This window comes from Mirounga leonina, unplaced genomic scaffold (assembly GCF_011800145.1).
Source record: "Mirounga leonina isolate KUSES-001 unplaced genomic scaffold, KU_Mleo_1.0 Mir_82, whole genome shotgun sequence".
Lineage (NCBI taxonomy): Eukaryota > Metazoa > Chordata > Mammalia > Carnivora > Phocidae > Mirounga > Mirounga leonina.
In genome coordinates this window covers 14,751,849-14,823,937 of record NW_023270825.1, presented here as the reverse complement: position 1 = coordinate 14,823,937, position 72,089 = coordinate 14,751,849, and the positions used below count along the sequence as shown (strand labels likewise).

At 39.9% G+C, this 72,089-nt stretch overlaps 2 protein-coding genes across 8 annotated transcripts in view; one reads left to right on the top strand and one right to left on the bottom strand.

The window, feature by feature from the left end:
• The first annotated feature begins 13,544 nt into the window (after positions 1–13,544).
• On the top strand, positions 13,545–58,677 carry SPATA7 (spermatogenesis associated 7). Of its 4 annotated transcripts, none has more exons than XM_034992361.1 (12): positions 13,545–13,714; positions 19,537–19,611; positions 21,490–21,585; positions 25,097–25,144; positions 39,922–40,055; positions 47,318–47,799; positions 48,915–48,981; positions 50,356–50,471; positions 52,514–52,567; positions 53,936–54,013; positions 57,648–57,705; positions 57,959–58,677. In XM_034992361.1, the coding sequence occupies exons 1-12, from the start codon at positions 13,696–13,698 to the stop codon at positions 58,526–58,528; spliced, it is 1,797 nt and encodes a 598-aa protein (XP_034848252.1). In that variant the 5' UTR covers positions 13,545–13,695; the 3' UTR covers positions 58,529–58,677. The 4 variants fall into 4 exon arrangements, with proteins under 4 accessions (XP_034848252.1, XP_034848251.1, XP_034848254.1 ...); XM_034992360.1 differs by having other exon boundaries at positions 39,904–40,055; XM_034992363.1 differs by lacking the exon at positions 21,490–21,585.
• Positions 58,678–67,596: 8,919 nt separating this feature from the next.
• Positions 67,597–72,089, bottom strand: part of PTPN21 (protein tyrosine phosphatase non-receptor type 21) — a 72,973-nt gene continuing 68,480 nt past the window's right edge. For all 4 annotated transcript variants that reach the window (XM_034993092.1, XM_034993094.1, XM_034993093.1 and 1 more), the window contains 4 exons: positions 71,470–71,598; positions 71,044–71,278; positions 70,262–70,422; positions 67,597–70,041 (listed from right to left, as the gene is read on the bottom strand). In XM_034993092.1, coding sequence (XP_034848983.1) covers positions 69,913–70,041; positions 70,262–70,422; positions 71,044–71,278; positions 71,470–71,598 — 654 coding nt within the window. In that variant the 3' untranslated portion in view covers positions 67,597–69,912. The remainder of the gene's footprint in view (positions 70,042–70,261; positions 70,423–71,043; positions 71,279–71,469; positions 71,599–72,089) is intronic.

The following is a 72,089-nucleotide window of genomic DNA, read 5'->3' as shown; positions in this document are numbered from 1 at the left end:
CTGAGAATCACCAGAGGAGATGTGGAAAAATATACCAATGCCCAAACTTAACCAAAAATAATTTTTTTAAGTGGGCTCTATGCCCAGCATGGAGCCCAGCACAGGGCCTGAACCCATGACCCTGAGATCAAGACCTGAGCCGAGACCAAGAGTTGGACACTCAACCGACTGAGCCACCCAGGCGTTCCCCTCACCCCGAAAATGAATTTAATCAGAATCTGTGGTGGGAGGTTGAGGGGAGAGTACAAGGCTCAGTGTTTTTCCCAAAATTCCCAGGAGATTCTTAATAAGCAGCCAGGTTGGACCACCAATCCCTAATGATCATGTGTTACCACCTACTGCTTATATGCGATGTATAGCCTGGGGATGAGTTTGATTATATCTGTCATTGGAGAGGCAAAGTACATGAGCCGTGCTCACACTCGGTAGCAGTACCAATGACTGAGCACATATTGTCCTCATACATTTATGTCAGCTGCCCACCCCCGGCAGGCTTTTGTGATTTCTGGTTTAGACTGTAACCATTAGAAGACACTGAATTATGGTGTAAGGAATGTGTTGAAGCATGTTTAATGGAAATGGGTAAAAGAAATTAATTTCTTATAAGTTTGGTATAACATGCCTCACTCCAATCCATCAAGGAAGGACCAGGCAGAATAATTTACTTCCTCACCCTGAAACTCTTCAATTTTTATAGATGGTAATGTCAACAATCCAGAAGTCTGAACGTGATTTAAGACCACGAATAATTTTCTAAGAACAAAATATCAGTGAAATCACTAACACTAAATCTGCCATTTTCCATAAGCAGCTTGATAGCGTAAGTCCTAATATAAGTCCAAAGTTTAGAGGTTTGGCCTTTCTCAGAACACTAAGAAAAGGCTATCTTTAAAAAAAAAAAAAACAGTTTTTCACAGAAGAAGGACAAGAAGCAACACTTATCGCATTTTGACCCTTTTATTTTAAAGGTTAGGAAACTGAGGGGCTGCCAGGTGGCTCAGTCGGTTAAGCATCGACTCTTGATTTCGGCTCAGGTCATGATTTCATGGGTGGTGAGATCAAGCCCCTGGTCAGGCTCCCGCTCAGCAGGGAATCTACTTAAGATTCTCTCCCTCTGCGCCCCCCCCTTCCTTGTATGCATGCTCTATCTCTCAAATAAATAAATAAATAAATAAATAAAATCTTTCAAAAAATAAAGGTTAGGAAACAAGCTTGGAAAAGTGCTTTGTAAAAGTTCACACAACTAGTCAAGACCATGCAGCCCAAAGATTCTGATCTCATAAGTCTTCATTCTATAATATTTCCATGCTCTCATAAGATAAGCCTTCAGAATTGTTAGAACAGTTATTCTGGATAACCCCAGGAGTAGAGAATACAGTGGGGAAACAGTAACCTTTATATAAAATTTGTATATAGGTTTGATTTATTTCAAGTCAGTTTCCAAGTTTCTCTGATTAGATTTTAGAAAATACCCATTTATAACAGTAAAAGTACTATTATATTTTTGTTCTGGCCATTCTGGTAGGCATTTCTGAATTGACTGACTATTCCAAGTGGTCAATAAAGTTACTTTTAGGAGGATCCATTTCTGTAGTGTAGTTTGAGGACTATGAAAATCCTAACTACGATTGGTTAATACCATGTATAACACCGAATAATAGAAAACCCAAAGTTTAATTTTCTCTTTTATAGAAGTCTGACAGAAGATTGGTGTCTACCAGGTCAATTCCAGGATCTCTATGAAACCCAATAGTGTCAGAGACTCAAGCTCCTTCTACCTTGTTACTATACTGAGCATTGCCTTCATTCCCAGGACCAGTTCATGGGCTGAGATAGCTGCTCCAGGTCCTGCCATCATATCCACATTCCAGCCAATAGGAAGAAGGAAAGGGGAAAAAGAAGGGCACACTCCCTCCTTTACGGACACATCCCTAATGTTGCATACATCTCTTCTATTTTACACGTTAACAAGAATGCTGTCACCCGTGAATGCTTCTTGCAAAGGAGGATGAGAAATGTTTTGATTCCCGATGGCCCAGCCAAAAATTGGGAGTGCAATTATTTTTTTAAGGGAAAATAGACATTGAGAGCAAGTAGTAGTGTCTATCATAACTTGTGAGAGAATCTTTTGTTTTCTATATATAAGTGAAAACCAACATTCTCAGTTGTTGAGAAAGCAAGATTTTTTTTTTTTTAATGACCATACTAGTGGTTAATGGTGATGTTCCTTTTTGGAACAAGATCATGGTAAATGTTTAGTGGGATTTTTTTCCTGGGCTCCCTAAATTGTAATCAAGACCCAAAATCAAAACAAAAAGAGATGGGCACTTGCACTGTTATTTCTGAGAAATGCTTGTCTTGAACACAGTCATTGAGAGACATCATTTCAGCAAAAAGGGTCCTACTCCACTGTATTAATTTCCCAGGGCTGCTGTAACAAATTCTGGTAGTTGAGAACAACAAAAGTTTATTCTCCGACAGCTCAGGAGGCCTGAAGTCTGAAATCAATATCACTGGGCCAAAATCAAAATGTCATCAGGTCTTACTCCCTCTGGTAGTTCCAGTGGACAATCCATTCCTTGTCCCTTCTGGTTTCTGGTGGCTGCTGACGATCACTTGGCTTGTGACCACATATTCCAATCTCTGTTTCTATACTCACATCATCTTCTCTTCCATCCCTGTGACCTCCCTCTGCTTCCCTCTTACAAGGACACTTGTGATTGTATTTAAGGCCCACCCAGATAATCCAGGATCACTGTCCCATCTCAAGGCCCTTCATTTAACCACCTCTACAGAGATCCCTTTTCCTTATAAGATAATATTTATAGGATCCAAGGATTAGGGCCTGATATCTTTGAGTGGCCATCATCCAGTGTACTACATCTGCCAATAAGAAAATGTGAAGATGACCGGGAAAAATGAAGTCATCACCTTTTGGTGGAGGGCATTTCTTCTAAGGAGAAGTCATTTCCTGCCTCTCTTCTTTGTCATGGGGAAGAGAGCCGCTTCCCCTCCTGGAAACTAAGGGAGGAAGATGCCAAGAGAATCATTCATTGCTGGATTCATAGGTGCCTAGGAAAAGGGGAATTCAGGGGCGCCTGGGTGGCTCAGTCGGTTAAGCGTCTGCCTTCGGCTCAGGTCATGGTCCCAGGGTCCTGGGATCGAGCCCCGCAGCGGGCTCCCTGCTCCGCGGGAAGCCTGCTTCTCCCTCTCTCACTCCCCCTGCTTGTGTTCCCTCTCTTGCTGTGTCTCTCTCTGTCAAATAAATAAATAAAATCTTAAAAAAAAAAAAAGAAAAGGGGAATTCTGATTCCACTCCCTGGTTACATACATACCTATGTTAGCCAGTGGTTCTGCTCACCTGCCCCAGTGATCCAGGCAGAGGGGAATGAATTAAGGAGACAATGCAAAGTAGAGGGTAGTCCCACAGAGAGGGGCCACTCCCCTTCCCTGCACCACTCCCATGGTTCTAGTTCCCAAAAAGCACAGAAAATGATTCCCCACACACCTGCAAGTCAGTAAGTCTGGGGTCTACAGTCTGGTTGGGGATTGCTAATGCAGGTACCTTAAAGCCGTGGGGAGCAATGCAGACAGTGGGGTTCATTTGGAGTCAAATATTGCAACATATTACCCACAACATCTGCGGAAGCCACTTTTGGCACTGAGACGCCATCAGAAGGGCACTCTTCCACACTGAGTTCACAGACAAAGAGCTAGAAGAACAACGTGGACCGCCCATGGAGAGATATGTAAAGGCATCAAATCAAATAAAGCGCTTGGTCTATCTTATTCCTTCTTCTTCTCCACCTTAGCTACAGAGTATCCAGGACAAGGAGGTAAGGAGAGGGGGGGGTGTGAAACCTGATCCCAGGCACCTCCAATACCAGCCAGCAGAACCCAATAGTCTGACCAGTGCTACAGGAAGGAGGGAAAGAGAAGAGCTTTAGATCTGACAAAAGGTTACATTTTAAGATAAACATAACTGAGTCTTAAAAACAACCGAAAGTGCTTTTAATTATGGAAAATGACCAAAAAACTAAAGAATCAGGCTGAAGTGTCCTTAAGAGCCCCTATGACCCAGTGGGAGGGGGACTTCATTAGAGCACAGGTGAAAGCAGGGATCTGGAAAAATAAGTGTTCTATGTTTTTACCCCCCACTTGAAACTGAAACTTTCTAATAAACCCATTTTGTCTTTTCATCAAAATCACAACGGAGCATCAGCCTCTGCAAATCTGAGTGTGGCCTTGTCTACCAAGTCCCTCTTTTACCGTCCCCTGCCACCCTGTGGAGGCAATGACACTGTTATACTAAGCTGGTGATTTCCAAACTTCAGTCTTTCAAGTGTCATCTGCATGACATTTGCCATATTGTGATATCAGTAAACGTTATTGTTCCCTTTATAGCTTTCCTTCGAATTTGCTCACTTTTTAAATTAACCATTTTTAAAAGAAAAACTATGCCTCAATTATAACTGGAAGAATGGTAGTAATTGCCATAAGCACCACAAAGATAAAAAAGGATGTCCTCAAATACTATGGCCTGAGACTGAGTTTCAGCCTTTGTTTAAAAAGGAAGATTAGCGGGGCGCCTGGGTGGCTCAGATGGTTAAGCGTCTGCCTTCGGCTCAGGTCGTGATCCTGGAGTCCTGGGATCGAGTCCCGCATTGGGCTCCCTGCTAGGTGGGGAGCCTGCTTCTCCCTCTGCCTCTGCCTCTCTCTCTCTCTCTCTCTGACTCTCATAAATAGATAAATTAAAAAAAAAAAAAAGGAAGATTAGCAAAGGTGACAGGTGCTACAGCCATAGTAGGATCATAATGAGACTTCTTGTAATTAGGGGTGAAAGAATTGCAAAGGGAATAACTTTCTCACGGGGTAATCGGAAGTTATTCAACACTGTGACTGAGCAATAAGGTATGAAATGCCAAAACTTCAAATGAGAGGAAGGTTATTCCAGAATATAAAGATACCATCAGGGGCACCTGGGTGGTTCAGTCAGTTTGGCATCTGCCTTCCGCTCAGGTCATGATCCTGGGGTCCTGGGATGGAGCCCCGCATGGGGTTCTCCCCTGCTTCTCCCTCTCCCTCTGCCCCACCCCAGCTCATGTTCTCTCTCTCTCCCTGAAATAAATAAATAAAATCTTAAAAAAAAAAAAATACCGTCAGTACGTAGCTGTCTCCACCATCTTGCTAGCAGCTTTTACAACTACTTGGGAATTTACACTGGAAGGTGAGATGTTAAAAGATGTCCTAGAATTTTAGAGCATGAAACGCTACAAATGTGCCCATTAGGACTCTCCCCTTGCAAGTGAGAGCAAAGAATTTATTGGTTCCTCTAGCTGGTAGGTCTGGTTCAAATACTGCCACCAGAGCTGCACTGGGGGACTCTCCTCTCTCTCCTTCCCTCTGTTTCCCTCTCCCTCCCATCCTCCCTTTCTCTCTCTCTTTCTCTCTCCCTCTGTTTCTGTTTCCCCTTACCTGTCGTACATGTGCTTTCCACAGAGAACAAGGTAGCTGTCAGCAGCACAGCAGAGCTGAGCAAACCCAGCAGAAAGAGTCAGTGCTAATAGCTCTAGCAGCAAGGTCCCGATGAGGATGCTGATAGGGTGGCATGCTGACTAGGTTTCTGTGCCCATCTTTGAATCGATCCCCATAGCCAGCTGGCTGGACACATTCTGGCCAGGCCAGAGTCACAGTCCCCCTTCCAGTGATAAAGGAGGGGCAGGAGAAGAGAGGGGACTGGGAAGATGGAGACTATCACCCGAAGGACGAGGGCTGTGTTTCCCACAGGAAGACAATGCTGGGCAGACAGAAATAACAGGTATTCACAACAAACGCCTTCTCTGTGCCAGGTGTATGCAATTTGAAAAGAACCTAAAAGGTCACTTAATAATAATAACATTTAAAAATACAACAGGTAAATGTGTGTTGAATGGCTACTGTCTCCACGGGTGTGGACCCTGTCAATGTCCCTTCCTTGCATGCCAATCCCAACTTCAACACTGAGTCCTGCACCTTATCGCCTAGAGCTTTCTCTGAATGCTGAAGCCCACTTCACCTGCCCATTGGGAATTAACCACCCACCCCCGGCGGCCCTTAGACATGGTCTGATGGTAGGTGATGGATAAATACCCCAGCTCCCAAGCCTCAGGTAGGGGAGCTCCAGAGTTCCCTGGAGGGACTGAGCTCCAGTTGTGCACTAATTGATAGAGCACTTTACAGCTTCCTTCCCTTCTCTGTCTCACTTATGTAGTCCCTACTGGTGTTTCCTGGGATGACCTCCTTAATAAACAGCTGTACTTGAATCCTTGTCCCAGGGTCTGCTTCTGGGAAACCCAAACTATAGCAGCCAGGAGGCACTTAGATAAGCTATTTTTTCGTATTGCCTCTGAGCATTCTCACAACAATCACATGGACACTATTATTATGCTATGATATCTTACACACAAAGAAAGGGGGTCCTTGGTCAAGGCCATACAGGAAACAGCAAAGCCAGGATTCAAAAGTAAGTAGATTCCAACACACACTTAATGGCATCCCATGCTACCTGACAGTTTACAATATCTCTATAGCTGTCCAGCTTCCAGGATTACTGTAAAAGAACCAGAGAAATTATGGTTATGTCCTGTAGAATCTGAAAGTAAAATGTGATGGGGCGCCTGGTTGGCTCAGTCGATTGGGCGTCTGCCTTTGGTACCCCCACCTCGTGTGCTCTCTCTCTCTCTCTCTCTCAAATGAATAAATAAAATCATAAAATAAATAAATAAATAAGTGGGATATGTGAGCTGAAGAGTCATGGGTCTTGCACAGAGTAGCTGCTCATCAATGAGTTGGAATAACTCATTACTAAATTAATGGTTGAAATAACAGGTGGCAGTTTTCAGTTTACAGGATGTTATTAATGTTGTTCTTTTCTGCCATCCTTGAAAAAGAGAAGCTGCCCCTTCTCAGAATTAATTCTCCAGCATAAAAATGTTCCCAAACTCAATGTCAGTGACAGTCTCTCTGGATTATGGTAAAGTAATCATCTTCAGGGTGGGAGAAAAACCGGGCTCAACTGAGCACTATTTCATTTTGGAAGAATAATACATGTTGGTCTTTTGGGGAAAAAAATATGACTTTAAAATATGCATACATTTATCTTAGACAGCTTAGACACAGGTTTGCCTAAGGAAAAAGGATTTAGGTAAACTCTCATTTACCCTTTCCATTTTATATGTCTATGATTGCACATGAAAATAATTTTTCCATCATTTTAGGTAGCACGTGCATAAAAGTGCAAACAAGCATAATGAAATGTCACTGAGATAATTGTCTATTTCCTGATTTAGCGGAATGAGCATTAAATCAAGAGTTGTAAAGCTGAGTTGTGGGAGCTACTTATTTATCTTTTCTGTGCTCCAGTAGTCTTTTCTGCAAGATGAGGGCTTTGGTTTAGGGATTACTGGCATCCTTCTAGCCCCCAAATTTTCTGACATGCAAGGAGAAATATTTGTTCACCGCCAGCCTTATTTAAGAAGTAAATTAAGGAGGCTTGGGGAATTACTCACTCTACCTTATTTGTCTATTTATCATACATAAGCATCTGCTTCACATGTTATAAATGACACAAAGGAAGTCCTTCTGTGCCCAGAGCACAACCAAAGTTTCTAGACAGTGTCCTCATTGTGGGAAATGCCTCCTGAATTTACTTCCTGACTCAGAATGTTTTTCTTTAATCTGAGGTTGCCCATAGGTATATACTTCAGTGGACATTTAGTGTTACATGGCAAGAAGCTATTTTCATATTGTTGGTCAATTTAGATTTTGTTTAAAAACACGAAACACAATGAGCACTGAATAATTGTTTGCGGGCAAGGAAATGGAAGAACTCAAAGAGGGTAAGGGAAACCTCATATCTGAGCCAAGTCAAGTCAGAAATTGAGCATATCTGAGGGGGTCAGGAAACCCCCCACCCTTATTAGCTAAGCCTACTTGCTTGAATATCCTAAAGAAATAATTAATGAAGTGGAAATCTGCATCTAAGTTTCCAATGGTGCTCTCCAAACATTTTAAGTTATTAAGTCAAACCAAATGGCTCTCTCTCTTCTTTGGTGCGGCCTGCAGGGATGACAGCCATCTCCTACTCAGCATCAGACCTCTGGTGAAGCGCAAGATTGTTAAAAAGAGGACCAAGAAGTTCATTCCGGACCAATCAGACTGATATGTCAAAATTAAGCGCAACTGGCGGAAACTCAGAAGCATTGACAATAGGGTGCTCAGAAGATTCACGGGCTAGATCTTGACACCCAGCATTAGTTACTGGAGCAACAAGGAAACAAAGCACATGCTGCCCAGTGGCTTCTAGAAGTTCCTCGTCCACAACGTCAAGGACCTGGAGGTGTTGCCGATGTGCAACAAATCTCACCGCGCAGATTGCTCACAGTGTCTCCTCCAAGAACCACAAAGCCACTGTGGAAAGAGCAGCCCAGTTGGCCGTCAGAGTCGCGGATCCCAATGCCAGGTTGTGCGGTGAAGAAAATGAATAGACAGCTTATGTGTATGTCATATTTGTGTTCATAAAACCATAAAACTAAAAAAAAGAAAGAAAAAGTGGCATTGTCTGTATTTGACCACTTTTGATTTATAAAAGAGCAATTTTGTGTCATTCAGCCTAATAATTTAAAGTGTTTGAGGAGTATATTGAAGGCAGATATCCTAAAAGACAAAGCATTAAAGGATGCCTGGAGGGGAGATTGAATTCCTAAGGAAAGCTAGATAGGGCATCAATAAAGGATGGTTTTCATTGGTGGCTTACAAAACCCAGTTGTTGTTGTTGTTGTTTTAATTGATCTGTGCGTGGCAGTTTGTGAATCATAGATGTACTTATAAGAGCTTTACTGCAGCATCCCAGAAATCCATTAATTCTTAAAACTCCAAACTCTGCTTTTTTTAAGTGAAACAAATATTACCAGGATAGACTAACAACTTGGTTATGTTTTTTTGGTTTTGTTTTGTTTTTAATGGTGAAGCCACCTGTAAACAAAGAACACATTAGGTGGAGATTATCAAACCTTTAGGCTGAGCATTGCCCCTGATGTATTGTGGCAACTGATTGGCAGGGGAAGAACAGATAAAATGCTCTTCCTAAGCTATGGGGACAGGTTACCTAGTAACCATAGAATGATTAAATTCTGTTCACAGAGCCTTGTTCTCTTAATTGGACAAAAAGATTTAAAGAACACAGCTGGAGAGCAACTGGAGCCATGGAGGACTATCGCAGGTGTCAGTGGGCCTCATATCAGCAGTTCTAGCAGCCTTCACTTAAGGGCCACAGTATGTGATTGAATCCTTTGTTAGTAATAAGCGGCTAAGCTGCCTACAGAGCCAGAATTCTGTGCTCTTCTCACCTATAGGAAAAATGAAGATAAGCTATGGAATGGAACACATTAAATGCAGTGCAAACTCCACGTGGCATTATAGTTCTGAGAGTGATCACTTTCTGTATACAAGATTGTGTTTGTGCTCAGATATCAAAGTTCTATTCCTTACTAGAACGCAGAGTGGTCATTTGGGGTCAGTATATCCTGTTATCGCTCTCTTTTGTCTGTTAGGCACATACTGCTTTATAGAGAATTATGGTCATTCCGTTCTCCCCTGCTTTGACAGTAAAATTAAGAAAAACCAAGTTCTAGGTTGACAATGATTAAGATTTTTTTTTTTTATCCGTTAAGGACCTTTAGGTAACACAATCATTTTTTCCTGTGCTCAAAAAAGAACTCAACATGCATGTCACTAACTGTAATTGGAAAAGCTCTACCTGTGAGTCACTTTTAAAAATGTTTTCCATGGAGCACCTAGCTGGCTCAGTCGGTTGAGCGCCCGACTTTTGATTTCGGCTCAGGTCATGATCTTAGGGTTATGAGATTGAGCCCCAGATTGGGCTCTGCGCTAGGCGTGGAGCCTGCTTAAGATTCTCTCTCTCTCCCTCTGCCCCTCCCCTCCCCGCTTGTGCTCTCTCTCTAGGAAAAAAAAAAATGTTTTTCAGGTATACCTTATACTCCTTGAGTAAGATTTATAAGTTAATATTGCCTCGGTTTGGCAGCTTTCCTAACAGGGATGCAGCTTAAAATTTTCTTAAAGCCCCCCTCCTAGTGACAAACAACAAATTAATCCATAACATGCTAATACCTCCAAGCTGCAAGTTCTGTTTTCTCTTTTAGTATTAGATGAATCAATAGCTACAGTACTTTGATTGGAGAATGACTAAGAGATAGTCAATAGCTCACAGTGTCAAGTGCTCTTCAGTCACCAAAACCTAAGGGATTTTGTTTTGAAACTGAAGTCAACACAAAGTGCACACCCATCCTGTAATTCTACTTCTCTTACTCTGCCCTGTTATCTATTTCTTTTAAAAAATTTTTTCCTAAATATTTGTTTTTGTCCTTCAGGGACTTTAGGGATTAAAATATGTTCATAAGAACTCAATGAATGGAAAAAGATTATCTTGGGCTTTTACATCTTGTTGCTTTTATTGCATTTATTGGATAATTTTCACTGTGGTGTTAAGCATGTCCCAACAGACAAACATGAGTTCCAGGAATCCTCTGAATTATGAAACTAAAGGTTATCTATAAATATATAGATTAAATGTATAAATAATAATATAATATGTTTTTAAAAATGTAAAATAAAATGCAATAAACAAACTATGTATTATATGTATTAGACTATATATTACAGTATGTGTGATATATAGTTTATTTTATTCATATCTCTAGTTCCAAAGGGTTTAGAGCTCCTCCAATAAAATATAGGTTTAATTGAGCCATTAAAAAAGCCACCTGCCTAAGAAAGGGAATTAGAGATAAATAGAAAAATAGGCTATGAATAATGATTGCAACTGAGCATAAATCTTAGTTTCAAGCTTCCTGTCAGCTAAGACAAAAAGGGAAACCCAATAATAAAAGTAAGCATGCCAATTCATTAGGGAAGAAAAAGATTTTCCATCTAAAATATATAAATTTCTAGATATCAATAAAAAATACATCATTGGAATAATTTAGTAACATGAAATTCATATTTAAATATACAATAAAAGGTCTTTAGGCGTGCCAATTCTCCAAGTCTATTGCACCTGGTAGTGATCCCTCACCAATGGAAGGGTGTTTCTGGGAACTAACTCTACCATAAGCTCATACTGGCTGCATGCATCTGCCTATGATCACAATTGCCTCTTGGGAATAGCAACCAGAAAGGATCCTCTCTTGTTTATACACACCGAGTGAAAGCCAAAGACAAATTAAATTGAACTTATGATAATATGTTCACTGCTAAAATTGGAGAGAAAAAAGTAAATTCTTGAAAGAATTGGAACAAAATACTTAAATAATGAAAGTAGATGGCTTCAGTTGAAGTTGGATACCAAGCAATGTTGTCTCCAGAACACTCTCCCGGTCTTGGAGATTCTTTCCTATTCCAAAGCAGTATCTACTTTTCATCCTAAATTTTACTTTCATAAGAGTAGCTGGCATCACCTTTATGTGAATCAAGTCACTGTGTGACCTCTCCCAGGGGTGTTTGCCCTTTAAGCTTTCGCTCTAATTCGATTTAACAGATGCTTACTGGAGGCCTACTATATGCAAGCAAGGTACTTTCCAGATGCTAGTAGTGCAATAAAAGGCTTCATGCTCTTAGATAGGGATTTCAAGCATCAGTGAATAGGTAGGCAAGAGAGTTTTCATTCTCTGGGTAACATCTTACTCTCTGCCCCTGTATCCTTCTAAATGACCTTTGTTGTTGGGGCCACAGAGCCATCACACATACTTACACATTCCTCAAATTTTTAGTCTAATTTTCTCCTTTTCCTAATCTTAGAGAACCAGGAGTTCAGGTGTTACTGTAGCTGAATTTCTGGCTTATTCCCCTTTCCTTGTCATAGGATTCCTGACTTACTCCCTTATGTCTGAATTTTTCTGATACCCCAGTTTTTCCTTAGAAGAGAGAAAAATATTATGTGTTGAAAACTTCATTTTAGGGGTGCCTGGGTGGCTCAGTTAGTGAAGCATCTGCCTTCGGCTCAGGTCATGATTCCAGGGTCCTGGGATCCAGCCCACATAGGGCTCCCTGCTTAGCAGGAAGCCTGCTTCTCCCTCTCCCACTCCCCCTGCCCGTGCTCTCTCTCTTGCTGTGTCTCTCTCTCTACCTCTGTCAATTAAATAAATAAATAAAATCTTTAAAAAAAGAAAAAGAAAACTTCGTTTTATTTTCCAGGCAGTGTACACAGTAATCCTTGCAACTACAATGTTAGTAGCATCATTTACATTTAAAAAAGGAGGGCCTGAGGCTCAGAGAGGTTTCCAAACAAGGACCCAAGCTGGGAGGTGGCAGAAAAGTTCCACATATCTGACTCCAAAGCCAGTTCTTTTTCCATCACAGCAGCCGTTCTCAAAGGGGGTGCAATTTTGCCCCTTCCCCAAGGAAATGTGGCAATATCTGGAGACATTTTTGTCACAACCAGAGGTGGAGTGGTGGGTTACTACTGTCATCTAGTGGGTGGAGGCCATGGATGCTGCTAAACATCCTACTATGTGCAGGGCACCTCCCACAACAAAGAATTATGCACCCAGCCCAAAATGTCCATGGTGCCACTAAGAGAAGCCAGTGCAACATTACAGAATGCTCCCTGCCCTACTCCGATCTTATTTCCAAGGATCCAAAGGTAGGTAACTGCTTCAAAATTAAACAAATTGTAGAAAGCGACAGACCAATCAACGCCTTGTTCATACTACAACTCTCTTCCGGAATAAAGAAAAACAGACTGGAGCCTTAAGATGAAAATGCTGGGTGTGGGGAGAGAAGAGGGGTAGAGCGCAGTAAGCAGAAAGGAAATGCAAACTAGTTACTGAGTTTAAAAATCAGGATGTAAATGTATAGCTTTTTTTCATCCCAGGATTTTCTTTTTTTTCTTTCTTTTTTTTTTTAAGATTTTATTTATTTATTTGAGAGAGAGAGAATGAGAGAGAGCACATGAGAGGGGGGAGGGTCGGAGGGAGAAGCAGACTCCCCGCCGAGCAGGGAGCCCGACGCAGGACTCGATCCCGGGACTCCAGGATCATGACCTGAGCCGAAGGCAGTCGCTTAACCGACTGAGCCACCCAGGCGCCCCATCCCCAGGATTTTCAATAATAATCCAAATGTTCACGCACTGCTTTGAAATTTAACTATTTGGACCTGGTTAAATTTACCCTGACCTCAACCAACATTTGCGTTTGATTTTTTTTCCGGGACCCAGGGGACGTGGATGCCAGATGAGGCCACCTTGTCTCCTCTTCCCGCAGGGACAAGACCTGCCAGGTGCTGGTGACTTGGCGCCTGACAAGAGCCCGCTCTGTGGACGACTGGCAGGATCCCAGAGCCACAGACGCGTTTGGGACGCTTTCCCAGCCCAGGGCCCCTACGCTCAACCGCTCCCGCCCTCCCTCCGGGTACCCCCGGGGGCGGGGCTGCGGGAGAGCACGTCCCTGCGCCGTGACGTCAGAATCCCAGCGCCTTGGCCCCGGCCCTTAGCAACCGGCCTGGCGACGGTCTCCAGCAGCTGCGGCCCCGCGCCGGCTCCTGCGCGGCAATCGTGTGCTGCGGGGCCCGGCCCGGCCCGGCCCGGGGAAGGACCGAAGGGGACCTGACGTGTCCCCACGGCGGCTGCAAGAGAATCTAAGCATGGATGGCAGCCGGAGAGGTAAAGGGAGCTCTCGTGGTGACGGCAGCCTCGCGCCGGCCCTCACTCCGGGCCTGGGGTCCGGGATGCGGGTCGCGGGTGCGCGGGTCCAGGCAGCGCCCAGGGGGCTTCCGGTCGCCTGTTCAGTCGCCACTGTTGATCCAGGTGTTACCCCGCGCACAGGAGGAGGCCCTCCTTGCTCAGAATCTGTGGCCCTGACGCTGGGACCCCGGTCGCCTGAACTCGGGAGCATGCAGCCTTTTTTTTTACCTCGGTGGCTCCGAGGCAGAGGAACTAAATTTGGTCTTTGGAGTCAGACCTCCCAGAGCCCCAGATCAAGCCCCGCTGCTCTCCGCAAGGGTGACACCCAATTTCCTCATCTCTCGAATGTGGCAGTAAAACATCCATGTCAGAGTTCTTGAAAATTAAATGCAGATAATATATAACTCCTGGCATATTTTAAGTAATCAGTAAATATGAAATCGTCCTTCTGTAATCACCTCCCTCCCCACAAAACAAGTAACCCAGGGATTCTCTAACTTTAATGCGAATAGGAATCCCCTGGGGGTCGTGTTAAAATGCAGATTATGGTTCAGTAGGTCTGGTGGGGGCTGAGATTTTGCATTTCTAATAAGCTGCCAAATGATACAGTGTTGCTGGCTACAGTTTTAGTGGCAAAGGACTAATCCATAATCACTGTGTACACCTGCACTTTCCTGAATACTCTCTGGGTCAAGTGGACGTCACGGTGGAACTCTTGGGGCCATATAACTTTAAATCTCTGTGAATTGGCTCAATCCAAATAATTTGCATTTTCACATTTTCTCAGCAAGTGGAGTTCTTGCCTCAAGCCAGATAAAGTAATCTCCAGATCCTCCCCCTCCCAATTATCACTTTTAAAAGTATCTTTAAACCAAGCTGCTGGATGGTTCCTTGCAATAAGTCTTGCTTTGAATATGAGTGTGCCTTTATTATGTAACCATTGGTCAAAATAAGTGCTGTTCTGAATATAGGAGATTACTATCCATTGATAGCAAACTGTATATTCTGACACTCTATCAACCTACACTCCAGAAAAAGCAAACCAACATGCCTTTTTGGTTTTTAGAAATTTTGCAACATAAGCTACCCTTGCTGTGTACCAGAAATATTTCTCAAGCTGTGTCTTGATAGGTATTATCCTCATTTCAAGCAAATAAACTAAGAGATCATAAATAACTTGCCAGGGTCACAGTAAGTGGCAGAACAAGCTTTATATCCAGATGAGGAACGTGAACCCCTAAAGCCATTGTTTTTTTATTTACTATCCCATGGCAGAAGTGGGAGTATGAGAAAGGACGTATGTAAAATTTCAATTATACAGGCATACCTCGGAGATATTGCAGAATCTGTTCTACTGCAATAAAGCAGGTATCTCAATAAAGTGAGTCAAATGAATATTTTGGTTTCCCAGTGTATATAAAAGTTGTGTTTACCCTACACTGTAGTCTATTAAGTATGCAATAACATTATGTCTAAAAAAACAATGTACATGCCCTCATTTAAAAATACTTTATTGCTAAAAAATGCTAACCATTATCTGAGCTTTCAGCAAGTAGTAATCTTTTTGCTGGTGATGGGTCTTGCATTAATGTTGATGGCTGCTGACTGGTCAGGGTGGTGGTTGCTGACCATTGGCGTGACTGTGGCAATTTCTTAAAATGAAACAACATTGGGGGTGCCTGGCATGCTCAGTGGAGCATGTGACTCTTGATCTCTAGGTCATGAGTTTGAGCCCCATGCTGGGTGTAGAGATTACTTTTAAAAAATGAAATCTTTAGTGCTCGCTTCGGCAGCACATATACTAAAAAATGAAATCTTTAAAAAAAAAAAAGAAGGAAGGAAGGAAAAAGAAGACAACATTGAAGTTTGCCACATCGATTGACCCTTCCTTTCATGAATGATTTCTCTGTAGCATGTGGTATTGTTTGATAGCATTTTACCCACAATAGAGCTTCTTTCAAAACTGGAGTTAATTCTGTCGGCTAAGTTTATGTAGTATCCTAAATCCTTTGTTGTCATTTCAACGATCTTCACAGCATCTTTACCAGGAACAGATTCCATCTCAAGAAGCCACTTTCTTTGCTTGTCTTTAAGAAACAGCTCCTCATCTGTTAAAGTTTTATTGTGAGATTGCAGCAATTCAGTCACATCTTCAGGTTCTACTTCTAATTCCAGTTCTCTTGTTATTTCTGTCACATCTGCAGATACTTCCTCCACTGAAGTCTTGAACCCCTCAGTCATCCATGAGGGTTGGAATCAATTTCTTCCAAATTCATATTAATGTTGATATTATTACTTCTTCCTACAAATCACAAATATTCTTAATGGCATCTAGAATGGTGAATCCTGTCCGGAAGGTTTTCAATTTACTTTGCCCCGATCCATCAGTGGAATGACAGCTCTAGCCTTATGAAATGTATTTCTTAAATAATAAGACTTGAAAGTTGAAATTACTCCTTGATCCATGGGCTGCAGAATGGATATTGTGTTAGCAGACATGAAAACCTTAATCTCATTGTATATCTCCATCAGAGCTTTTGGGTGACCGGGTACATTGTCAGTGAACTTAGTAATATTTTGAAAGGAATCTTTTTCTGAGCAGTAGATCTCAACAGTAAGCCTAAAATAGCCACTGAGGGGCACCTGCGTGGCTCAGTTGTTAAGCGACTGCCTTCGGCTCAGGTCACGATCCCAGGGTCCTGGGATTGAGCCCTGCATCAGACTCCCTGCTCAGCAGGAGCCTGCTTGTCCCTCTTCCTCTCCCCCGGCTTGTGCTCTCTCTCTCTCTTTCTCTCTGTCAAATAAATAAAAATAAAATCTTAAAAAAAAAGAATCCATTGAGCCCACCCAGAGACACCAAAAACAACAACAGCAAAACACCCTATTCATTAAACTGTGTTATAAACAAATGTGCTGTTACATGGGCATTGTTGTTCTATTTATAGAGCACTGACACAGCAGATGTAGCATAATTCTTAAGGGCCCTAGGATTTTCAAAAATGGTAAATGAGCATTGGCTCCAACTTAAAGTCACCAGCTGCATTAATCCCTAACAAGAGAGTCGCCTGTCCTTTGAAGCATTAAAGCCAGGCATGGACTTCTCCTCGGAGACTATGAAAGTCCCGGATGGCATCTTCTTCCAATATAAATCTGTTTCATCTACATTGAAAATCTGTTTAGTGTAGCCACCTTTATTAATTATCTTAGCTAGATCTTCTGGATAATTTGCTGCTTCACCTTATACTTTTATGTTATAGAGATGGCTTCTTTTCCTTAAACCTCATGAACTAACCCCTGCTAGCTTCAGACTTTTCTTCTGCAGCTTCCTTACCTCTCTCAGCCTTCATAGAAATAAAGAGAATTGGGGGCTTGCTCTGGATTGGGCTTTGCGTTTTTTGTTTTTGTTCTAGTTTTTGTTTTTTTGGATTAGGCTTTGGTTTAAGGGGATGTTGTAGCTGGTTTAGTCTTTTATCCAGACCACTAAAACTTTCTACATGTCAGCAATAAGGCTATTTCACTTTCTTATCATTTATGTGTTTCCTGGAACAGCACTTTTAATTTCCTTCAAGAACTTTTCTTTTGTATGTATAACTTGGCTAAGTGTTTGACACAAGGGACCTAGATTTGGCATATCTCAGCTTTGAACATGCCTCCCTCACTAAGCTTAATCATTTCTAACTTGATTTAAAGTGAGATGCATGCAACTGTTCCTTTCACTTGAACACTTAGAGGTCATTGTAGGGTTATTAATTGGCCTAATTTCAATGTTGTTGTTTCTCAGGGAATAGAGAGGTCCAAGAAGGAAGAGATGTGGAGGAATGGCTGTTTGATAGAACAGTCAGAACATACAACATTTATCAAGTTCCCCTGGATTCAGATCCAAAATCTGAGTCTATTACACACAATTGTCGTGTAATCTTGGGCAAATTACATGCTTTACCTCTTTGTGCTTCACTGTAAAGTGGGGATAATGATAATACCTATCTCATAGGATTGTTGTAAGGATTAAATGAATTTATAGCTACCAAGTGCTTAGAACAGGACCTGCCTGGCACAGTTAGTATTCAGTATATTAGCTTTTGACTACAAGTGAAGAAACCCAATTCAAACTGGTTTAGAGATTTTCAGCTCCTGTAAAGAAACATCTAGTAACGTCTAGTAATGTCAAACATGGTTAGATTCAGGGACTCAAATGAAATTACTGTCTTCCATTTCTCTCTGTTAGGCTTCATTCTCAGACAGGTTCCCTATATGGTACAAGACAGCCACTAGGAATGCCAGGCTTCTTTGTCTTACGCTGGGCTCCAGCCCAGTAGAGAGAGTATCTCTTTCCTGATAGTTCCAGTAAAAGTCCCAGGATTGTGTGTCATTGGCTGGATTTGGATCACATCCTTATTCCTGATTCACTGAACATAACTGGTCAGATTTGGGTTATATGCCCACCCCTGAGCTGTGGGATAAGCTCTACTTGAATTACTTGGGCTAAAAGTAAGGCAAGAGCGGTTCCCCAAGTAAAAGTTGAAGGTCCTATTTCCAGATAAAGGGACATGGGATTCTAGGCAGGCAAAATGTGAGACACTTTGTTTTCCCCCAGAGAAACAAGGTTTTCTGGAGAGGTTTTATTGGTCATTTTGTTTTCTTTGTGTGTTTAGGTCTCAGATCCCCTTCTTTCCTTGTAGAAACAAACTATGCTAATTTCATGACTGTCATTACCAACTCAAATGGTATCACCTTGATCTCTCTTGTTCTAAATAATAAGTTAATTTTTTTCCTTCCTGTCCTCTAGCCTGTGATAGAGAAGGATCTTCTCAGATAATCAGATCTCAAGTATTTTTTATTTTAGTCTGTTCTAGCAGGCTTTGTTCTCTGGTCCTGGATTTTAGTTCTATCTCGATACCTCTCTTTCCATTTTCAATCATCCATATTTCTTCCAGACTTTGTGTCCCTTCCACACCTTAGCTTATAGCAGCCCACCTGATAGCAGACTGACCATTTTACCATCTTAAAAACATATCTTAGGGATACACTATTCTTATTTTGCGTGTTAAATTCCATTAAAATCTATAACTCAGCCTTCTTATCTTGAAGGTTACTCCTCAAAACACAATTCACTTTTAGGGGAGAGAAATTAATTTTGTGATGAGGTATATATCTAATTTTCTGACATTCCATCTTGTCTGAAAGATGAGGCGCTGACTTTTGGGGAGATAGCAAGGATCCAAACAAGAGCGTAAGGGGTTGGACGAGATGAACCTTACATCTTATAATAATTAAGTTCTGATTCTGACATTTTTATACATATATTTTACATAGAGTAACATTGTATAATTTCTAATTTACTAAACTACTTTGTGAGAGGATTACTTTCTTAAAATTATTTTTAAGAACAGACTTACTTATGATTAACTGAAATAGTTAATGTATATGTGTTAACTCAAAATCTCACTTCTATATCTCAGAATCATTAAAAAATCTGGTAGGTCAGTGGTGTACAGAATAAAATTAATATATATCAAATAACATAAGTGAGGTATTTGTCATTTTATCCAGTGAAACTAAAGTCTCAGGGTACAGCTGTTCTGAGAACAACTTATTTTCTTAAAAGAGAAAGCTTTTTATCTTCTACAGCAATAGAATTTTTGTCTGTCTGATGTATCATTGCGATTTAGTATCATGATTGAATAAAATTTTAAACAATTGTGATAGTTAAAATCAAAGATAGTTATTATTTTTAAATATTCAATATTGTTTCTGTACAAGTTGTGTTTGATTTATCCTAATTTATATTTTTTTGTTAAAAGTCAGAGCAACCTCTGTCCTTCCCAGATACGGTCCACCATGCCTATTTAAAGGACACTTGAGCACCAAAAGTAACGGTAAGTGAGGTATTTAAGTGGTAAAAGATTACGTGTTAAAAGGTTGACTGTTTCCTTTATTTGTAAAGTGTAAGACATGATGAAAAATTACTTCATTTAATCAGTATTGAACTTCATATTGTTAATTACAATTAAATATTATAGGAATTCTTGAGATGAGGGAATTTAGGAAGCCATCCTTTCAAAGTAGTGTTGTGCCCAGGATGTGGCCCTGGCCTCTGCCTGCTCCCTCTTGCGGCTCCAGCCCCGCTCTCCTTTGTGCCGGCAGACCTCCCTGGCTTCCGGCATGCCTTCCTTGGTGAAGTGGTGATTAGGGGGTTAGTTAAAGACACTGGCACTAAAAAGGAAAAGTTGTGCAGAGAAAAAGAGCACTTGAAAAATACATTTTGTATCAGGAGTAAACACCTGTGATTTTACTTTTCCAACTGGATTTCTGGATTCTATGAGAAAGAAATCTGTATTTTCTGTATTTTCACATTTTAAAGCCTTTAAATTTTTAATGGGAACTTAAAATATATTTTTATAATGATAGATTCAAAATTTAAACTCTGGGTTTTTTAAGGCAAAATAATTGAAAGTCTTTTTTTCCTTATTTACATGAAAAATCTTTGATACTGGTTCCTCTAAAAGTGAAAGAAGGATCACATTTTCAGTTAACTTATTTCTTGTAATAAAATATATGTACACATAGATCAGAGTCATCAATGTTGAAAAATTATTTTTAACTAAAAATTTAAAACTAGATGTAAAGAATACATACATTAGAAAAGCAGAAGGAACAACAATAAGTAGTTGGCTAACTTTTTTTTTAAGAATATATGTGCAACTACAAAAAAAAAAAGAATATATGTGCAGAACTGGTACAGTTTTAGTGGATCTAAGTAGGGAGGCTGCCTGGGTTCTCGTCAGCTGTGGGACCTTGAAGACCTTACTCACATCTCTCTACCTTAGTTTCCATTTCTATTAAATGGTGATAATAATGACTAAATGAGTGTTTACCTGTTAAGAGCTTAGAACAATGCATGCATGGTACCTAGTCAATAAATTTTAATAGTAGTAATAGTATCAAGCTTATCATTATTGTACATCCTTGTATTATGCATAGAATTTCCCTAGAAGGATGCATAAAGTTAGTAGCAGAGTATACTTCTGGGAAGGGAGGGGAGGGGTCATGGCAGGAAGTTCACTTATTTTTCAATCTTTTTATGCCGTTTTAGCTGTTGACTTTTTAAAACTGTATGTGTGTATTCTCAAAATCAGCTTTTAATGTTTAAAAGTTATGCCTACATTTATTTACATTTTATACATTTATACTTACATAAATTTCTAAGATTTCTTTTAAACAGTTTAGATGAGATTGAGAAGTTTAATGTCATAGAATTTCTATGTGACTGTATTTGTCTTAAGATAGTCCTAATATTTCAAGAAGAATGCGGTAAACTGATTGTGTTTTCAGGTGTAAAATTAGAAGTTGCCTCTCGGAAAAGAATCTTTGCATAGTATTTGAGTTTCAAATTTGATTTATTCAACTATTAACAATGCTAACATTTTACAATCAGGCAAGTGGCTAAACATTTTTACGAGATTGAGGCCTGTCAATAAGAAACAGTTTTGTAAATACAATGATAGATTATATTCTAGAATCTCTTCCCAAACTCTCAGTCTTAGAAAGGTTTGAACCCAAGTAGTCAATAGCTTGTCAGTTATCAGTGCAAGATTAAGGCTAGGACATATTCAGCATCACAGATACGTCAGTATGTTCATTGGTTAATTTTCAGAACATTTTATAAAAATGAGCTTAATAATCAGTATCTTGTTTATCTCATGATGATTTTTATATTCTAAATACATAATGATTAAATATGTTTTAATTTTTAGCTTTTTGCACTGACTCCTCCTCTCTCAGACTAAGTACTCTCCACCTGGTCAAGAATCACATGGCTGTTCACTATAATAAAATCCTTTCAGCCAAAGGTAAAAATGTGCAAATGTGAACTTTCTATACCCAGTTTAAACCTTAGCTTCCTTTCTAATTAGGGTAAATCTGTAGCAAAAATGAATATATATATAAATGGATTTGTGTTTGGTGTGGTGAGATATCAACTGTTAACTCTAACTTTTATATGTAGAAAATTCAGAATGCCATTTTTATTAACTATATTTGATATCTGTATAATAACTACATTATTTCATTTTACCTGTGTTATCCGTAACACATTTTTGTGGTTAGATATTGATCTTAATATAATAAGTTTGTAATCTGCTTTTTTGTTTTCAAATCTACTATAGAAATCGTACAAAGAGGATGCCAGCTATTACTTTTTTCTTTTTTGTTGCTTTATTGAGATAATAATATACAATAAAATGCACTAATTTTAAGTGTACAGTTAAGTGTTTTGGAACATATATACATTTGTATAATCACCACAACAGTCATCCTATAACAGGGATCGGCTAACTACAGCTCGTAGGCCAAATCCTCCTGCCACTTATTTTTGTACAGCTCTTGAACTAAAAAATGATATTTATATTTGTTATTAAATGGTCAGAAAAAATCAAAAGAACAATATTTCGGGGCACCTGGGTGGCTCAGTTGGTTAAGCGACTGCCTTTGGCTCAGATCATGATCCTGGAGTCCCTGGATCGAGTCCCGCATTGAGTCCCGCATTGCATCGGGCTCCCTGCTCAGCGGGGAGCCTGCTTCTCCCCCTGACCCTCCCCCATCGTGTGCTCTCTCTCATTCTCTCTCTCACAAATAAATAAATAAAATCTTAAAAATATATATATTTCGTAACATGTGAAAGTCACATGAAATTCAAATTTCATTGTCCGTAAGTAAACACAGTCATGTTCATTCTCGGATATATTGTCTGTGGTGGCTTTTGCTCTAATGAGCAGAGTGGACTAGTTGTGACAGAGGCCATAATCACTCTGTAAAGCCTGAAGAATTTACCATCTGTCCCTTTGCAGAAAACATTCACTGACCCCTGATACAGAACATTCCCATCACCCTAAAAAGTTCTCCCTAGTCCTTTGCAATCAATCTCTTCCCCCAATCCCTGGCAACCACTTATCTGCTTTCTATCACTATAGTTTTGCCTTTTCTAGAATTTCATATAAATGGAATCATACACTGTGTATCATTTTGTGTCTGGCTCCTTTCAATTAGCTAATGTTCTGGAGACTAATCCATGTTGGTATGTACATCTGTAATTCTTCCTTTTTATTGTTAAGTAGTTTTCCATTCAATGAATATACTACAATTTGCTTATGAATTCATCAGTTGGTGGGTATTTGGATTGTTTTGACTCAATTTTGGCCATTAGGAATAAAGCTGCTATAAGCATTCGCATACAATCTTTGAACATGTGCTTCCTTTTCACGCTGATAAATGTATCACTACGAGTGGAATTGTGGGGTAAAATGGTAAGTATGTTTAACTTTATAAGAAACTGCCTGTTTTTCCAGAGTGAGTGCCATTGTGTGTTTCTGTCACTTCCACATTCTCACCAGCACTTCCTTTGCCAGCCTTTGGCAGTCCTGCAGCCATTCTAGTTGAGATTTAGGTCGCTCATCAGGGCTTTAGCTTGTATTTCCCTAATGCCTAATGATGTTGAGCAACTTTTCTTGTGCTTATTTGCTATCTGTTCAGATCTTTTGCCCATTTTTAAAAATAAGTTCTTTCTTTTTTTAAAGATTTTATTTATTTGACAGAGAGAGAGCATAAGTAGTGGAAGCAGCACGCAGAGGGAGAGAGAGAAGCAGGCTCCTGCTGAGCAGGGAGCCCGACCTGGGGCTCGATCCCAGGTCCCTGGGATCATGACCTGAGCCAAAGGCAGACACTTAACTGACTGAGCCACCCACGCATCCCAAGTTGTTTGTTTCTTAATGTTAAATTGTGAGAGTTCTTTGTATATTAAATACAGATCCTGTATCAAATACATTTTCTCCCAGTCTGAGACTTATCTTTTCATTTTCTTTTTAAAAAAATTTTTTTTTAAGATTTTATTTATTTATTTGAGAGAGAGAGAGAATGAGAGACAGAGAGCATGAGAGGCAGGAGGGTCAGAGGGAGAAGCAGACTCCCTGCCGAGCAGGGAGCCCGATGCGGGACTCGATCCCGGGACTCCAGGATCATGACCTGAGCCGAAGGCAGTCGCCCAACCAACTGAGCCACCCAGGCGCCCTAAAATTTTTATAATGAAATAATTTTAGACTTATAGAAAAGTTGTGAAAATAATATGGTGTCACAGAAACCCTTCACCCAGCTTTCCCTAATGTTAAAATCTTATATAACCACAGTACAGTTATTAAAACTAGCAAATGAATATTGATAGAATACTATTAAGTACAGATCTTATTTGAATTTCATCAGTTTTTCACAAAGGTCTTCTAAAAATTTTTGTTTTCTCATTTGGAGAGCTAAGTTTATAAATCTTAGTTCGCATTTTATGAAGTTTATATTTTTAAATGACTGAGAAATCTAAAGATAGGTTGTATTTTGTGACATGTGAAATCAAGTTCAGCTTTTCAATTGCTTTAATAGTTTATACTTTCCATATCCTGTTTAAGAAATCTTTTCCTAATCTTAGGTCAGTAAGATATTCTTATGTGTTTTCTTCTAGAAGTGTAAGTTTTAGCTCCTACGTTTAAGTTTGTGATCCATTTTGAGTGAGTTTTTATATAAAGTATCAGTTTTTTGCCTATGAATATCCAGATATTCCCAGTACCACTTGTTGAAGAGATTGTCCTTTCTGTGTTGAGTTGCCTTTGCAGTTTTTGAAAGACAGCTGACCCATATTGGAGGGTAAATTTCTGGACTTCTCGGTTCTGTTCTAGATCTTATATGGGCACCTGGGTGGCTCAGTCGGTTAAGCGCCTGCCTTCAGCTCTGGTCGTGATCTCTGGGTCCTGGGATCAAGCCCCACATCAGGCTCCTTGATCAGCGGGGAGCCTGCTTCTCCCTCTGCCTGCCATTCCGCCTGCTTGTGCTTGCTCTCCCCCCAATCCGCATCAAATAAATAAATAAAATCTTAAAAAAAAAATACCATACTGCCTTAATTACTGTAGCATTACAGTAAGTCTTGAAATCAAGTAGTGTAGAGCCTCTTATTTTGCCTTTTTGGGGGGGGCTTGTTTTGGGACTCCAATTACAGGTATGCTGAGTGCATGATAAAGGTAGGTTAGGTCACTGATGCTCTGTGCATTTATTTTCCAATCTTTATTTACTCTGTTTCATTTTAAGTAGTTTATAATGCTATGTTTTCAAGTTTTCTAATACTTCCTTCTACAGTACCCAGTGAGCTATTAATCCCAACCAGTGTATTTTTTATCAAGGGTATTATATTTCTTATCTCTAGAAGTACCATAAAGATCAAAACAAGGAACTGGAAATTCTGGAACTTTTTGTGCTTTTCACATCTGATATTTGTTCATTTATAACTATTAAGAATATTACTAAACAACTGATTTTTTTTTCTTTCAGCTGCGGTAGACTGCTCGGTTCCATTAAGCGTGAGTGCCAGCATCAAATGTAAGTTATTTTTCACATACTGACTTTTAAAAACACTAATGGTTAGATGAGTGATGGAGATGAAGGAGGGCACTTGTTGTGATGAGCGCTGCGTGTTATCTGTAAGTGATGAATCACTGACCTCTGCTCCTGAAAGCAGTATTTCACTGTATGTTAAATAAATATTTAAATAAAACATTTTTAAAAACCTTGTGGTAAACTATACATAACATAGAATTTACCATTGTAACCATTTGTAAGTCTAACCATTTTAACCATTTCAGTGGCATTAGCTATGTTCATACTATGGTACAACTGTCACCACTACCCATTTCTAGAACCTTCTTATCTTGCAGAACTGAAACTCGTACCCATTAAACCGTAACTACCTTGTAACTATCATTCTGTTTTCTTTCTCTGACTCTGACAACTCTGGTACCTCATGTAAGTGGAATCATCAGGTAGTTTTCCTTTTGTGACTGGCTTATTTTACCTAGCATAATGTGCTTGAATTTTATCTGTGTTGTAACATATGTCAGAATCTCCTTCCTTTTTAAGGCTTTTTTGTTTATACAATCGTATAGACACTTGGGTTGTTTCCACCTTTTGTTTATTTTTAATAATTCTCCTGTGGAGGGGCGCCTGGGTGGCTCAGTCGTTAAGCGTCTGCCTTCGGCTCAGGTCCTGATCCCAGGGTCCTGGGATCAAGCCCTGCATCGGGCTCCCTGCTCAGCGGGAAGCCTGCTTCTCCCTCTCCCACTCCCCCTGCTTGTGTTCCCTTTCTCGCTGTGTTTCTCTCTGTCAAATAAATAAATAAAATCTTTAAAAAAAAAAAAAAATTCTCCTGTGGACATGGATGTGCAAATATCTCTTTGAGACCCTGCTTTCCATTCTTTTGGGTATATGCCCAAAAATGGAATTGCTAGATCATACGGTAATTCTATTTTTAATTTTTTGAGAAACCACCATAGTATTTTGTACAGCAGCTGCATCATTTTGCATTTCCACCAATAGTGTGCAAGGCCTCCAGTTTCTCCACATCCTCCCCAACACTTGTTATTTTCTGTGTTTTTGATTGTAGCCATCCTAGTAATGGATGTTGATATATTGCCTTTTGAGGAAGCATTTTCTAACTTTTAAAAATTATCCATAAATAAAAGAAGCTTGTATTTCTAAGTTTAAGAACTTAGAATTGAACCCAGGCTTTGCCACTAAATTGCTGCATAACTTTGGATAAATTATTTAACTTCTCTGGATTTCATTATTCCTACATATAAAAATTTGGATAGTACTAAAAGGCTTGCCAAGGTAAAGTTCTAGGATTCTGTGATTCTAACTTCCCTTGGTTTATTAAGGTTACTGAATGATTCATTAAAACTACCATAACTGGCACTTTTCTTCAGATAAATACTGTCTACTATTTGTATCCTAATAGCTAAACTGATGAACTTGATAGTATCTGGAAATCCATATTGACTGAAGTTTTCTAAATAACCTCTACTAAGGAAATAATCAGACTCCAAAATTTGAAATTCCTATTTTAAAATGTTCTAAAAGATACCATTTGAGGCCTTTGTTTGAGTTCAAGTCAGGAAATATATACTTAAAAATAGCAAAAGGACATAGATATCATAGCCTAAGAGAGGATTTCTATATTAGAAAATAAGTATCAGCCCAACGTGTAGTGCATGCTAAGTGGTGAATGAAAGAGAGAATAGGTAGAGAAATGCCCCTTAGGTGCAGTCTGGGAAAGATCAAAGACAGCAGGATCAGTTGAACCCGATCTCTTCTTATAGACCTTCTTAGTGGAAGAGCTAGGACTTTTAAGCTGAGCCAGTTGCCCCCAGCTGCCATTCAGTGAGCACGGTGTCCTCGTAGGCCCCATGCTTGGCACTTTGTATTCCCCCCTTTTGTTCCTTTATTTGTAACAGGCCCTAGTGTGGGCTCTCATATCTGTGAAGGAATCTTGGAGGTCAAATAATTTTAGAAGAGGGGCAGAGGCATTTTAGGCAAGAGTCCAGACTTAAATATATATATTGAAAGACCAGATTGACCACAGCATAAAAGTTATGTGGGCAAGTCATTTTACCTCTTACCCTCCTTTCTTGTAAAATGAAAGGTAATTAGATAATCTCTAAGGATTCTTCCAGATTTTTAATTTCTGTGGTGTATTCTTTTTCTTCTGTATCATATTAATGATATTTTTATAGCACAAAAAACTGGTTCAGTGTTTACCAACTTAAAAAATCTGAACCATTTGGGGCGCCTGGCTGGTCCATCAGTAGAGCATGTGACTTTTGATCTCAAGGTTCGTGAGTTCGAGCCCTATGTTGAGTGTAGAGATTACTATAAACAAACAAACAATACATAAATAAACAATACATAAATTTAATCTTCAAAAAAAATCTGAATCATGTCAATTAAGATGTTTTTACCCTTTGCTGTTAGATTGTTTTGATAAGGAATAAAGGAATTCCTAACTAAAAAAAAAAAAAAATGTTTTTACCCAATTGTATTATCAGATAATCTTCTTTAACTAGGATCATGTCTAAATGGGAAAGTTTTGCTAAATTTTCACACTGATATTAATTTCCTAAACAATAAATATGTAAAATAAGATTATCTCTTTTTTTATTTAGATTGAGTAATAAAAAGCCTGCCTGAATGTATGTATTAATCCTCTTACTGAACCAAACCCTGGGATCTAAGATCCATGTTCACCAATTTAAAATAATCAGGCATTTTGCATAATATTTTGTTTAGTTCACTAGAGTTTATTCATTGATTAATTCAGCAAATATTAGGCACCTACTATGTGCTAGATACTGTTCCAAGGGCCCTTAGAACAAAAGGAGGTGGAGGTGAAAAAAGTACCTGCTTTTATAGAGCTTACATTCTAGTTGAAGGAGACAAATGATGAGAAAATACAAAAAAAAAAAAAAAAGTAAATACAGAATATGTCCGAAAGTGACAAATGCAATGGAAAAAAACCAAGCAGGATAAGGGAGATTGAGAGTCGTCTTGGGAGAGAAGGCCTCACTGAGAAAGTGAGCAGAAACCTGAAAGAATTAAGGGAGAGGCAAGTGGGTTAGATGGGGGAAGAAGAACAATCAAGACCAAGGAAATAGCAAGTACAAAAGCCTTGGAATGGCATTGTGATTGGTGTGTTCAGGGAACAGCAAAGAAAGCTATCTAGCTGATGTGAAGTGGGCCAGCTGAAGAGTGTTAGGAGAAGAAGTTATTGAGGTGGGACAGAGAGAACAGACTTGGTGGGCTGTAATCAGTGCAAGTGCTTTGCCTTTGACTCTGCATGGAATTGGAAGCCACTGGAGGGTCTTGAGTAGAAGAGTAATAGAGCCAGTTTAACTTTTAAGAGCATCTCTCTGGCTACTGAGTTGAGAATAGCCTGTAAGGGGCAATGGTAGAAGCAGAATGACTAGTTAGGAGACAGGAATGCAGATAAGAAGTAATGGTGAGTTGGGGCACCCAGCTGACTCAGTCAGAGCATGTGGCTCTTGATCTTGGGGTTATGAGTTCAAGCCCCACTTTGGGCATATGTTACAGGATTTTTGTCCCCTTAGTGCCCACGGTTCTTGGTCCCGCCACTTTGAAGAATGAAGAGGTAGACCAGACAGAGTGGTGGGCAGCAAAACAAAGTTTACTGAACAATAGTAGTACAGAGCTCCCAAAGAGGGAGGGGACCCAAGAGGGGTGCCCTTTGAGCTTCTAAGTGTAGGGGTTTTTATAAACTCATGAAATTATCGTAAGCATCCTGAATGTGGGCCCCTGTGGATTGGCTGCTTAGGTGTGCCAATCAGGGCTTTGATCATGCACCCATCCACCAATCAGGTTATTGTTCACGTGCTGGTGATCTTGTGGGCTGACATTTGGAGACGAAGTGATAGTGACCAATGTTTTATGGTTAATTGTTTTGTTTCAGGATGTTTTGCAAAAGCCATTTTTGCAAAAGCTGCTAGACAGTGTGCTCTTGTAGTCTTGTCTAAGCTGCAAAACAGGTGGTCTTGTCTAAGCTGCAAAACCGCAATAGTGCAGTTTTGTCTTAGCTGTCCCAGCTTTTTGCTTTCTTTTTGGGGACCCTGGCTCTGACTACCTAAGTGTCCAACTAACTCCTAACACATAGAGCTTACTTAAATTAAAAGAGGGAGGGAGGAAAGGAAGGAAGGAAGAAAGAAAGAAAGAGAAAGAAAGAAAAGAAAGATTTGAGAATTGACAGCATATAGGTTGTATTTAAAGAATTGCTCCTATTTTTTGTTTTTGCAATTTATTTATTTTTTTTTAAAGATTTTATTTATTTATTTGAGAGAGAGAGAATGAGAGAGAGCACATGAGAGTGGGGAGGGTCAGAGGGAGAAGCAGACTCCCTGCTGAGCAGGGAGCCCGATGCGGGACTCGATCCCGGGACTCCAGGATCATGACCTGAGCCGAAGGCAGTCGCTTAACCAACTGAGCCACCCAGGCACCCTGTTTTTGCAATTTAAATTTAGCTAGTGCTTATTTATCCAGGGTACTGTCTGCTTTCAGTCAGTTGAGACAAGAGGTTTTCTTTTTTTGCCATGTAAATGAAGAAAATTGTGATGGCTAAAAGAATTACAAAGATTGTTATCACCAAACTAAAGTGTAATTAATAATCATTATTCTTGTGTTATAGAGCTGATGTTCATTATAATTAATATAACTAACTTAGAAACAGATTTTATAGACACTTAAAAAAAGAAATCTCTGGGTTTGAGCCATCTGTTTTTATAAGATACTCTTCTAACAGACTACTGACTCAATCATTTCAATCTTCATAGTATCTAAGCTAGAATAGCTCTACATAGTTTATTGAATTGTTTAAATAATGCCATATTCGAGGGGCACCTGTGTGGTTCAGTGGGTTAAGCATCTGACTCTTGGTTTCGGCTCAGGTCATGATCTCAGGGTCTTGGGATTGAGCCCCATGTCGGGCTCTGCGCTCTGCAAGGAGTCAGCTTGAGGATTCTCTCTTTCCCCCTGCCCCTCCCCCAGCTCGTGTGTGCCTGCTCGATCACCCTCTCTCTCTAAAATAATCTTTTTTAAAAATCCCATATTCGAATGCATTAAAAGACTTTACTTTTTATAGCAGTTTTATTGACAAATGATTTGCATACCTCACTATTTTAGGGGCTTCTGGCTGGCTCACGTCGGTAGAGCATGTGACTCTTGATCACAGGGTCATGAGTTCAGACCCCATTGGGCATAGAGCTTCCTTACTTAACTAACTAGATAAATAAGATTCACTGATTTTTACTAAGTTTAAAAATTGTACAGACATCATGACAACCCAATTTTAGAACATTTGTGTCAGCCCAGAAAGATCCCTTATAACCATTTGCAGCTGCTCTCTCTTCCCACCCCTGGCTTCAGGCAATTACTAATCTACCTTTTTTCTCTATAGATTTGCCTTTTCTGGACATTTCATATAAACTGAATATGTGGTTTTTTGCATTACAGTTTTCACTTAGCATAATGTTCTTGAGATTCATCTGTGTCATAATTTGTCAGTACTTCATTCCTTTTAATGGCTAAATAGTATTACATTGTATGGATAATACTACATTTTGTCTATTCATCAATTGATGGATATTTGCATTATTTCTGGGTTTTTTGGCTATTATGAATAGTGCTGCTAAGAACATTCAGGTACTATCTTTTGTGTAGACATAAGTTTTCATTTCTTCTGGGTATATACCTGAGAATGGAACTGCTAAGTCTTATGGGAAAATTATATTTAATTTTTTGAGAAACTACCAAAGTCTTTTCCAAAGGGGCTGTACCATTTTACCATCTCACCTCCAACATATCCCTGCTAACACTTGTTATTAGCTCCCTTTTTTTTTTTAGTTTATTTTTTTAGTAATCTCTACACCCAGTGTGGGGTTCAAAGTCCTGACCCTGAGATCAAGAGTTGCATGCTCTTCCAGCTAAGCCAGCCAGGTGCCCCCCCCATTGACTCCCATTTTGATTTTAGCCATTCTAGTGGGTGTGAAGTGGTATCTCATTATGGATTCAATTTGCATTTTCCTCATGACTAATGATGTAGAGCATTTTTTCGTATGCTTATTGGCCATTTGCATGTTTTTGATAAATATTCAAGTCTTTTGTCCACATTTTTTAGAGGAGGTGGGGGCTGGCAAGAGGGAGAGGGAGAGAGAAAATCTTAAGCAGGCTCCACACCCAGCATGGAGCTTGATGTGGGGCTCAGTCCCACGACGCTGAGATCATGACCTGAGCAGACATCAAGAGTCGGACACTTAACTGACTGAGCCACCAGGCACCCCCGTCCATTTTTTAATTGGGTTGTCTTATTATTGAGTTGTGTATTATTTATATATTTTACATGGAATCCTTTATTAGCTATATGACTTGCAAGTATTTTTTTCCCCATCTACGGCTTGCCTTTTTATTTTTTTAAGGATGTGTCTTTAGAAAAAGTTTAAAAGGCACCTGGCTGGCTCAGTCTGTAGAGCATGTGACTTTTGATCTCCGGGTTGTGAGTTCGAGCCCCATGTTCAGTGTAGAGATTACTTTAAAATAAAATCTTTTTTAAAAAGTATAAAATTTTTCGGGGCGCCTGGGTGACTCAGTTGGTTAAGCGACTGCCTTCGGCTCAGGTCATGATCCTGGAGTCCCTGGATCGAGTCCCTCATCGGGCTCCCTGCTCGGCAGGGAGTCTGCTTCTCCCTCTGACCCTCCCCCCTCTCATGTGCTCTCTCTCTCATTCTCTCTCTCTCAAATAAATAAATAAAATCTTTAAAAAAAAAAAAGTATAAAATTTTTCATTTTAAGTCTAATTTTTTTTAATTGCTTGTACCTAAGAAACCTTTGCCTCACCCAAAGTCCTAAAGATTTACTCTTCTTTTTCTAAGAGTTTTATAGTTTAAGCTCTCACATTTAAGTCTGTGATACATTTAGAGTTGATTTTTGTGTATGGTATGAAGAGGCATTACTTAAACGAACAGGTTGGACAGATTTGGTAATATGAAAGTATTTAAAAATTGATAGTCTTGAGGACTCTGTTGAGGATTTTTTTACTCACTTGTTTTACCTATAAGTAAGATAATAGATCTTTTTTTTTTTAATAATTTTGTATTTTTCTACCATTATTTTTTTTAAAAGATTTTATTTATTTGACAGAGAAACAGCAAGAGAGGGAACACAAAGAGGGGGAGTGGGAGTGGGAGAAGCAGACTTCCCGCCGAGCAGGGAGCCCAACGCGGGGCTTGATCCCAGGACCCTGGGACCACGACCTGAGCCAAAGGCAGACGCTTAACTGACTGAGCCAGCCAGGCACCCCAAGATAATAGATCTGACAGAGAAAATTCTATTTAATTCACTCCACAGATATTATCTGTGGTAATGTAGTTAATACATTAACAATAACTAATAATAATAATTAATATGTAATATTTTGTATTATATATTACATATATAATAGTTAATAACTAATCAGGCATTTGAGGATAGAATAAGCTGAAAGTAACACAGTTGACACCAACAGTTGACACAGTTGGGGCACCAACCCCCCCACATAGTCAAAAATCCCTGTATAACTTTTGACTCTCCAAAAACTTAACTACTAAGAGCCTACTGTTGACCTTACTGGTAACAGTCATGTAATACATGTCACACACAAAGTATGTATATATGTATATATTGTATTGTTACAATAAATTAAGCTAGAGAAAAAAATGTTATTAAGAAACTCACAAGGGGCACCTGGCAAGCTCAGTTGGCAGAATATGGGACACTTGATCTCGGGGTTGTAAGTTAGAGTACCATGTTGGCTGTAGAGAATACTTAAAAATAAAAAATCTTTTTAAAAAAATGGCCAAGTTACTAATTAGGTTTAGAAAAAAAAAATCACAAGGGAGAGAAAATACATTTACAGTACAGTGTTGTAAAAAATCCACATATAAGTAGACCCATGCAGTTGTTCAAGAGTCATCTATATTCAGTCCACCTTTTAAAATAATAAATATATTTACTTTATCATGCTTATTTTTTAATAATTATAGTTCAAACTTTATTAGTTTGTTTTTTAAGCTTATAGTAATTTATATAAATTCTGATTCAAATCAAAGTGATTTGAAACTTTAAATTATCTTGTCCATTAAATTGGGATAAATTCCAATTTAAAAAGTATATGATAAATTTTTAATTTATATGAAAATACAAGTCATTTTGATTATGGTTAACCTTACATTTAACTTTGAAATTTTTTTTTAATTTAATTTAATTTTATTATGTTATGTTAGTCACCATACATCACTAGTTTTTGATGTAGTGCTCTACAATTCATTGTTTTCGTGTAACACCCAGTGCTCCATGCAGTACGTGCCCTCCTTAATACCCATCACTGAGCTAACCCATCCCCCAACCAACCCCCCCTCTAAAACCCTCAGTTTGTTTCTCACAGTCCATAGTTTCTCATGGTTTGTCTGTCCCTCCAATTCCCCCCCTTCATTTTTCCCTTCCTTCTAATGTCTTCCATGCTATTCCTTATGTTCCACAAACAAGTGAAACCATAGGATAATTGACTTTCTCTGCTTGACTTATTTCACTTAGCATAATCTCCTCCAGTCCCATCCATGTTGATGTAAAAGGTGGGTATTCATCCTTTCTGATGGCTGAGTAATATTCCATTGTATATATGCACCACATCTTCTTTATCCATTCGTCTGTTGAAGGGCATCTTGGCTCTTTCCACAGTTTGGCTATTGCAGACATTGCTGCTATGAACATTGGGGTGCATATGGCCCTTCTTTTCACTACATCTGTGTCTTTGGGGTAAATACCCAGTAGTGCAATTGCTGGGTCATAGGGTAGCTCTATTTTTAATTTTTGGAGGCACCTCCACACTGTTTTCCAAAGTGGCTGTACCAACTTGCATTCCCACCAGCAGTGTAAGAGGGTTCCCCTTTCTCCACGACCTCTCCAACATTTGTTGTTTCTTGCCTTGTCAATTTTTGCCATTCTAACTGGTGTAAGGTGGTATCTTAGTGTGGTTTTGATTTGAATTTCCCTGATGGCTAATGATGATGAACATTTTTTCATGTGTCTCTTAGCCATTTGTATGTCTTCTTTGGAGAAGTGTCTCTTCATGTCTTCTGCCCATTTTTTTGACTTGATTATTTGTTTTTTGGGTGTTGAGTTTGAGTAGTTCTTTATAGATCTTGGAAATCAGTGCTTTGTCTCTGGTGTCATTTGCAAATATCGTCTCCCATTCTGTGGGTTGCCTCTTTGTTTTGTTGACTGTTTCCTTTGCTGTGCAGAAGCTTTTTATCTTGATGAAGTCCCAAAAGTTCATTTTTGCTTTTGTTTCACTAGCCTTTGGAGATGTATCTTGAAAGAAGTTGCTGTGGCTGATGTCAAAGAGGTTACTGCCTATGTTCTCCTGTAGGATTTTGATGGATTCCTGTCTCACAATGAGGTCTTTCATCCATTTTGAGTTTATCTTTGTGTATGGTGTTAGAGAATGGTCGAGTTTCATTCTTCTGTATATAGCTGTCCAATTTTCCCAGCACCATTTATTGAAGAGACTGTCTTTTTTCCATTGCATGTTTTTTCCTACTTTGTCGAACATTATTTGACCATAGAGTTGAGGGTCCATATATGGGTTCTCTGTTCTGTTCCATTGGTCTATATGTCTGTTTTTGTTCCAGTACCATGCTGTCTTGGTGATAACTGCTTTGTAATATAGCTTGAAATCAGACAATGTGATGCCCCCAGCTTTGTTTTTCTTTTTCAACATTTCGTTGGCAATTTGGGGTCTTTTCTGATCCCATACAAATTTCAGGATTGTTTGTTCTAGCACTTTGAAAAAAGTCGTTGGAATTTTGATCGGGATGGCATTGAAGGTATAGATTGCTCTGGGTAGCATAGACATTTTAGCAATGTTTATTCTTCCAATCCATGAATGTCTTTCCATCTTTTTGTGTCTTCTTCAATTTCTTTCATGAGTGTTCTGTAGTTCCTAGAGTATAGATCTTTTACCTCTTTGGTTAGGTTTATTCCAAGGTATCTCATGGTTTTTGGTGCCATTGTAAATGGAATCGTTTCTCTAATTTCTCTTTCTACAGTTGCATTATTAGTGGATAAGAAAGCAACTGATTTCTGTGCATTGATTTTGTATCCTGCCACATTACTGAATTGCTGGATGAGTTCTAGTAATTGGGGGTGGAGTCTTTTGGATTTTCCACATAAAGTATCATGTCATCTGCAAAGAGAGTTTGACTTCTTTGCCAATTTGAATACCTTTTATTTCTTTTTGTTGTCTGATTGCTGTTAATAGGACTTCTAGTACTATGTTGAACAATAGTGGCTAGACTGGGCATCCTTGTCGTGTTCCTGATCTTAAGGGAAAGCCTCTCAGCTTTTCCCCATTGAGGATGATATTTGCTGTGGGTTTTTCATAGATGGATTTTATGAACTTGAGGATTTTTCCCTCTATCCCTATACTCTGAAGAGTTTTAATCAGGAAAGGATGCTGTATTTTGTCAAATGCTTTTTCTGCATCAATTGAGAGGACCATATGGTTCTTCTCTCTCCTCTTATTAATGTGTTCTATCACATTGATTGATTTGCGAATGTTGAACCACCTTTGCATCCCAGGGATAAATCCCACTTTGGTCGTGGTGGATGATCCTTTTAATGTATTGTTGTATCCTATTAACTAAGATGTTGTTGAGAATTTTGGAATCCATATTTATCAGGGATATCAGTCTGAAATTCTCCTTTTTGATGGGGTCTTTGCCTGGTTTGGGGATCAAGGTCATGCTGGCCTCATAGAATGAGTCTGTAGGCTTTCCTTCTGTTTCTATTTTTTGAAACAGCTTCAGGAGAATAGGTATTATTTCTTCTTTGAATGTTTGGTAGAATTCCCCAGGGAATCCGTCAGGCCCTGGACTCTTGTTTTTTGGGAGGTTTTTGATCACTGCTTCAGTCTCCTTACTGGTTATTGTCCTATTCAGATTGTCCATTTCTTCCTGTTTCAGTCTTGGCAGTTTATAGGTTTCCAGGAAGGCATCCCTTTCTTCCAGGTTGCTCAATTTATTGGCATATAGCTGTTGATATTAATTTCTAATAATTGTTTCTATTTCCTTGGTGTTAGTCGTGATCTCTCCCCTTTCATTCATAATTTTATTAATTTGGGTCCTTTCTCTTTTCTTTTGGATAAGTCTGGCCAGTGGTTTATCGATCTTATTCTTTCAAAGAACCAGCTTCTAGTTTCATTGATCTGATCTACTGTGTTTCTGGTTTCTAATTCATTGATCTCTGCTCTAATCTTAATTATTTCTCTTCTAATGCGTGGCTTAGGCATTGCTTGTTGCTTTTTTTCTGGTTCTTTAAGGTGTAAAGTTAGTTGGTGAATTCGGGATTTTTCTATTTTTTTTGAGTGAGGCTTGGATGGCTATGTATTTCCCCCTTAGGACCGCCTTTGCAGTATCCCATAGGTTTTGGACTGATGTATTTTCTTTCTCATTCATTTCCATGAATTGTTTAAGTTCTTTGATTTCTTGGTTGACCCAAACATTATTGAGCAGAGTGGTCTTTAGCTTCCAAGTGTTTGAATTTCTTCCAAATTTTTTCTTGTGATTGGGTTTTAGTTTTAAAGCATTACGGTCGGAGAATATGCAAGAAATAATCTCAGTCTTTTGTATCGGTTGAGACCTGATTTGTGACCCAGTATGTGGTCTATTCTGGAGAAAGTTCCATGTGCACTCGAGAAGAATGAGTATTCTGTTGTTTTAGGGTGGAATGTTCTATATATATCTATGAGGTCCATCTGGTCCAGCGTGTCATTCAGAGCTCTTGTTTCTTTGTTGGTTTTCTGCTTAGATGATCTGTCCATTGCTGAGAGTGGAGTATTGAGGTCTCCTACAACTAACGTATTGTTATCAATATGACTCTTCATTTTAGTTAACAGTTGGCTTATGTAGATGGCTGCTCCCATATTGGGGGTGTAGATATTTACAATTGTTAGATCTTCTCGTTGGATAGACCCTTTAAGAATGATATAGTGTCTTTCTGTGTCTCTAACTACAGTCTTTAGCTTAAAATCTAATTTGTCTGATATAAGAATTGCTACCCCAGCTTTCTTTTGAGGTCCATTGGCATGGAAGATTGATCTCCATCCCTTCACTTTCAGTCTGAATGTATATTTAGGTTCAAAATGAGTCTCTTGTAGACAGCATATGGATGGGTCCTGTCTTTTTATCCAACCTGTAACCCTGTGCTGTTTTATGGGAGCATTACGCTGTTCACGTTGAGAGTGATTATTGAATAATACAAATTTATTGTCATCATGTTGCCTGTGAAGACCCTATTTTTATAGGTTGTCTCTGTAAATTTCTGTTCTATATCACTCTTGGGGTCTTTCTCCTTTTATAGAACCCCCCTTAATATTTCTTGCAGGGCCGGCTTAGTGGTCACATATTCTTTCCGTTTCTGCTGGTCTTGGAAGCTCTGCATCTCTCCATCCATCCTAAATGACAGCCTTGCCAGATAAAGTATTCTTGGCTGCATGTTCTTCTCGTTTAGTACCCTAAATATGTCTTGCCAGCCCTTTTTGGCTTGACAGGTCTCTGTGGATAGGTCTGACGTTATTCTGATGTTCCTTCCTCTGTACATAAGGAATCTCTTCCCCCTAACTGCCCTTAAGCTGGTTTCCTTGGTTCTAAGATTTGCAAGTTTTACTATTACATGCCGGGGCATTGGTCTGTTTTCCTTGATCTTGGAGGGGTCCTCTCTGCCTCTAGGACATGAATGTTTCATTCCCCAGATTAGGGAAGTTCTCAGCTACGATTTGCTCAAATATATCTTCTAGTCCTCTCTCTCTTTCCACCCCCTCAGGGATCCCAATAATTCTGACATTGGAACGTTTCATAGTGTCACTTACTTTTCTGATTCTATTTTCATGGATTTTGAGTTGTTTTTCCCTGGCCTCCTCTTTTTCCTTCTTGTCTATTAATTGGTCTTCTAGATCACTAATTCCTTCTTCTGCCTTGCTTACCCTAGCTGTTAGATTATCTCGATTAGATTGGATCTCATTGATAGCATTTTTAAGTTCTGCCAGTTCAGCTTTCATTCTGCCCTTAGAGACTATGTTGCCATTAATTGATTTCTCCATTCTAGCTATTGTCTTCACAGTTGCTACCCTGAATTCCATCTCTGACATCTTGGTTATCTCTGTATCCATTTGTAAATCTGTGGCAGAAGTCACAGAAGTCTTTCCTATTTTGGGGGTTCCTCCTCCTAGTCATTCTGTTGAGGGGTAGTTGAGGGAATGTAGAGTGTCCAAATTATTGACCAGAACCCAAGCAAGATGCACCTGTTTTCTAGGGACCTTAGGGTTGATGGCCTCTCATTCTCCCAGCCTGTCTTATGGGGGGAGGGGCCTGCCACACTGTTACTCAGGCAACCCTGTTTGGGTAGAGTTGCCTTGCTCCTGTGGCAGGGGATGGGCTCAATGAAAACCAGTTTTTTGGGGCTTTTGTTCTCTGGTGGCTTTCCCTGGCGGCTTTCCAGGTCTTTTCCAAGAGTCAGAGCAGAAGAGATCGTTTCCAACCCTCTGCCTCAGAGCAGAGAGATCACACTCTGTTCTTCAGTGAGCTCTCCAGGCCACACTATCTCCGTTTCTGTCTGTGGTGCTATAAACTGCAGCGTCCTGGGTTGTGCACCCCTCCGCAGCGCTCCCAGTCCGTGCCTCCAGGTCGGGCACGGGGGCTCATCTCTGCCCTTTGTGCTTCTAAAACTGCCAGCCACCCCAAATTTGCTCCCGCAGCCCCGCAGCTCCAGGTTTCAGTCTGGGGGGCTGCCCTAAAGTCCTTTCCCCACGCTGCTGGTCTGTGAGTCTGTGCCCTGTCCCCAGCATGGGAAGCTATCACTCACCGGCAGTGTAGGATCACTACGGCTCCCTCCCCCTTCCATTTATCCTCTGATATCTGCCTGCAGGATCACGGCTTCCCGCTTCGTACCTCGAAACCAACCGCCTGTGATAGTCTGCTTGTAGGGATCCAGATCTGTCTTCTTACATCTCAGGCTGATTTTGTGGGTTTTCAGAGTGGTCTGGTAGATATCCAGCTCAATTCTGGGGACTAGCTGGAATAGGGTCCCCTACTCCCCCACCATCTTTTCCTCTCCTCTTAACTTTGAAATTTGACTAGGTTTCATTTCACCATTTTTAGCCTTCATACAATGATAAATTTTTGATAACTCATACCTGACCTAAAGCATTCTAAAGTGCAAAACCACTTTTTTCATTTACATTTCCAAATGAATAGCAGTTAAGAGAAGTAGAAATCAGTTATCCTAATTGAAAATGTTATCTTTTTAAAGTCTGTAAAACTTAAATTTGAATGACATGTGATATTACTGACAATAATATTGCATTTGGGGGAGAGTGTATGGACTAATTCAGACTCTGCATTTGGTGATGACAGAGTCACAAAAAACACATCAAGCATTTCCCACCTTCAGTATCTCTGAATATCTGCTAGGAATTGCTTTTTTGAGCTCTTAGGCTTAGCCAATTTGTCACATCTTGTTTACGCTCTTTAAATAATGCACTTAAAGTTTCTGTAAATTAAATATATGTTAGCTTCTCTTTATACAGAAAAGTATGTGGATTTTTATTTATATATCAATAGTGTAAACATTTTTAGCAAGAAAAAAAATGTGTTCTTTATTAGGCTTCCAAGACCAAAACCTTAATTTTTCTGTTTTCTTTATTTTAAAAGATTTGTTTTCCCCATCAGATGCAGACCAACAACGAAGAGAGAAACTCAAAAAGGAATTAGCACGAGGTGAAAGGGATTTGAAATTAAATAAAACAGCAATGCAGGCCAATTCTAAAAATAATTCCAAGTCACTATTTAACACTCTACAAAAGGTAAGATAGTATTTTTACCTGTTAAAAGCAGATGTTTCTAAGATATTTCATTAGTGGCACAACCTGACTTTGTGGTAGAATGTTTACTGTAGGTCAGAATCAGTAAACTTCTCGTTTAAAGAGCCAGGTAGTAAATACTTTAAGCTTTTCAGGCCCCACAGTCTCTCACAATTCTTGTGCCCTTGGGCAGTAGCCACAGACAAGATGTAAATGAATGGGCATAGCTGTGTTCCAGTAAAACTATTAAGAAAGACAGTAGGCCAGATTGGCCTCCAAGCTATAGTTTACTGACCCCTGCTCTTGGTGTTTTGTGATACCCTTTAACATCTGATTGAGGACGTTCTCTTACTCTGTTATTCCTAGTTCGCTAAGAGGATTTGTTTTTCCTTTCTCATGAATGGATGTGAATTTTATAAAATGCTTTTTCTGCCTTTTTTTGAAAAGATGGTATCATTTTTCTTTTTAATCTGTGTATGTTGTGAATTATAGTCAAGTTTCTTTTTTTTTTTTTTTAAGTATTTTTTTTTTAAAGATTTTATTTTTATTTATTTGAGAGAGAGAATGAGAGAGAGCACATGAGAGGGGTTAGGGTCAGAGGGAGAAGCAGACTCCCTGCCGAACAGGGAGCCCGATGCGGGACTCGATCCAGGGACTCCAGGATCATGACCTGAGCCAAAGGCAGTCGCTTAACCAACTGAGCCACCCAGGCGCCCTATAGTCAAATTTCTAATGTTAAAACAACTTTGCATTCCCAGTATAAACACAACCTTGTCATAATGCAGTACCTTTTTTATACATTGCTGGATAAGTTACTAATACTTTGTTTAGGATTTTAGCATCTACTGCCATTATTGATATTGACCTGTCATTTTCCTTTTCCTCTACTCTGTGTATGGTTACACTAGCCTCATAAAATAAATTTGGTGCTGTTTACTCTTTTTCCATGCTCTGGAATAGTTTATATAAGTTTGGACTTATTTATTCCTTGAATTCGATGGCTCAACATTAAAATTATCTGGGCCTAGAGTTTTCTTTGTTAGAAGATTTTTGACTACTAATTCCATTTTTTGAATCATTATAGGACTATTTTTTAAAGTTATATTTATGTTGGAAGTTGTCCATTTCATCTAAATTTTCAAATTTTTGGCATAGATTTACTTAAATGTAATCTGTCTTAATCTCTCCTGAATGTGTATTATTTCCCCCTTTTTATTCCTCATGTTGTTTGTGCCTTTGTTCTTCTTTCTTTGATTTTTTTTTTTTAAGATTTTATTTGTTTATTTGAGAGAGAGAATGAGAGAGAGAGAGAGAGTACATGAGAGAGGGGAGGGTCAGAGGGAGAAGCAGACTCCCCACTGAGCAGGGAGCCCGATGTGGGACTCGATCCAGGGACTCCAGGATCATGACCTGAGCCGAAGGCAGTCGCCCAACCAACTGAGCCACCCAGGCGCCCCTCTTTGATTTTTTCCTCACCAGAGATTTGTCAGGTTTTTTTTTTTTTTTAATCTTTTTAAAGAGCATTTGTTTTACTTCATTAATCTTCTCTGTTGTATTTTGTTTTCTGTTTTTTAATGTCTGTTCTTATCTTTCTTTTCCCCTTTTGGTTTTCTTTGGGTTTATTTTGTCTTACTTTCCTACTTTTGCTTAGCTTATTTTCAGCCTCACTTCTGGACAGTATAAGCATATTTTAAGGTTATAAATTTTCCTCCACATGCTGCTTTAGCTGTATCCCACAAGATTTGCTATATGGTATTTTTATTATGATTCAATTCAGAGTATTTTCCATTATAATCTCTTTTTTAACCCAAGAGTCATTTAGAAGTATTTCTTAATCTCTGTGTGTATTTTTTTCCCTAGGAGTTTTCTCTTTGTTCCAGATTTCTAGCCTAATCATAGATTTATATGATGCTAATTTCTTGAAATTTGTTGAGAAATTTGCTTTATGGCCCAGTAGGTAGACAAATTTCTTAAAATGCACTGTGTCATTATGTGTTTGGAAAGAAAATATACTATAGTTGTTGTGTATAGTATTTAATACAATGTATTCATTAGATTAAACTTCATATATATTCAAATCTTACTAATTTTTTTTTCTGATCAAGCTATCATTTATTAAGAGAAATCTTCCACATGATTATGTATTTAGCTATTTCTCTAAAAGTTAGTACTACCAATTTTTGTTTTGTAGATTTTGAGTCTATATTATTATTTTATAAATACAGATTTAGAGATAATATATTTTCTTGGTGACTCAAACCTATTGTCACTGCTTTGAGATTCTTTATCTTAATTTTTTTTGTATTAAAGTGTTTTCTGATAGTGATATAGTTAAACCAGTTTTCTTTTGATTAGTACTCCCTTGGTATATCTTTTTCCATTTTTTAATCCTAATGTTTTAGGTAGGTCCTAAAGTTTGGGTTTTGTTTTGGTTTTTTTTTTAAGATTTTTTTTAAAGATTTTATTTATTTGTCAGTGAGAGAGAGAGAGAAAGAGAGCACACAAGGCGGGGGAGCGGCAGGCAGAGGGAGAAGCAGGCTCCCCCTGAGCAAGGAGCCCGATGAGGGACTCGGTCCCAGGACCTGAAGCTAAAGGTAGATGCTTAACCAACTGAGTCACCTGGGTGTCCCTAAAGATTTTATTTTATTTTTTTTTTAAGATTTTATTTATTTATTTGACAGAGAGAGAGAGAGCACAAGTAGGCAGAACAGCAGGGAGAGGGAGAGGAAGAAGCATGCTCTCCACTGAGCCTGACGTGGGGCTCAATCCCAAGACCCTGGGATCATGACCTGAGCTGAAGGCAGTCGCTTAACCGACTGAGCCACCCAGGCGCCCCTAAAGATTTTATTTTTAATGAATCTCTGTACCCAATGTGGGGCTCAAACTCACAACCCCAAGATCAAGACTCACATGCTCTACCGACTAGGCCAGCCAGGTGCCCCGTAGTGATTATACTTTTTAACTGAAAGTTTAAAATATTTTTCTATCATAATATAAATTAATAATTATATTTGGGGATAAAAATGGAGTTTGTTAAAAATATATAATTAAATCTGTAAATGTAAGATGTTTTCTTTCATTTTTCCTTTAGCCACTGTAACCTATTCTGCCTCCATAAAGTAGTTCATTTATGTTTTATATGTGTGTGTATTATATATTTTTTTAAACTTGCCTACACGTTTTATAAGCCTTGATGATAAATATTTATACAAATTCAGATTCAAATTATTATTTTAGGTATATTTCAATAATTAGGATTTATGGTTAATAGTCACCTATCTTAATTATAATCTGCATTTACTGAAAACTTTGCTACAATTAAAAAGAAAATGCTAACTTTAGGGGCACCTGGGTGACTCAGTTGGTTAAGCATCTGCCTTTAGCTTGGGTCATGATCCCAGGGTCCTGGGATCAAGCCCCATGTCAGGCTCTCTGCTTGGCGGGGAGTCTGCTTCTCTCTCCCTCTGTCTGCCGCTCTGCCTGCTTATGCTCTCTCTCTGTCTGCTAAATAAATAAATAAAATCTTAAAAAAAAAAAAAAGAAAGAAATGCTAACTTTAGCCTCTGAGCATATTAGCCTTTTATATACGTGAGATCATATAATCAAAAACCTTTTCTTATAATTGCCCATACACTCATGCTGTTCTTTCTCTCACACTTTGACTCATCTCAGGGGCCTCCAGTACCTTTCCAGTCTGAACCCTGTAACCTCCACACAATTATTCCCTCACATCACTGGTATAGCACTTACTACATGCTATTAAGATTAATTGAATATGTGGATGTGACCCATATTCCTAATTAAATCTATGAAACATTTTTAAAGCAGTATAAAACCATGAAAAGCAAGAGCTATCAATTTCTTTTATAAAATATAATTTGAAACGTTTTTGCAAAACAAATGTTAATTGAATTTTTAAATAATTTGTACCCACCCTATTCTGCAATTGAATTGATTCCTCAGCTGCTTTAAAATCTGACAGTTGAAGGAGGTTCTGGTTGAGTGTCCTTTGGGCTCAGGCCATGGTCTCAGGGTCCTGGGGTCAAGCCCTGCATGGGGCCCTGTATGGGGCTCATGCTCTCTCTCAAATAAATAAATAAAATCCTTTAAAAATTAATTAATTAATTATTTTTAAAAATCTGACAGTTGGAAAAATCTTTGTATACTATTTCTTCTGACATTATCCCTGAAAAAGATTTAGTACTCAGTTCTCTGATTATAAACTTTGATGTGTTCTTGACATGAAAACCTTATGAGTATATAAACTATGCAGTCATTATCACTTTACATAAATTCTTAAATCACAGAAACAGTTCACAACAAATTGCATTGAACTGTAAAGCTGACTTAAGAAAGTGAAAGTGGTCAAATTACCACCAGAATTTTTGTTCCATTCACATGTAATTGATAAACCCTTTTCTGATTTTAGAACCTTACAGTTATCTGTTTTTCACATTTTGGTGAATTTACCAGTATGTTACATATTTTCTGTGAAAATTATATCCAAGCTTTCTGATATTCATAGCTATAGGAAACAATAATATAATCTCAAAAAAAGCAGATTGGTACAATTGATTTCATACTATGTTCTACTGGTTTCCAAGGAAACAAGAAGTATAGGATACAAGATAGGAATTATGAGACATAAAAATACAGGAAAGTTTCTTGCTTTTAGTCAATTCAAAAGCAATTTTTCCAGCCCATTTCAGATAGATGAGAGTATATTTCTGTCTTTAAAGACTTTGGTGTTTTATTTTGTTTATTAAATAACCATTACTGATAAGAATTTTCTTACAGGCTGGGCGCCTGGGTGGCTCAGTTGGTTAAGCGACTGCCTTCGGCTCCGGTCATGATCCTGGAGTTCCGGGATCGAGTCCCACATCAGGCTCCCTGCTCAGCAGGGAGTCTGTTTCTCCCTCTGACCCTCCTCCCTCTCATGCTCTCTGTCTCTCATTCTCTCTCTCGCAAATAAATAAAATCTTAAAAAAAAGAATTTTCTTACAGGCAGTCTAATGCCTTGTGCATTTCTGCCTGCTCTGATCTCAGCTTGTACTGTTCCTCTAAGTGTAAATAATTCCTGTGATTATTATTTAATAACCCTGTAGGATTTTTCAGATCCTACTTAGAAATTTTTCTCCCGGGAGCCAAACTTTTGTGGTATATAAGCTACAAGTCTTGTTTGGGAGCACTTTTTAAAACTAATATATTGAAGTCATTAAAAAAGTGCCCTAGTGATTCAGAATTTAATGCCAAAATATTTCCTTGCCTTGAGTAATTTTGCCTTGTATTTGAGATCAGCTTAGAAAGTACTTGGAAAGGAAATGGTAGGTGACTTGACCTATTTTAGGCTTTAGTTACAGTATGCAGTCTAAGTAAGTCATCTGCATTTTTCTTACTTAGATGAATCAGTACTTCGATTAGTTGACAGTTTCACCATCAGAAAAAGAGTTAAAATCAGTTTAAAATTCCTCATGGTGTAAAAAATCTAAAATACAGGGACACCTGGCTGGCTCAGTCAGTAGAGCATGCAGCTCTTGATCTTGGAGTCAAGTTTGAGCCCCACATTGAGGGTAGAGTTCACTTAAAAAAAAATCTAAAATATATAATTTTCAGATGCGTCTTCATAATAGACAATATGATGTAATGAAGAGCATAGGCTCAGCCTGGTCTGACTCTGAGACCCTGCACCACCTGAGTTTCTTCATCTATGAAATAAAAGTAGTATTTGTATCATCACCACCCAAAAGTTGATGTGAGGATTAAATGAGTTGTGCATGTAAATTACTTCGAACTATACCTTATACATAGCATAGTAACTTACTAGTAGCAGTGATAGAAGTTCTTAATTGTCCTCTTTTATCCTACTCAGTGGCAAGAACAGTACCTTTCACACAGGAAGCACTCAGCCATTCTCTTACTCAGCTTGTTCATCTTCCTCTTGTTTCTCTCCCCATGAGCTTGGAGGGCAGAGGCAACAGCTAACTCCTAGCCATGTCACCTCAGAATCTGTAACTTCCATGTAACTTCCCTCTACCTAATAAAGTGCCTCAAAGTCCTTTAAAGGATACACAGGTGTTTGGGACGCCTGGGTGGCTCCGTTCGTTAAGCGTCTGCCTTCAGCTCAGGTCAGGATCCCAGGGTCCTGGGATCGAGCCCCGCATCGGGCTCCCTGCTCGGCAGGAAGCCCGCTTCTTCCTCTCCCATTCCCCCTACTTGTGTTCCCTCTCTCACTGTGTCTCTCTCTGTCAAATAAATAAAATCTTTTAAAAAAAAAAAAAAAGGATACACAGGTGTCCATAAAGCCTGGAATCATACTCATTGCATCTTGGGCATCTAATCTGTAAAAGAATAAAATATTATCTATGTTTTAAGACTTTGTGGATACCCTGTAGAAATGGTTCTTCCAAAATTAAACCAGAAAGAAATGGAGCAGTCCAAAACGTCTTCCCTTTCAGCTTTCCCCACTCATGAGGAGAAGTTGAGAAGTTCCTTTTCATTTTGCCACCACCAACAGCGTGATTGAGAAGGGGATTGGTGTTCAAGAGTGGTTTGGAAATTTTCAGATAAAACTGAGATCTACCTGATCTCAGTACACAAGTTCAAGACCATAAATGTAGGTAGATGTTAGTAATTATTTTTTTTTAGTTTCAGAAAGAAAAATGATTGCTGGGGCACCTAAGTGGCTTCAGCTCAGGTCGTGATCCCAGGGTGCTAGGATTGAGCCCCGCTTTGGGCTCCCTGCTCAGTGGGGAGTCTGCTTCTCTCTTTCCCTCGGCCCCTACCTCCCACTTGTGTTCTCTCCCACTTTCTGTCTTACTCACTCTCTCAAATAAATAAAATCTTTAAAAAAAAATGATTGTGGGGCGCCTGGGTGGCTCAGTCGGTTAAGCGACGGCCTTCAGCTCAGGTCATGATCCTGGAGTCCCGGGATCGAGTCCCGCATCGGGCTCCCTGCTTGGCGGGGAGCCTGCTTCTCCCTCTGACCCTCCCCGCTCTCATGTGCTCTCTCTCTCTCTCATTCTGTCTCAAATAAATAAATAAAATCTTCTAAAAAAAAATGATTGCTATTACTTATATTTAGAATTATATTTTTATATATTAATAATTCAAAACCGTGAACAGAACTTCATATATAGTGTTAACATCTTCAGGAATATATGATCTCTAAACCCACTAAGGCAACTATTTTTGGTGTATAATGTGGAGATTCCCAATTAGGTGAATTTGTAAACATAATTGATGACAATCAAACCAAATGTTCTTAGCCCTCAGGAGAACCACAAGATGAAGATGTGTTAATTGGAGAAGTGAATGGATTTCCATCCTTTACAAGGTCACCAAGGTCACCAGTAACTTCTTCAGAGAGACTACACCTAAATCTACCTAAATCTGATAAAGTCCTCACAAATGGTACCGAGAAGAACTCCAGTTCCTCCGTGTTCAACATGGATTACACTGCCTCTGGGCCCAGGAGAGCATGCTCTGGAACTTCATACGGCAAAGGGCCCAAGAGCACATTCCCAAATACCCATCGGTTTCAGTTAGTTATTTCAAAAGCACCCAGTGGGGACCTTTTGGATAAACATTCTGAACTCTTTTCCAACAGACATTTGCCATTCACTCCACGCACTTTAAAAACAGAAGCAAAGTCTTTCCTGTCACATTATCGATACTATACGCCTGCCAAAAGAAAAAAGGATTTTACAGACCAGCGGATAGAAGCTGAAACCCAGACTGAATTAAGCAGGTATGGCACATTCACAGCCAGTAGTAAGTCCTTCAGGGTGTTGTAGAATTAAATAATATTTCTTATTTTATATCATGTACCTAATGTGTCAGACTTAAGGTCTGGTAGTGCCCTTTTGAACTGGATGAGATTAATGTCACTTTTCCTTTTGTATGTATCACTAGAACTACCTGAGTAATGGTTGAAAAGTAGTTATTAAACTTGTCAAGCTCCTTATAAACAGGAATATTACATATTTTAATTTATTGTTTCAAACATGGTATATGCTTTTAAATATACTTTCAGAGAATCCTTAAAATATGTCATCAACTAGTATTTGTGTAAATATGTCTATAGATTTGTGTTAAAAACGGCAAAACAATGGGCTATCAAGGAAAAAAACACTGTTTCTCTGACTCTCCCTGGGTTCCCTTCCTGCAAATATTCAAACCCACTCTTACATAGCAACAACTCCCCAGGAATAATTTAGCCAAGTGGGATAATTTCTGGAAATTAAGTATAATTTGCCTCAATAATATTTTCATATTTGATGGTGCCTGACACATAATGAATATTCAGTAAAAGTTTGCCAAATGATTAAAGAAACAAACAAATCTTATAAAGTATTAAGTGTTAACTGATTTGTGATTATTGTTCCTGGTGTTATTTAAACAACTATTTACCTGGTCCTAGGTTTTAGTTATTTTTAAGAAAGCAAAAAAACAATTTAGGACTAGTATTCTTTTCTCTGGGTATAGATAAGAGGTACAGTAATATCAGATGACTCTGCATTCATTTAATCCCAAGAATTAAGGAATGGGGAGAAGTAAGGAAAGCAAGCATATGGTATCCTTTTCTAATTGTATGTATGACAGCTTTTGAGGATTAATAGTTCCCATTTCCCTAGTCCCATTCTATCCAATGGAAATCTAGCTGCTATTCAAAAAAAAAAAAGGAAAAATAAGCTGTGTAATCCAAACCATGTCTATTTCCTGATTATATAATTAGAAATTACACATTTTATAAGAATAGATGGATTTCATCTCTTATGTGTGAGAGGTTTTTTAAGACTGTAAACTTATCAGGGTGTTTGTATTTTGAAGGCTTGACAATTGCTCCTTTTTAAAATTTTACAGCTTTAAATCTGATTTTGAGACAGTTGACACCAAGAACTTCACAGATTCAGAAGAGAACACAAAGCAGGTAATAAAAATGAGATCTCTTTGTGTGCCACATTGGAATTACAGCTGCTTTAACTTAATAAAATATATATAGCTGTTTGGACTTGAATAATCTTCTGGTGACACTTCTTGCAGATAATGTAGCCAGTATAGAGAAGGACTACCTATTTATACATGGCTGTAGCTCTCTTTGAGTGGCCAGATGGATCCTGCCCAGTCTGGGAAATCATCTGATGCTAGCACTTTTTCTAGATGGTTGGTTGGCTGGCTAGAGAGATGAATAAATGAATAAAATACCTTAAACGTTGCTTTCAAAGATATAGACTTGGATCACTGAAGGAGCCAGAAAAGCTATACGGAAGTTTTTAGTTTCTGTGCCTGTATTTTTTTTTTATTTGCCACTGATTATTGGAAATTATATAAGAATAGATGGTATCATTCTCTTATATTTGCTTTTACTTTTTTCTAGACCATAAGGCTCTTTTTTTATAGTGTTTATGTTTTGAGTGGTTAGCAGTCATTTCTTTTAAAATATTACAGCTTTAAGTCTGATTTTCATATATTATTTTTATTTTCGGTGTATTAATCATACACTTGTGTCCTATTTTAAATTTATGGTTTATAAAAACAGTTTGTCTATTAAAATATCAAACACAGGGGCACCTGGGTGGCTCATTTGGTTAAGCATCTGACTTCAGCTCAGGTCGTGATCTCAGGGTCCTGGGATCAGGAGTCTGGTTCTCCCTCTGCCTCACCCCCCACTCATGCACACTCTCTCCCTCCCTTTCTCTCTCTCTCATGAATAAATAAAACCTTTTAAAAAGAAGTATTTAATAAAATGTCAAACGGATTTCGGGGATAAAAGAATATAATCACACTGAACTTCTGTCTTCTCTTCTGAATGTGGGTAGAGAATTGTCGGTTTCCATCTCAGCCATAAATACCTGTTTGACATGGGCCCTGCCACTCAAAGCTCAAGGACAAATCGCTTATCCTCTGAGAGCTGAATTTTCACATCTAGAAAAACTACTCAACATGTAGGCTCATTGGAGGCATAGGCATAAAGTGCCTAGCCTGAGAAGGCCTCAGTCATGATGGCTATGACTAGCTTGAGATTTAGGAAGACAGCCAGCTCTCTAGACAACTAAATAAACTGAAGCCGAAGTCCACGTTCATGGCATTGTGATCCAAATGCCGATCCTAACCCTGTAAGACTCCGAAGGCCGTCGCCCAACCAGCTGAGCCCCCCGGGTGCCCTGTATCAGCCCTTTTTCCTATGGGATATCTCCCCTCTGCTTCCTTGACTTTTTTGAAATTTGCTATTTTGCTTTATTTCCGCTTTCATGATGTATTTTTGAAGCAAAGCAAAGATTGAGTCTTCTCATTACATCCCCAGGCATCTAATTGTATGACATATGATATCAGAGGAAAAATAGCTCCTTTACCCTTACAAGGGCATGACTTACCGTGGGATGAGAATAAAGATGGCACTCTTCAGCGTTCCTCACCAAGGTAAGCGGGTTACAGAAGTCGCTACAACTGTCTATTTAACTGCTTTCCTGTGTAACAGACATATAATATTTGCAACATAAGTACTACTCTAATTACATGCACTCCAATCTATTTTAGTGTTACACAGTTCAGCGGCAGTGTTAGTTTCACTAAGGAAATTGTACAAAGTAGGTACTCAAGAAAAGTTTAAATGAATTCATTTTGCTAATTCATTAAGAAAGAAAAAGGCGATACTGGCTTGTATTATTTGCCATTGCTATTCCTATGAAAAAGGATTTTCCTGGAGCACCTGTGTGGCTCAGTTGGTTAAGTGTCCAACTCTTGATTTCAACTCGGGTCATGATCCTGGGGTCATGAGATCAAGCCCCGCATTGGGCTCCATGCTGGGTGTGGAGACTGCTTAAGATTCTCTCTCTCTCCCTCTGCCCCCCCCACCCCCTGTACACTTGCACACTTGGAAGGGAGGGAAGGAGGGGGGGAGGGAGGGAGGGAGGAAGGAAGGGGGGGGAGGGAGGAAGGAAGGAAGGGAGGGGAAAAGAAGGAAGGGAGGGAGGGGGAGGGAGGGAAGAAGAAAGGAAGGGAGGGAGGGGGGAGGAAGGAAGGGAGGGGAAAAGAAGGGAGGGAGGGGGGAGGGAGGGAGGAAGGAAGGAGGGGAGGGAGGAAGGAAGGAAGGGAGGGAGGGGGGAAGGAGCGGGGATGGAAGGAAGGGAGGGGAAAAGAAGGAAGGGAGGGAGGGGGGAGGGAGGGAGGAAGGAAGGGAGGGAGGGAGGAAGGGAGGGAGGGAGGGAGGGAGGGAGGGAGGAAGGGAGGGAGGGAGGAAGGAAGGGGAAAAGGATTTTCCTGAAGACAAAATCTGTGGCAGAAATAATACTGAGGAACCTCACGATTTGAGGATTCATAATTCATGATTTTGAACATTCACCATATGCTAGTGTTTTATCTGTCACTGCCGTGTACTGGCACTGTTTTTAAAAACTATGCATCATATTTAGTAATTACGGAATACTACACCTAGATAAAAATAATAGGTTAGCAAAAATGCCTCTGGTAGTTTCAGCTGTCAAATGTATGTCCAGTGTCAGAGATTGTATATGAGATGAAGAAGGTGTAAATAAAGGACTAGAGATTAAAAAGAGGGCAAGAATGAGGTGTCATAGAGCAGACCAGAAGGCCAGCACATGTGATCCCTCAGAGCCTGCCCAGGGAGACGGCACCTGGCAGGGCTGTGGGCGGTTCACTGCTAACCTCTCTTGTCTTGAAATTCATGATGCTTCAGTACTCATAACAAGATTTATAAGCTAACTCTTGAGCCACTCTGCAAATGAATATAAAGAATGGCCTAAAGAAAGGAATATTTATCTTTTCTAGTAGTTTCTATCTAAAAGAAGTAAAAATATTTATAATCGAGCATACCTGAATAAAAAGATTGGAATTAACTAATGATGACATAACTAAATATTGACAAAATTTATCATGATGACCAACTTAAAACAGTTTTTCATGGGGAAGTAATCTGTTTCCCCCATTATTTATATGTTAACCTTAGTCAAAGTGAAATTGTGTGTACTAGGTAAGTGCTGTAGTCCAGTTTGGAAAAGGATTGTGGGAGCACCGAGGTGGCCCAGTCGGTTAAGCATCCCACTCTTGATCTCAGCTCAGTTCTTGATCACAGGGTGGTGAGTTCAAGCCCCACACTGGGCGTGGAGCCTAGTAAATACATACATACATACATACATACATACATACATACATACAGTGAATTTGTAGTCAGAAGACTAATTAAAAATATCTTTGCTACTTACTAACACCTGTCCTTGGCAAGTTAGCCAACCATTCTGCCCCCTGGTGAACTCATCAGTCAGTGGAAAAAATAATACCTACCCAATATACCAGTCGGGGTTGTTCTGAATATTAGATCAGATCATGGATATGAAAGTACTTTAAAAATTCTAAAATACATTATTACTAATATATAATATTATTGAATACTTATTGCATGCCAGTCATTGTTTTGTTCAAATATTGTAATTTTCTCTTTCCAGGGCAGTACGTCAGTATTCCCTGCAGCTTCCTCCAGAGAGAAAACTCCACTCTGAGTAAGATCTTTTTGACCTCTTCATTTTGCTTAGTGGAAATCGAGAATTAAAAATCACACAAACTATTATTAATAAGTCTGGACTGAATACTGATTTCTCTTACAACTAGCTTTGGAGTTCAATCATATAATATACCCTAAATTTGAGAATGATCAGAATTTTCTGAAGTAGTCATCAATCACTTCATCTTTATGTCCAGGGGAAATTTGTCCCTAAGTTAATAATGCCTGCTGGTTGTTTTTTTATATAATTAGTACCCATAAAAATAAATAAGAATAACAAGAGTTTTAGAGAAATGCAGACTTTGGATAGCTCAGGATACCCTTCCAGGAGTTTCTAACCACCAGGTCTTTACAGATAGCATACTTCTATGTTTTAATGTCGTTTTAGTTAAGGTACACTTTTTCAGGGAATATCATCTATTTTATAGAGTTTCATTTATTCTCAAACTTGCTGCTTAAATATTAGAGCCTGAAAATCAGTTTGAAAGTGTAACTTTTTATATAACATTTTAATCCTCTATTATCTAATTTTCTTAATTCTTCCCCTTACATTTACTTATTGAGTAATTGTGTGGTTGCTTGCTACTTACATTTCTATCAATTCACTGATTTCAGCTAATTAAAATCAAATTTATAATAATGTTCCATTTTCTTGTACTAGTTATTAAAATATAAAGAAATGTGCCCACATAATTAAAAATTATCACTGTATTTATATACATAAATTTCTCTACTATCATATTTTTTTCCTCTCCATACATTTTGAGAAAAAAAGAATAATTTTTTCTGCTCAATAAATTTCCCAACCTTCAAACAAGATGCTCTTCTAGGAGCAGAAGAGGATTTCATACTTGAAGTTCTTGCTTCTCTGGATGAGTTTCGTCTTTCCCCTCCTCTAAGTGCCATGCACAGGGCTCACACCTCTGCTGCTTGACATGGTCAGGAGTCAGGACCTGTAAAATGCTTGTCAAGAACACACACCCCCAGTGGTTCACATTTGGTTGCCCTTTTGACCTTGGTTGCTCTGTTTTGTTTTTTGTTTGTTTTGTGTGTGGGGTTTTTTTTAGTTTTTTTTATTGGTTTTTGTTTGTTTGCTGTTTTAATTCCTGCTTGTCTGTTAGTACTGAATGGATGCTATACACATCTATGAAATTTTACTTGATTAGGGAACATTTTCTCATCTTTCTTTGCATAATTTAAGAATGTAGACATAAGGGGGTTTTTTATAACATTCCTCTTAAATGTGAGATAGCAGTATATTTGTCCTAGTAGTGGTAGATACTTTTAATTAGGTACTCGTGTTTCCTATAGTTTTCAGTGTAAGTAGGAAATAATTTTTATGCTGTGTACTGCTTTGTTTTCACAGTGAAGAAGAACTGTTATATCTGAGTTTCATTGAAGATGTAACAGATGAAATTTTGAAACTTGGTTTATTTTCAAACAGGTTAGATTTTTTAAATTATATTATGGTGGTTGAATAGTACATTAAATATTCTTCCTTATCATGTTAATTCCTTTAAGTTATTTCTACATATTAGGAAATGAAAAATTATATTGCTTTCTTGGGGAGGATGTATTTAAAAAAAAAAGATTTATTGGGGCACCTGGGTGGTTCAGTCGGTTGAGTGTCTGCCTTCGGCTCAGGTCATGATCCCAGGGTACTGGATCGAGCCCCACATCGGGTTCCCTGCTCAGTGGAGAGCCTGCTTCTCTCCACTGCCTGCCACTCCCCCTGCTTGTGCACTCTCTCTGTCAAATAAATAAATAAAATATTTTTTAAAAATAAAAAATAAAAGAAGATTTATTTATTTGAGAGAGAGAGCATGCAAGTGGGGGGAGGGGCAGAGGGAGAGGGAGACAAACTTCTCACTGAGCATGGAGCCTGATGTGGGGCTCAATCTCACGACCCTGAGATTGTGATCTGAGCCAAAACCAAAAGTCGGATGCTTAACTGAATGAGTCACCCAGGCGCCCCTTAGGGGGACATATTCTTATAATTGATAGCAAATTATAAAGAATGTTTAATTCTTACCGTATAAGGCAAGTTCACAGTTTGGGGGAGTTACAGAAAAGAACAGATTTTATTCATTTAAATACTGTTATTTCTCTTAGATGCAGAGAACAGATTGGTGGTTGCCAGTGGTGGGGGTAGGCGAAATGGGCAAAGGTAGTCAAAGGGTAAAACTCTCAGTTATAAAATAAATAAGTCATGGGGATGTAACGTATAGAATGGCGACTGTAGTTCATAGTACTCTGTTGCGTATTTGAAAGTACTTTGTGAGAGAGTAGATCTTTTTTTTAAAAAAAAAAAAAAGATTTTATTTATTTATTTGACAGAGACACAGCGAGAGAGGGAACACCAGCAGGGGGAGGGGGAGAGGGAGAAGCAGGCTTCCCCCCGAGCAGGGAGCCCGATGTGGGGCTCGATCCCAGGACCCTGGGATCATGACCTGAGCTGAAGGCAGACGCTTAACGACTGAGCCACCGAGGCACCCCTGTGAGAGAGTAGATCTTAGAAGTGCTCATCACAAGAAAAAATTCTGTAACTGTGTGATGATGGATGTTAACTAGACTTATTTGGTGATTATTTTACAGTATAAACAAATATTGAATCATGTTGTATACCTTACACTAATATAAGGTTAGTGTACACCTCAATTTAAAAAATCCATCACGGGGCGCCTCGGTGACACAGACAGTTGGGTGTCTGACTCTTGGTTTCAGTTCAGGTTGTGATAGCAGGGTCGTGGAATCAAGCCCCGTATCAGGCTCCCCACTCGTCATGGAGTCTGCTTGAGATTCTCTCTCTGCCCCTCCAGCTCATGCTCTCTCTCTCTCTAAAAATTAAATAAATAAATCTTCAAAAATCTATCACAAAAAAAAGAAAAGAAGAAAATGAGGGTTGCCTGGGTGGCTCAGTCAGTTAAGCATCCGCCTTTGGCTCAGGTTATGATCCCAGGGTCCTGGGATCCAGCCCCACATCGGGCTCCCTGCTCAGTGGGGAGTCTGCTTCTCCCTCTCCCTCCCTGCTCCCCCTCCTTGTGCTCTCTCTCTCTCTCTGGCAAATAAAGAAATAAAATCTTCAAAAAAAAAAAAGAAGAAAATGATATCCATATTTGAAAGAAAGATGTAAAACTGTCTTTATTCACAGACATTACATCCATGTAAAAATCCCACAGAGCCTACAAAAAAAAAAATTATAACTATGCAAAAACAAACACTATATCTCTTAGTTGTAATAGACTGGTGAACCAAATTTTTGCTTATTTGCAAAGATCCATCATCTTATTTTACTATTTGAAACTTGTCATGAGAATCAAAAGCAAGCATTTTTGTTAAAACTGTTACTAGTAAAGTGAGAACAAATTAAAAACTAGGTTTATACACTGTAAGTGAAATGGGAAGTTTGCAAAACCAGATTAGATATTGCATATCTTAAGGAAACTATGTGGTCCTGAATCAGCTTGAACATTATTTATCTAAAGTTCACTGGGCACAAAGGTGCACTTAACATTGTGTATCATAGAACTCCATTATTTATACTACATGCTTTCCCTGTTGAAATATGTCAAGTACAACATTTCTAATGAATTATTTCTATTCTTATGTGAAGTTTTTTTTAATTAAACATTTGTATTATTGCTATAAAAAGATACACTAAAAGACCTAAGTTTCGGGGCGCCTGGGTAGCTCAGTCAGTTGAGCGACTGCCTTCGGCTCAGGTCATGATCCCAGGGTCCTGGGATTGAGTCCCACATCGGGCTCCCTGCTCTGCGGGGAGCCTGCTTCTCCTTCTCCCCCTCCCCCTGCTGGTGTTCCCTCTCTCGCTGTGTCTCTCTCTGTCAAATAAATAAATAAAATCTTTAAAAAAAAAAAAAAGACCTAAGTTTCTTGTTTTTTGTTTTGTTTTATTTTTTAAAGATTTTTATTTATTTATTGAGAGAGATAATGATAGAGAGAGATCATGAGAGGGGGGAGAGTCAGAGGCTGAGCAGGGAGCCTGATGCGGGGCTCAATCCCGGGACTCCAGGATCATGACCTGAGCCGAAGGCAGTCGCTTAAACAACTGAGCCACCCAGGAGCCCCTAAGTTTTTTTTTTTATAATAATTCTGTTTACTACTTTTGTTTAAAAAAGGTGGCTAAAAATGTTTTCATAATGGTTATAGAGTTTCAAATTTGCAAGATGAAAAAGTTCTATTGGTCTGTTTCATAACAATGTGAATATATTTAACACTACTTGACATTTTAAAAATTGCTGAATAAAGCAGAACTACTAAATCTAAGATTGGCTTACTTCATTGATAATAACAAATGGTAACAAAGGAGTTGTGTTTCAGCAAAGGTACTGATACATTCATGTGATAACAAGACAAGCATAGTGCAGTTGAAAAATAATTTCTCTGGAGCCAGACACATCTGGGTTAAATTCGCTTAATGGCTTGTGACCTTAGGAGAGAGGAAGTCATCATCTTAGATCATTTTCTCATCTTTAAAATGATCTTTACAATACCTTTCTCTCCAAAAACTGGTCGTGATTAGAGGTATAATGATTGTGTATGTGGCACAGATGTCTGGCCCTTGGTGGTATGTGATGAGTGATGGCTTTTAGGTTATTATGTGGATTTACCATCAGTGGAATTTTTTTTCAAGTATAATTGAGGAAGCATTGTAAAATAACTGTAAGAGAATTTCCTTTAGGGTTTGGTTTGGGGGGTTGTGTATGTGAAAGAGAAGGGGAGGGAGAGGCTTTTGGTGTTTGCATAGATGCGTGAGAGGGAAAACATGCTTTTTGGTGTGTGGCAGGGGTATTGTTGGACCTCTTTTAAAATATTTTCACAGAAATGTAAGTGTTATATAATCTTTCAGAAACAATGGCATCTGTTACAAAAGTTAAACAAAAACAAAAGCCATACTAGCTCCCAAATTGGAGAACTTGACAGAACAGGGAAGGATTAAGTGTTTAGCTTTGGAAAGAAAATACTCTTCAACCTTTAGTAGTTCTGTTGTTGCATGGCTATTTTGTATTTAATTGATTTTCTGATTTTGAGACATTAACATTTCTATTTATCATTTTTAGGTTTTTAGAACACCTATTTGAGCGACACATAAAACAAAATAAACATCATTTGGAAGAGGTTTGTCTTTCTTTAGACATTCATTAGAAAAAATTCTAATATGGAAAGAATTTTAAAGTTTTTCCATAGCCTCAAAAAATGCATTAAAAGCAAGTGCTGTTTTTCCCTTGTACCTTTTGTGTGTATGGTGGGGTGCGGGGGGTGGGTGATGAAAGAAGTATTAACCCTGCTGAGATGAGCAGCACTGCAGACAAAAGTAATTCAATTTGACGAGCCTAATTAATGTAATTATTCCCGTCTTGCTTAATCCTAGGAAAAAATGCGCCATCTGCTGCATGTCCTGAAGGTGGACTTAGGCTGCACATCCAGAGAAAACTCAGTAAAGCTGGATGATACTGATATGCTGAATTTACTTGATTTTGAACAGGCTGAGAATTCAGAAGAAAATGAAGATAAAAGTAAACATGATACCACAATTCAGCAGGAACGTCAAGAATACCAAAAAGCTTTGGATATGTTATTGTCTGTACCAAAGGATGAAAATGAGAGACTGTCTTCACCAAATGAATTTTTCCTACCCATCTATAAATCAAAGTACTCAGAAGGGGTTATAATTCAACAAGTGAATGATGAAACAAACCTTGGACCTTCAGTTTGGGATGACAAAAATCCGAGTGTCCCTGACAGCTTAACGGACCAAGAGACCTCTGTGAATGTCATTGAAGGGGATAGTGACACTGAAAAGGCAGAGACTTCAAATGAATTATGTTGTCTTAGCACAGAACTCTCCCCAGCTCTTCAGCTTCACAGTGTCCAAGATGACAACAGTCATGACATGGCAGGACCGACTCTTAAAATCATGGAAATGAGCATTGAGGACTGACCTTTGGATGTGTGATCTTCATTAATAAATATCCCAAATGGCCAGTAATTCAATATTCCTTTTCCTTTGTTTTATTCTTTCATATATTAAGACTTCTGTATTTGCTTTCTATGCTCTATAATAAAGTACCTTAAATTAGCAGCTTAAAACTACACACATGTATTATTTATCCCACAATTTCTGTGTATCAGGAGTCTGGGCATAACTTAGATGTGTCTGCTCTGGGTCTCAAGGCTACAAGCCAGTGTCATTTGGGGCTACGGTCTCATCTGGAGACTTGACTGGGGCAAGAATCTGCTTCCAAACTCTTTGCAGGTTGTTGGCAGAATTCCTTTCCCTGAGCTGTAGCTCTGAGGGCTTTTTTTTTGCAGGCCATCGGCTGCCCTCAGCTTCTAGAGGCTGCCCACCATTCCCTACCACATGGTAAGCAGCCACAGCATCGCTGCTTGCTTCTTGAAGGCTAGTGAGATATTACATAATGTAATCACAGGAACGACTTTCCATCACCTTTGCTACCTTCTTTTAGTTAGAGGCAAGTCACAGATCCTGCCCACACTTAAGGAGTAGAGATATTATACAAGGGTATGAATGCCAGAAGGTGAGAATCACGGGGTCCCCCTACGATCTGTTGGCCACGATCTCTAAAGTTGCTTTTCAGGGGATGATACTTTACCCAGACATAAGTGATTTTGTATGCAATGGGAAATGGTTTATGATCTGGCATGGATCTTGAAACATTAAGCCTTATCTGTAGTATCTTTAATTTCTTCTGTCTCACTTTCCTGCAATATCTAAAGCTTCAAGGCCTTTCTAGTTATCAGTGAGCTAGGCAGAGTGTCAGCTCCGAAAAATTGTCCCTTCTTAATGAGGGCAAACATTCTATCAACCCAGTTTGATACTCTCTTGGCCTTGTAGTTCATGAGTGGGATATTTACTATTAAGATATGTCTCAGCAGGGGCGCCTGGGTGGCTTAGTCATTAAGCGTCTGCCTTCGGCTCAGGTCATGATCCCAGGGTCCTGGGATCAAGCCCCACATCAGGCTCCCTGCTCAGTGGGAAGCCTGCTTCTCCCTCTGCCCCTCCCCCTGCTTGTGTTCCCTCTCTCACTGTGTCTCTCTCTGTCGACTAAATAAATAAAATCTTTAAAAAAAAAAAGATATGTCTCAGAAGACTTACCTCTATTCATATTTTTTCATCTGCTTACGATAATGGAATATTCGAGTCCCAGTTTCATGCCTAGGGACTATGAAGGATAAAAAGATGAAACAAAATAATGATGATAACCCAGATGTTCTAGAAACTTAGCAATGGCCCCCAAGTATTCCAGTCTTCAACTCAGGCTTTTATCATCCCCTGCCCACACCAGTGTTTCCACAAAGGTAGTGCATACCACTGGAGGTATTAGAGCTGATTTCTGGTGGTATATAGGTGAAGATCTATCTCACTCATGGGAAGCTGACTGTCACCACTGTGTTCAGGATTCAGGCTCAGGGACAACCTGCAAAGTACAGTATAGAGGGGCTGAGCACCCAACCCACTTCTCCCCCAATATCTTAGGCCCCAAGTCACCCTGCTGCAGCCCTTCCTCAGCCCCACCTACCCCTCAGCTCCCACCTGTGGAATTCTCCGCCCCTCCCAACTTTCTGAGCAACCCCCTTCCTTTCCCATCCTACAATCCTCTTCAGTCTCCTAAAAGATCCTCAACCCTATGCTTGGCTCCCAGCCTGGGTCTCCCCATCAGTCATCCCTCTCTTTTTGGGCTCCATCCTTCTCTCAGCCCCCAGGGCTCCTTTCTTCAGTCCCAGCGTCACTTTTCCACAAACCCCTTACCCTATTATCCATGCAACTACCTCAGACTTACTGCCCTGGCTCCGACTTTCCTCCCTTTCCTGGAGCTGCCATCTTGCTTAAGGGGTTCTCAGTAACTGGCTTCTTGCTGGTTCTCCACACTTTGGGCTCAGCCTCAGACCCGCCATTTCCTGCTTTGCCATGTCTGGGACCCCTCTAACTCTGGGTACAGCTTTTTGTCTCTAGGACCATGACCCATCCTCATTTTTGTACCTTTTAGGGTATTTTGTTGTGGTGGTTGTCGTCGTCGTCGTTGTCCTCAGGTTTCCCTTTAAAATTCAAGCGTAGATGTGTTGGTTTAAAGAAATATCAAAAGTGGTTCTTGGTTCTGGCAAAAGTGCAAAGGTGGGGTGTGCATGTTAAGTTTGGGAAACACTGGCTTAGAGTCTTCCAGCAGCGTCTTACTCTCTCCCTCTCCTCCCTCCTCCCGCAGTCCATCCTTCGCTCTGCTCTCTGGAGGCGTGAGGAGTGAGCCTTTGAGACAGACTGCCTGGGTTTGATCCTTGCGAGCTGTGACCGGAAGCTGGGTCACCAGCCTCTGTGGGCGGCCTCGGCTGTTGAATGTGCGTAATTTTCGGAGCCTTCACTGCTGGGCTCTAAGAACTAAATAGGTTGTATGTGAATTAAATATTCACAGCTGCTGTTCTAACGCAGATCATGTCACCACTCCCTTCAAAAACAACCACATTTGAGAGTTTCCTCTTGCTGACAAGATAAAGTCCAGGTCCCTTTCCATTCTTTATTAAGTCATTCTCCTTCCCAGCTCATCTGCCATCCTCCCCCAAACATCCTAATTGTCTAGCACATCGAATTACTTGTTCCTTAAACATGGCAGAGGTCCTCTCTCCCTCTCTCTCTCTCTCTCCACCCCCCACCCCTTCATACTTGCTACCAGCTCAGAATATCGTTTCCCCTGTACCGCCCTCTTGGGCCTTTGCTGACAGCCCAGATTGTAACACCATGAGACCTTGTCTGATTGCCCTAACATTTGTCCCACTTGCTCTGGGATCTGGGATCTCTCAGATCTATAGTATGAATTATAATATTGTTTATGTGCCTAGTTTCTCTCTGGTCTAGACTATGGGCTTCTTAAGATGAAAGACTTATTTCTCTTTGGATCCCAGGTCATTGTCTGCTTGAGAATGAATGCATTTGTTCATGGAGGGAGATAGTTGAAGCTCGAGGAGAGGCTTAGGCACAGGGGAGGTTAGGGGGAAAACACTCAAAGTGCAAATTCCCCCATGGAAGGGAGAATGTAGCAAACTGCTAAATTACAAGAAAATTTCCTCATTTGTTCACATTTTACATGGTATAAAATATAAATTAGCATCTTCCTGAGAAGCCTTACTTTTAAAACTCACATTTTTTTTTCCCCCCAGTGAAGCCAACCAGAAAAGATCAGAGCGGCTTTTACAGGGCAAGACAATTTGCCAAGTGGATCAATTAGTTGCGCGGTTGCCTGTGAAATTAATTTACCCTGGGCCCTGGTTTAAGGGTTTGGACTAAATGATCCAAAGATTTTATTTTTTTTAAGATTTTATTTGAGAGAGGAGAGAATGAGCAAGAGAGCACGAGCAGGGGGAGCAGCAGAGGGAGAGAGAGAAGCAGAGACCAACGTGGGGCTCGATGCCCTCACGGCTGGACCAGCGCATGAAGGGTAACCAGCTACTTCTAGATCTTCATTAGCTCAACGATAATTTCTAAAGCCCCTAGGAATTAAGCCAAGGCTAACTTTGGCATATTAAAACTAAAACCTTGGGACACCTGGATGGCTCAGTCGGTTGGGTGTCTGCCTTCGGCTCAGGTCATGATCTACCAGTCCCCCTGCTTATGTTCCCTCTTCGCTGTGTCTCTCTCTGTCAAATAAACAAAATCTTTTCCTGCAAAATCCCTTTTGCCACGTGAGGTGATGTTCACATCTGGCTGTGTAAGGAATCCCAACTTGAGATCTCTGGAACCCCTGTGGCTTTTTAAGTTACGGAAGCAGTGGTTCTCACGCTGAATGCACGTCAGAATCACCTGGAGAACTTGTGAAGGCCGATTTCTGGGCCTCCTCCCCGCTAGCCTTGGATTCGGAATTTTCAGACCTGGGACAACCCTGGAGAATTTGAATTTCTTTTTTAAAATATTTTATTTATTTGAGAGAGAGAGAGAGAGTGAGAGAGCATGAGAGGGGAGAGGGTCAGAGGGAGAAGCAGGCTCCCCACTCAGCGGGGAGCCCGATGTGGGGCTTGATCCTGGGACCCCGGGATCATGACCTGAGCGGAAAGCAGACGCTTAATCCCTAAGCCACCCAGGCACCCCCAAGAGAATTTGAATTTCTAACAAGTTTCCAGTGCTGTTGTTGCTGGTCTAAAAAAAGCTCCACTCCAGGGCTGGGGGTGTGAGGAGTTCTCCTCTCCCCTCCCCTCCTCTTCTCCTCTCTGATTTTATTTATTTGACAGAGCGAGAGAGCACAAGCAGGGGGGAGGAGTAGAACGAGAGGGAGAAGCATGGTCCCCACGGGCTCGATCCCAGGACCCCAGCCAAGGGCAGACGCTTAACCATCTGAGACACCCAGGTGCCCCAGATTATTTAAAATAATCCAGCAGAGGGGATGCCTGGGCAGCTCAGTTGACTTAAGTGCTCAACTCTTGATTTCAGCTCAGGTCATGATCCCAGGGTCGTGAGATGGGGCTCTGTGCTAGACGTGGAGCCCTGCTTAACATTCTCTCTCTCCCTCTCCCTCTGCCCCTCCTCCCATGTGTGTACCCGTATGCTCACACTCTCGCGCTCTCTCTCATAAATTAATTATTTAATATAAAGAATAATCCAGTGGGGAAATGGGACTAATTATATGCCTCCATGCAATAAGATCTAGAGTGAAAAAAACACAAGCAAAATAGCTTTAATTGTACTGATATATTCACACATGAGTTATATCTTCAATATTTATTTTTATGGCAAAAACTAATACATTCATTTCACATATATTATATACAGTCATTCAAACTTTTTTGCCCATTAAATGTACACAATTTTACAAGCCAATGATGGTTTTTAGAAGAATTAAGTTCTTCTGATTATACATTTTTACATTATTAATCTTCAGACAGCACTTAAAATTTCTTTTTAAACTAGAAAATACTACTAGACAATTCTTTATACTAGCATGTCGAAAGGTAGAATTCCCAGTGCATTGCTTGAATTATAGGGCAACTTTCTAAGAAAATGTATTTCATATAAATTTTCTCCAAATTTTGGGTTTATTAGGCCTGTTAAATCATATCAACTTCTGTTGGAATTTTTACTTAAATAGACTTGCTATCTAGATGTTGATTTTTAAACTATGCTCTGCTAAATTCACTGTGGGTAGGGTTTGTATTGCTTCAGTTTTTAACCAGATCATACAACTCAGAAATATACAACAAATTTCTGGTTTGTTACAGTGTAATTCTTCATCTGAGCCAAACTGCATCTTTATATCTCAGAATATTTCCTCCATTTAAGCACAATAGAATGAAACATTGAGGTGTTTTCATAGGAAAATATTCAACATTTGCATGATAAAAAATGTTTTATATCGTAATATAAAAAATTACATGAGAATACAGTAAAAAAGCAAAAATATATTCCAATGGCCCCGTGCCAATCAATCTGTTGAGTAAGGTAAATATCCAAGCTTTTAAAAAGGCTTGATATACTAATGAATATTTTTATTTTTCCCCTCATTTTGTGTAGCTTAGAAATTGCATATACTTATAATTGCATAATAGCTCAATTCTGTAAGAAATTAAGCTGCTTACTTTAATACAGAATTGAGAAACTCTAATATGGAAGGGTCCACGCTGGTATTAACAGAAAAGTTGCAAAAGCATTAAGAATCATCCCTACACAATAACTACTGCTTCAGTTTCTCTGTCCTGCCATAAAAAACAAAACTATGCACCTAAAACCCATTAGAGCTCTACTGGCCTAAAACTTGTTACAAATTCTAGTTTATTTGTTTTCTTTCACCTTTTAATTCCTGAGGGTTAACCTGAATTTTGTACGATTTTTTAACCTTGTTTTAAAAAAAATATGTTCTGGAAATAAGTTTGTCACCTCTGGAGAATATTTACTTTCTCAGGCGACTTGGGCTGAACCAGTATTTGCACTGGTTTTATTCCAGTAAAACTGCAAAACCATTAGATCCTTTGGGGATAGTTAACTCTAAGATCAAATTACATTTTGAAAAATAGCAATATAAAATAAGGAAAAAGATCTTGTCTCATTCAGTGGTCCATTAACTTCAAGTGATTTCTAATAAACTTCTAGGACAGTCTCCCAGCACTTATGATCGCATATGACCTATGACATTTGCATTCTTCTAAAAAAATGAGTGACTGAGCTTCTATCCCTCATTCATTTGTTCAGATTTTCTCAGCTGATGAGTGAGCAGGTTGAAACGGAAAGCCAGTCATCATTAATTCCGTACTAGTCTTATCAACCTACCCCCCAAATTGAGGCCAGATTCATGTTCTGGTTAACCCAGATAACCCGACCTTCTGAATTTCTTGCTCCTAGGAGTGAATACTGTAGATTTTTTTCCCCACAAGTTTTTAGAGTGTGACTTTAAAATATACATGCACACTTAAAATGCCCATCGTGTGGACATTTGACAACTTTTGTAGAGTACTATTTTTACACAGCTTAAAAACCAACCAGCTCGGTTAAAATTGTAGATTGATTACAGCAGCATCGTGTTCTCCTATAGTGAGTGTGGGTGGAGACGCTATAAGTTCAAAGCCAGGGATTTTAGAGATTTTCAAAGTCTTTTTATATGACACGCCACAAAACTAAAGAAATAACTAAAGAATAATGATCGAGATTTATACAGCTAGTAATTTTCAGAAGTCAACATCCACACTGTTAGTTCCAGTTAGAAGTTCGAAGACAATTATTCCTTTCTTGTCATCCGTCGGTACTTATCGATACTACTGAAGCATAATTTAAAATAAGTGGCTACTGGGGCGCCTGGGTGGCTCAGTTGGTTAAGCAACTGCCTTCGGCTCAGGTCATGATCCTGGAGTCCCGGGATCGAGTCCCGCATCGGGCTCCCTGCTCGGCGGGGAGTCTGCTTCTCCCTCTGACCCTCCTCCTTCTCATGCTCTCTGTCTCTCATTCTCTCTCTCAAAAAAAAAAAAAAAAAAAAATAAGTGGCTACTACCCCTTAATCCATCAACATATTGGGAAAAGTTTATGTTTACTCTAGATTTTTGAAAACTATGTTGATTTCCCAAATATGAGGGGTAATTTAAACATTTTGGAAACATGATGTGTAGCCAGACTGGACGTTCTGTGCGTGTGACCTAGATACCCTCTGCGTGGGAACATTTGCCTTGGGCCTGCAAGGCACTGCGGACCTTGAACCTCCTTCTTGGCCCATCCCCTGCTTCCCATGTGATGCCAGTGCCAGGAAAGGGAGGGTAGGTAGTTCAGGGGCGACAGGAAAGGTAAGGGAGTTAGTGCCAACTCACCCTCCTTCACCCCGCCCTGCCTCACGGGTGCTTTCAGAGGAGGCATCCGCTCACGTCATCCCACGTCCCGATCCGTCCCCTGGCCTCCCTGAGCCGTTTCTGTAACTCATGATGGGACTTCCCCTGATGCGGAGTTCTCTCAGCAAACGCTGATCTAGTCGACCAACTGCTTGCTGAGCCTCAGTCCCTCCCACCAGGCAGAGAATTCGTTCTCCCACCTCACCACCAGGGTGCAGCAGAGAGAACATTGGCGTATTTTCCAGAGTTCAGATTACCGCGACTTGGTTCTATACCGAACAAGCTTTGGGAGGACAAACCAGGAGCGTTAACACCCACTTGGAATACTGTTCACACGGGGAAGTATTACTGTTTTTCTCAATAATTCCACACACATACATATGAACTTTTAGAGCATAATTTTTATTTGGGAACTGCCTGTAATATACAGAAAACTATGCCACTTTAACCACCCCAGAACCCCTTCAACAGTTTCCTAAAATCCTCTATCCACTCATCCCCACACATGCAAATTTTAAATAACTGGACTTTCGGATTTTTCCTCATTTCTCTATAATTGTAGATACTGGAACGTGAAAAACTCATGTTCTTTTGAGAAATGTTTTTCCAGGCAAATTCCTAATGTACCTATTCCTCTATTTTTGAAATGTCTCTCAGCTCAATAAAGAGCCCCCTCCAATTTAGATCTCTTTTTTAAAATAAACTTTAAACTGGGGGAAAAAAGATAGTTTTAGCTTGCTCCACATGAAATCTTGATGGGAAACAAGTTCCCTAAATTTATATCCTAAAGAGTTCCTTTAAAAAGTCCGATTTTAGGGGCACCTGACTGGCTCAGTCAAAGGAGCATGTGACTCCAGATCTCGGGGTCATGAATTTGAACCCCATGTTGGGTGCAGAGATTGCTTAAAATGAATAAATAAATTAAAACTTTAAAAGTCTGATTTTAAAAACAATTTACAACAAACAGCAATTCTTGATTCCATTTGTTCATGCAAATCTCAAACCTGTTCCTACAGTGCAGCTGACCTCCAGTTGTACATTTTAAAACATGAGGTTTTATATTATATATATAGTATATACATATATATCTTCTAAATGTTGTGAATATTAACATATAAACCCATCCTAAAGGGGTTGTTTTCTTCTGACGACGAAAGCCTCACAGAAAAGTTGGCCTTGATTGCTGTCATCACTCAGTCCTCCCCACTGACACACTCTTCCTCTGTGTTTCTGCCTAGACCTTGCTCTTTCTGGAAGCTTCAAAGGAAGGACAGGTCCGTCCACCTTCTGTCTTATTTCTGCCAAAGGGTTTTGAAGGCTAAATACTAGGGTTTTCAGAATACTTCACAGTAGGTGTTCCAGAGGGAAGTAATTAATAATGACTGCACTTAACATTCTAAATGAACATTTTTCTGTGCTCAAAACTCTCAGCTAGAATATTTCATCAAAAGACCCCACTAATCAGGAAGACTGATGCCAGAGATACCAAAATCAATCCATTGGAAAACAGTGGTTTGTAACCTACTTTTTGTGAAAATGTACATTTTGGTAATTTTGCTATGAAATTTAGAATCTCAAGGAACTAAAAAGACATTGAGATAGTGAAGCATTGAATAACTTTGGCAGACAGCAACATTCTCCATTCGGTGGTGGTAAACCTATGAAGCCTAAATGTTGTACAGTTTGCTCTTGAAAATCACATTATTTCAAAGTCCAGTAATGTCGATTTTTATTCAGAAATACTTTCATATTCACTAACTGAAAAAGTTTAAATATTCAAAAGGGACAAAAAAATTACATGGGTCTTAGAAGCTGGTCAAACATGCGACATTTTAAGAATGACATTTAAATAGTGTAATTTAGCCCTCAGAAGTAATCTACTTATAATTATTACAACTGGAACACAAATATACCATATATTACTCTTTAGATTTTTGTTTTACAGTATGTTCTTGTCAATGGAACACTTCAAAATGTTTAAACCTGACAGAAAAGCATTTTTTAAAAAACGTACCATGGAAGGAAAAAAACAAAACAAAACACTGAAAACTCTCCCATCCTTTATTCGGTGTGGAGATGGGAAATATGATCATAAAAATCCTTAACCCATTCTTCTGGGAGCTCTTTCTCAATATTTACACTTGGGTCTACTGTTACTTAAACAGGACTCTTAAAACAGTTTCAGGTTTAAAATTAACATCTTGTCCCTAAGTGAGCAATGTGCCCACTTCCAGTAGTCGTTTTCATTACTATCTCCTGAATGACCCTCTTAAGGGTTGGTTTCTGGGTAACCCAGAGATAGGCAGATCCACACCGTATGAAGCAAATCCTGTCTCCCAGCTGACAACACACACTCAGCGGTCACGTTCAACAGTGAGTTAAACTGCCTTCGGAGTGAACGTGGGAATCAGAACCACCCCTTGGACACTGTCATTTGGGGAATAGCCCTGGATGTGGCATTTTGGAAGCTCTGCATTTTAGAGAAGCAGCCTCAGAAGGAAAAATGAGATGGCTCCTCAGTGAAACATACCCAGTAAGTCCTTACCTACTCAAGTCCCTCGTAGCCCTGACCCAAAGGCCACACTCTCCCTCTCCAGCTCAGCCACCGGGATGCGATCAGTGCACCGGAACAGGGTGGGGGCGGGGAGGAACCAAGAAACTAACACTGACCTCAGGGGTGAAGTTAGGGGATCAGGGAGCTAGAACCCCAGCACCTCTTGAACAGCACAGCGATCTCTGGGGGCCCCACAACTAGTCTGGGCTGCAGTTTTGGGAAATGAGGTGAAACTATTACTAACTCTTCCCTTCTTCCAATCAGAAGAAAATAAAGCCTCTTCAAGGCTTCTTTTCATGGTAATATAAACCTGACTTTATTAGAAAAGAAGAGAGGTTTAGGTATAAGAACTCTAAGGAAACAAAGTGAGTCACGGAGAGTGACGAGAACTTCCCGGGGGTACCTCCCCTCTGGGGGCTCAGCCGCCACCCCCCGGGTCCCCTCTCTCCACCCCAGCCTCTCAGTCTGAGCAGAGTTAATACTGTACTTCTGTCAAAGGCATCCTGCGTTTGCCATCTTGCATTTCCACTGCACTTACTCTCGCCCTGACCACCCCACATACACTTAGCCCTTATCTCTTCCAAACATTTCTGGATACTCACTGTTACGGTCTCATCTATCAAGCAACACATATACTAAAATTCAGATTTGTCTTTAACAACAAAGTGCTTAAAACCAACCTATGCAATTGTTTTTCACTCCACTTTCTACCAATAAGATCAAACTCGTTGAGGTTTACAAATAATACTGAAAAAAAATAGTGACTCTGAGTATTGTCTCACATTTCCAATAATGTGCCTTCATTCCCAACTTTCTCTTACAGTAACTCATTCATTTCAGTACCTTAATGAGCTGAACTCTTGTTTGGAAAATAGAAAAGGTACAAATATATAGAATATTTTAGGATAAAAAATTTTCTGAATATAAAAATGCTTCTATGTTTCAAAATAACACTTTTAGATTCTTCTTGTAGTTCTGGGTTTGGTAACTAAGCTGTTAAGGTTTTTTAAAAATAGCAAGAGACAGTAGCATGGTTTTTAATACAAACTTACATAGGAACCAATCACACCTGTGGACCATCCCCATGGAAAGTTCAGTTTCTCAACAAGAAAACCCCAAATACTTTAGCCATAAAATAAAATTCCAAGATGTCCAAGATAGAAATCAATACGCCTTATCGATTGCCAGAGCTGCCCGGCACAGCTTCGGTACAACAGAGAACTGTCTGGAAAACAACCTCTACAAAGTGTGCAAGTGCTGCAAATCGGAGAGATGGGAGGGGGCCAGGCCCTGGGGACCGCGCGCGTCTCCTTCAGCCCTTCCCCGGCCCTGTGCTCTGCACGGCTCCCTGCGTGCGCCGCTGTCCAGGCGCCACTCGTGGCCGCGAGGAGGCACGAGTCAGGCGAGCGCTCTTGTCAGCTGTCAACGCGTCACACCATCGGGTCCCCATCACGAGCCGTGGATGCTTATATGAGCCTCGAGCTCTTCAGGAACTGAATGAGAACTCGGTACACGAATGTGTACTGGCAGAGGGTCTGCACCATCATCATCCTCTGCTGCCGCAGCATGTCCAGCACCCGGGGGATGTCCAGCACCTGGATGGAGAGACGGCGATGAGCGGGACGCAGTCCCCCGCAGAGAGGGGAGCAGTCCCAGCAGAGCTCCGGTCAAGACACAGACACTTTCCTACCTTAGCATCTTCTAGAAGAAGCCTCCGGGGAACTTGTTCAGAGAGAACTGGTAGGCCACCAGTTCCTTTCTTCCCCAGCCTCGTGCCCGGCCCGCTTCTCCCCCCGACCAACAAGGACCTCGTACCTCATTGTGTTCCAGACAGGCGATCATGATCTCCGACAAAATGACGACGCCAGTCCTTCCCACCCCAGCACTGCAATGGACCAGCAACGGAGGGTTGGGGCTTCTTGGTTCACTGGTACTATTTGTATGGCGTCGAACAGACTGGATCTCCTCAAGGTATGCTGTGGAGTATCAATGAAACAAAATTATGCAGGGATTAAGGCCCATCAAAGTGATAATTTCCAGATTATCATCACTGATTGGGAGGTCTCTGGATAAAGAGCCCTGGGTGCCAATTAACCACCCCCAACCGCTAACCAACAGTGTGACCGTCACTGCCTCCACCCCCCTACAAAATGAGGTGGAGGAGACAGTCTCTAAGGGTCCTTCTACTCTCCACCAAACCATACTTTAAAAACTTTTTTTCTGTTAAGCCTCCTCTAAACACTTAAAGCCTTTACTTTAAAGCAAGTCCAGCGGCGCCTGGGTGGCTCAAGTCGGTTGAGCGTCTGCCTTCGGCTCGGCTCATGATCCCGGGGTCCTGGGATGGAGCCCCGCATCGGGCTCCCTGCTCAGCCGGGGGGCCTGCTTCTCCCTCTGCCTCTGCCGTGCCCCCCCAGCTCACGCTCTCAATCTCTCTCTCTCTCTCTCAAATAAATGAATAAAATCTTAAGAAAAAAATAAATAAATAAAGCAAGTCCAAAGCTTCTATGAGACATCATACAGGCAATATTTTCAGGAGCCCAGGTCTTCCTCCGTGTGGATGATTTAAGCAGAGGCTGTGCTGGTACGAAGGCACTTACATAAGAAGCCCGTGAGGCCCTCGGGACAGCCGTGCTCGGGCCAGTCTGTGTACTGGAGATGCCAGACAGTCCTCTCCTGCCCCGTGAGCAGGTGCTTCAGCTTCAAGCCCGTGGTGGCGTAGCAGCCGGAGTCGGTGCGGAACCGCGTTGTGATCTTAAACCTCCCGTAGGTGACGGTGTTGTGCCGGGAACCCAGCCGTGGCCAGTACCTGAAGCTCTTCTCCCTTCCGCCCTCCTGCGAAGGACACGTGCGGTCAGAACACACCACCAGACCCAGCCGCGGAGGCCCTTTCATACAGAGCGCACGTCCGAAATGCCAGACCCCAACCCCACCTTGGCCCTCCTCCTTTAAAGGTCAGGAGCCCCCAGGACCAACACGAACTGTTCTCAGGCCGAGAAAAGCAGTTAAGGGAAATGAGCACTTACCTCTTCTGCGGTCACCATTGCTATGATGGCAATTCCCTGTTCCCACACCATCTGCCAAAAGTCCTGACAGGTACTCGGTAGTGGCCCCTGTGTGGCAATGTAATCCCACTCAATTCCACTGACAGAGACCTGCAATCAGAAAAGAGTTTTAAAAAAATTAATGTGCGGGGCATCTGGATGGCTCAGCGGGTTGAGCGTCTGACTCTTGATTTCGGCTCAGGTCATGATCTCAGGGTCGTGAGATCGAGCCCCATGTTGGGGGCCGCGCTCAGTGGGGAGTCTGCTGGGGATTCTCTCTCTCTCCTTCTGCCCCTCCTCCCCCGCTCTCTCTAAATACTTTAAATATTAATTATTAATTAATGTGTATGTGTATATACGTATGCATGTATGCACGTATGCACATTTGTTTACGGCAGTACTAAAAGATGAACTGAATTATTCAGAATAAAGAGTTTTCTCTTATCCTTTTTCCTTGTTAATACAATTCCCATTACTACCTATTTATAAACTTACACACTCTGAATTCACATAATATCTGTGTGACCTGGGACAATTTGCTTAACCTCTTTGACTCTCTGCTCTCATCTGTAAAATAAAAATGTCATGTACCCTCATAGGGC

Bases quoted from the DNA above. Each gene is read 5' to 3' on its own strand.
- SPATA7 (XM_034992360.1), top strand. The intron at 21,586-25,096 runs GTAAAAATGTGC...TTTTTCTTTCAG, and splicing joins TAAAATCCTTTCAGCCAAAG to CTGCGGTAGACTGCTCGGTT. The intron at 50,472-52,513 runs GTAAGCGGGTTA...TTCTCTTTCCAG, and splicing joins CTTCAGCGTTCCTCACCAAG to GGCAGTACGTCAGTATTCCC.